Here is a 60,948-nt window from a genome sequence, read left to right as displayed (position 1 = left end):
AATAAGAATAGGATTGACAGATTGATCAAAAAATATGTCCGTGAGATACATGATTGTGAATCATTGCCTACCTGTGAGTCCTATCTACTTGGTCAGATGACTAAGTCATCTTTTAAGAAAAAAGATGAAAGAGCCAGCGATGTCCTAGGTCTAATACATACTGATATATGTGGGCCTATGAATATAAGTGTCAGAGGAGAATACTACTACTTCATTATATTTACAAACGATCTATCGAGGTATGGGTATGTCTATCTTATAAAGTATAAGTCAGAATCATTTGAAATATTCAAATGATTCTATGCTGAAGTAGAAAAATAAATTGAAAAGAGTATTAAGATCCTTCGATCAGATCAAGGAGGTGAATACCTCACCAGTGAGTTCTTGACATATCTGAAAGAGAATGGGATTTTCTCATAGTGGACCCCTCCTAGAACACCACAACATAACGGAGTGTCAGAGGGGAGAAATCGAACCTTATTAGACATGGTCCAATTCATGATGGGCTTTGCGAGTCTGCTCATCTCTTTTTGGAGATATGCTCTAGAAATTATTTGTTATATTCTGAATAAGGTGCCCAACAAGTCTGTCAATAAAACTCTATATGAAATATGGATTGGGTGTAAGTTGGTGTTCTCACACCTTAGGATCTGGAGGTGTCCAATTTATGTCAAGCATTTAAAGGCAGATAAGCTTGGATAGAAGTTTGACAAATGCTTGTTCATAGGGTACTCAATGAAAACTAAAGGATACTACTTCTATCTCACTGCAGAATAAAAGGTGTTTGTCAGCAATCAGATAGTTTTTTTAGAAAAAGAGTTCCTTGATGAAGGAGCTAATGCCTATAAAATTGAACTTGATGAAGTTCATGAGGTGGAAAGACCGACATACACAGAATTAGATTTAATTGATGAATCAAATCTGGAGCCAATAATAGCGTCATTAAGGAGATCTGGTAAAGTACCGCGTCAGCTGGACAGATACTATAATTTTCTGATCCAGGATGATGACCCCATCAAACTTGATGAGAATGATGAGGATTCGATTACCTATATGGAGGCCATGCATAGGCCCCATGAAATCTAAGATGGAGTCCATGGAGATCAATGGTATATGGATACTAGTTGATCCGTCCGAAGGGATAAAACTCATTGGGTGTAAATAGATTTTTAAGAGAAAATGAGAAGCAAACGGGAATTTAAAGACCTATAAAGCCTGTCTAGTTGCTAAGAGTTACCATCAGCATTATGGTATTGACTATGACAAGATATTTTCTCCTGTGACAATGCTCAAATCTATCCGAATTATGCTTGCCATCGCTGCACACTTAGATTGTGAGATCTGACAGATGGATGTCAAAATCACTTTTCTTAATGGGAAGCTGGAAGAAGAGATGCATATGATACAACCTGAAGGGTTCACATCCATAGATAAGTCAAAAGTGTGCAAGCTGAAAAAATCTATTTATGAACTTAAGCAGGCATCCAAGAGTTGGAACATGCATTTTGATAAGATGATCAAAACGTATGGCTTTGTCAGAAATGGAGAAGAGCCTCGCGTCTATAAGTGGGCTCTCAATTCTGTAGTCATCTTTCTTGTGCTGTATATGGATGACATACTGTTACTAGAAAATGACATCCTGGCTTTACAAAGTATGAAGCTGTGGTTATCATCATAGTTCTTCATGAAGGACTTGGGAGAAGCATCCTACATCTTAGGGATAAAGATCTATAGGGATAGATCTAGAAGGTTGCTTGGATTATCCCAAATCACGTATATCGACGTCCTGTTGAAGCGGTTCAATATGAATAATTTTAAGAAAGGCTATCTTCCGATAGGCCATAGAATTACTCTTTTCAAGAAGGATTGTCTAACAACTTCTAAGGAGAGAGAGCACATCAGTAGAATACCATATGCTTCGACAGTGGGATCTATAATATATGCTATGACATGTATGAGGCCGGATGTGGCCTATTCACTAGGGACAGTGAGTAGGTACCAATCTGATCTGGGTGAGAAGTATTGAAAGATTGCGAAAGTAATTCTTAAGTATTTGAGAAATACTAAAAACCAATGGCTTATCTATGGAGACACTGACATGAAATTTATGGGTTATACTGATTCTAATTTTTAATCAGATTGTGATGATAGCAGAAGCATGGTGAGCTACGTATTTACTCTGAATGGGAGAGCTATTTGCTGGAAGAGTTCCAAGCAACATACTGTGGCCGATTCTATATGCGAAGCAGAATATAATTTTGCATCGAATGCTGCAACATGTTCTGCGTCGTTATCATCTGGTGCGAGAGATCGTGAACCAAGGTGATGTTGAGCTTTAGAAGATCGACGGAAAGGAGAACCTAGCCGAGCCCTTCACTAAAATTCTCGAGATCAAAGAGTTCGATGATTTCAAATTGAGGATGGGTATAAGATACTGCCCCGATTGACTTTAGTACAAGTAAGAGTTGTTAGAAATTGTGTCCTAAACTCAATCGTATGACGATTGAGTTCATCTTTGTATATGAATTATTGATTATTGAATAAAAATTATTCTGATATTTTTTATCACAAGTAACATCTTCTTTAAACTTTTGTGTTGTGATGAAGTCCTTAGAACTATGCTAGTGTGTGATAAAAAGAAGATTTATCGTATAGTTCTTAAATATGTTCGCGATCAAATGATACGTCATTATAAGACGATGACATTTATCGAGTGGAGGTTGTTGTGTGCTATATGGGTTGGTTGTCCTCTTAACCAAGGAGTATGGTGACACTGGTATGACATATAGGTGAGATGTAGGGGTACATTGTCATTAAACAAATGACTCATCTGCTGAGCATTCTGCTGTCAAAAGCTGCTCGCGTAACACATGGGTATAAGTATTCTTCAGATCTGAGATCACCATAGTGACTTACAAATAACTCACTATGCTTTGGTGCTGGACTATCTGGATTTCTAATGCAGTGACGGAAGGCTACTAGGTATAGTCAAGTATTTATGAAGTCTGTATGTGAATCAAGATGGGATTGATCCCTCCAGATTATTGGAGTTGATGTATCACTATATTTCAATTTAGCAAAATCTTGGCCAGGGTAATCCATGAGATGAATTTAAAAAGTTGAAATACAATGCGGATGAAGCAATCTTGGTTGACAGTTAACCTGAGATCATCCTAGAGCATTCAGGATCAAAAGGATGAATTATGCGGTAACCATGTGTATAGGTTTTGAAATATTTTTTTACGATAATTCGACCTATCTGGATGTTGAAAAGTATTGCTAGATGGTATCTTCATTAGTGCAGAAATTGGTTCCTGTACTACCGGCTTAGTATTTGAACCTTGAAGTCATGCACACAAATCAGACAAAATAGGAAGGAATTGGTCCATGTTTATATGTCCAATTTGGAAGTACTTGACTTGATTGAACATATAAACTAACTTAATTGAGAATTAAGTTATGGATCAAATGAGATTGAAGAGTTGACTATATCTAGCTAGCACTGCACATAAGGTTTAGGTTCGATCTCGGAGATGAACAGTTTCTGACCTATGATCCATAGAGCATATAAAAGATTGAATTTAAGTACTAATTAATTTTAGATTAGATCTGAATTAATTAGACTTAATTGGATCTAAAATTTAAGTTAGATTGGGTACAAAAGTTCTAAAAAATTTGAGATTGACAGCCTTTCGAAATTATTTTTAAAATCAGCTTCGAATTGGATTTGAATCGGATCCATATTTTATGAAATATGAGTATTCCCACTTGCATTGAAATTCTCCTCTATTATGGGCCAACCAACTCCTGAAGCTTTGCTCATCTGGGGCATCCCATGTGGGTGCTAGAATGAGTACAAATTGGTTGTCATATGTGATGGCAATTCTATCTCATGTAGGAATCCTTCTTTAATGAGTATTAGACTGATTCAAATCAGATTTGATTTAGGACTCCTATACTTATTGGATCATAAAAATTATCTATAAATAGAGAGAGTCTCTATCTATGGATGCATAGTAAATAAATCAGATCAAGAGAAGAGAGAAAGAGAGAGAGAGGCATGAGAAGAGAGAGAGGTCCCTTCTTCCCCCTTGCCCTCTCCTCTTGTTGCCACCCCTCTTCCCTTGGGCATGGATCCATCTTGGGTGTCCCACCTGCTAGTGTGAGGTGTCACACTAGCACATCCAATCTCTTAATTGATTGAGTTACGAAGACAATTGGATTAGAGTTCATCTCGCTTTTCTATGGTGTTTGATGTGCATGCGAAGTAGAGGGTCTACACATCCAGACCTCCATGAAGATTTATATCAGATAATTTAAGATTTGATCTCTAATTCCACTATTGATCAGATTAGAATTTGATCTTTAATCATGTAGATGAATAGAAAAATTTTTAAATGCAACCTGGGCCTTCCAAGCAGAAATAATTTCTTTCCCTTCACTTATCGAGGGAGAAAATTAGGCCGTTGGGAACCCTTCGTCCTCTCTTACTTTCAAGGGTGGTTTTCTCTGCTCTGCTCCCGAGATCTGCAATCATCATGTTGGGGTTCTTTTTCTCATCATTTTTCTCTCCTTCTTCTTTTCGATAATGGGTCTCACCTTCTTCGGCCCAAGCATGTTTTTCGGATCAAGCTAGGAGGTCGGCATAGCTTTTTCAGAAGTTCTTATCGAGAGAGAAAATTAGGCACTCGTATTTGAGTCTTAGTTTCATCATTGTCGTGGCAATGGACTTGTTGAAGTCGTGGACTTTAAGCATGATAGCATTAAAATGTGCCATGTAGTTTTTTGACAGCTCACCTCCTCTTCGCTAAATAGAGAAGAGGCTATCATTATCTTCCGGCTGTGGCCTCTAGCTACCGATGGGCATCGCAAACTATCTTTCTGGCTGCTCGAAGGAGTGGATCGATTGATCCTCATGGAGGCTAGAGAACCAAACTCTCTCACTTCTCTCCAGAGTTAAGACTTAGCAGAGGAGGGTATCGAATATGCTCCTCAACATCATGAGGGCTTTGCAATCCTCTAAGTAGTTGAGTGGATCGATCGTGCCAGTGTACTGCTCGACTTGTGGCCTTTTGAACTGATTTAGGGCCGATTCGCCTAAGACTTCTCAATAGAATGGAGGTTGGGTTGTGAAGTTGTGGCCATCATTCTGTTGATGGCTAGCTCCCTAAAGTTCATCCATTCAGCATTCTGATTTTCGAACCTTCCTCTTGAGTTCTTCTCATCGAGAGTAGTGCCGACATAGGCTTGAATTGGAGTCCTCCTTGGGTGGCTCCGACGATCAATCTCATCGATCATCTCTTCAAGCTCCAAGGGTATTAAGGCGAGCTACGTGGGATCAATTCTATCCATCATGACTGTCGACGAGAGGCTCGTACCGTATTGATGCGCTGGCACCCTCGTTCTGATCCATTCTCACAGTCCCAGTGGCTGCACTAAAATGGAGCTACTAGTGAAGCTTGGGTCCTTATCACATTCCATCGCAGCTGCTATACAATGGCTGTGAGCACTCGGACTTGCTCCATCAACTTGATGATGGGATCTGACCAGAGAGGTTGCTCCCAACATCTCGCGCATCAGGTGTGCTGTGCAAAGAAGGTTGCCGATAGGATCTTATCCACACCATCTTCTCTGAGAAAATAGGACGAAGGCCATCATTCTTCAGTATCAATCTATTGTTGCTCCTCTCCAAGTGGATAATGTGATGGAGTGGCTAGATCGGGCAGCTTGAATTGAGTGTCCTGCTAAAGTCAATAGGTGTCAAATTGGAACTCCGATCACCTATAAAGAAAGTCTGCATATCGAAAAAAAAGGTGGAGATTTTTCGATGGGAGACCCTCTGATGCTTAAGCTAGTGGCAATCAGAAAGAGAGAACAGTAGAAGAAGGTGGTGAGAACAAGAGTCAAGGTTAGATATCCCCCTTTTTCTACTTACCCTTTCTCTTTTATAAGAAAGTTTGTTAAGCAGTTAGCGCCTGTAGGAGTCGGAATAGTGACAATCAGAGTCGGAATAGTGACAATCAGTAGGTTGTTACAAGGTCTATCACCCACGTTTGGAGAAATAGTGGGCCGTTATAACAGAATACCAACTCAGCAGATTCTGCGCGCCAAGAAGTCCCTTGCAACATCCGAACTAGAAGATGGCTCATAAGGAACTAGAACGGAAGTGATAGAGAATTGGCAAGTACTCAACGATGTAGACCTCATTGGGCCACCGATCTTTTGTAAGTAATTGGCTGTATACCGATGTCTGTGATGCTGTTCGAACCATATGATATTGCCCAAGTCACGTGCTTTAGATTATCAGGTCGCAGTGCTAGGTGTCTGCATCTTCATAATTAGACACGTCATCAAGTGGATAGAATGTGGTCCAATAGTATGATTTATGCAATGTATAGGGTTGGTCAAATCATAAATGGCCACACCAATGAACAAAGAGACGTAACTAGTAAACAAGCTCCACCTCTCCTCAATTAACCTAAATATAGCTTTACAATATCAAGGTCAATATCACAAATCCAGAGTGCATTTCCACCAAATTAGCTCTGCATGCTCGTACCTCAAAAAAGGTTCAACCAACTCATTATTTCTTCCACTGGGGATGCACCACATGGGATGTTGGCCAATTTTCTTTTTTTAAATAGAAATAAATTTCTTTACATCAGAACCAAGTTTTTGCAGCCAACGAGACCTTTTCTTAATACCACGGTTTTTGGAAGAGAACTAATACAATCCTCCATTAGTCTCTAACCAATACCATCATCTCCAGTCGATCAACTCTTCAATCGTTTAATTATTAAGCAATCATGGTAAGGAGATCCTGCATGGCATGCACCATGTAGACGTGTACAGTATTGATTACAACCATTCCCTTCTATAATCTCTATTCATCAATTGCTCATTGCGATACATCATCACAAAAACAAATGTTTATGATCTGCAAGTATGTACGGCCATGTGATGCACATGCCATGTAGGATGTAGCATCCGACAGTAGGACCATGAAGTTGTTGCCATATGGCCCTTGCCTTAAATTCTTGCTCTTCGTTACTCCCTATTTGTGGGGCGTCCCGTGATCAAATTTGTTCCCATCTTTATCAACTGGATGGAGATTATTTTGAGCCCCCTTCCATTTTTTTGTCTTCCCAAAAAAACAAGTAAAAGTAAAAAGTATATATAATATATTAAGTTGAGGGTGCATTAACTCAATAGCATGGGAGACTGACATCGTGACATGCACATTTACATCTGCTTTAATGATGATATTCATGGTTGCAGACTGTCTATCAACCTTACCTAAAAAGGAACATTTAAAATCATTAATCCCTTTCATCAAGAAGGATGCCTAGGGGAAACTTTGGGACCAGCCAATGAGGAGATACGAGGCAGAGTTTTGAATTGGCTAGGCCATCCAGTTCTCAATCATTAAGTGCCCTTGGAACGCACATTTTTTAAGTCTCTCTGGTGATGGACATACAAGTTGGGGTATGCAAATGGTTCGTTCAATCAAAGTTATTAAACTCGGCCCGGATTTTGATCCGAATAAGATATCAGGTCAGTGGATCAGCGATCCAACCATCAGATTAACGGTTGAATCAATAGGTCAAAGTCTATGCCATCCATGGCTTCCAAGTTTCAACTCCCAGTCCCAATGCCTCAATGAAGGAGGAGGCGAAGAGGGGAGGGGGCCGACCGGAGGTGGAGGAGGCAGAGAGAGGGCATCCCATATAGAGGAGGAGGAGGAGATAGAGAGAGAAGAGAGTCGAGCGGAGGAGGAAGCGGAGAGAGGATGTCTCGGATGACGGAGAAAAAGGCAGAGGGGGTCGAGCGGAGGAGGAGGCGGAGGAAGGATATTCCGGATGGTAGAGGAGGAGGCAGAGGGGGGGCGAGCGGAGGAGGAGGAGGTAGAGGGAGTTTCCGGATGGTAGAGAAGGAGGCGGAGGGAGGAGAGGGTTGAGCGGAGAAGGAGGAAGCGGAGGGAGGAGATCGTGGATGGAGGAGGAGGAGGCGGAGGAGCCGATCTTAGGCCTATTCACTGGAGATTTGAAAAAAAAAAAAGGTTAGTGCCGCTGTTACTCATCGGAGGCTCCGATCGTCCTCGTCGGCTTGTGCCCAGTCCCCGCCAGGCCGCCACTGCCGTTTGCTCAGTCCTCATCCTTCGCTGCTGCCGCTGCCGACTTGGTCATCAAGGATGGGGAAGATGCCGATGAGGTTTGAACTCGAGAAGTCGAAGCCCAAGGGATGAAGATCGGAAGATAAACAACAAATTTCAACGGGTTTTGCCTCAACCGAGTTTTGCCGGGTCCAACGGGTGGCGGTCCAACCGTTCGGATCGCACGAATTTAAATGAGTTTTAAACACAGCCGGTTCAATCATATAATCAGCCTGATCCCATGGTCGGGTCATCGGGTTTCTGGTCCGACCGGTCGGACCGGGTTTAATAACTTTGCGTTCAATCATAAATTGAATCAAATTTTAATTATTTTAATATTTAATTTATTTTTTTTTAAAAAAAATAATTTTGATTTAAAATCAAATCTAAATTTTTTAATTGATTCGATCTTTAATATTTAATTTAATAATTTTGATTAATTAAAAACTAAAATAGCTAATTTATTATAAATATTATATTAATAGATTACAAAAAGCTTAAGATAATTTTGTTGAATTAAATTTTTTAAAATAATTTATTGTTGATTTAAATTTGAATAATTATACTAAGTCTCAGTACAATTTTAAGTCTAAATAATGAAATTATTAAAGAACTTAATAAACCCAAACTAAAATTAAAAGTCCTAACATAAGAAAGCCCAAAATCAAATTATTGAATCGAATCGAAATTATTTCAGTTTGATTTGTTCATTTTTAGGCTACTTCATTTTAATATTTTATCTTATAAAATATAAATTTGGAAGTTCGATTTTTTAGAACTTAACCAAATTTTGATTCAGCTTGAATTGAAAAAATTGAATGCACACATCTACATACAAGCACAACGTAAGCAATGCTACTTTAGATGCACCCTTTACGTGACCTCTCAAACATATTAGAGCTTCCATACATATATGTTTAATCCCATATCAGATATATACTAGATAGATCTTGAGTAACATTATAGGTTCAAAAAATCCAACTAATGTCTTTTAACTAATTTTTTAAAATAAAAATTTAGATTATGATAAATAGTATCAAAATAAATCTAACTTATAATCCATATGGACTAAAAATGCTAAAGAATTTAGACTAACTAATAATTGGATTTGATTTGAATAAATTTAGATGATGAAGATGCTAGAATTTAAACAAAAAAAATATGTGAGAATCCATGCAAATGTATGTTTAATTTTACATCAATTATGTATTAAATAGATTTTAAATATTTATAAAGATCAAAAAATCTAAATAATAGCTTCCGATTAATTTTTTTGAATGAAATTTTGGATCATAACAATCCACATATAGATGGCTATGAGTGTAGAAAAGCTAGTGATGGTGCATGGGCATAATCCGTAAAAGAAAGTTTTCCATACTAATATAGTTATTTTAGTATTTGGCTTATAAAATATATAAATAGAACTTAAGAAGAATTACTAAACTTAGTGATAATAGCAACTAAAAAGGTAATTTTGATTCTAGCACACAAAATGTGGAAAAGCCTTGCCATCCTACGATTAATATTACCAAGACTAACTCGTTTTTCCAGGTGCACCACTCCTTCTTGTCACTTTAACAAATCAAAGCCACTCATGTTTCTTTTATATATCTACACAAATTGGATAGTTTCTGCAATGATTCAATGGAAAAAATCCCAATTTTCCAATCTCCTAATCACACATAACCATAGACTTCACAATATTTTCCAACATTTACTTTGACATAATATTCTCATCAAGGCCAAATGTTATAATCCATATGGCGCTAAATTTCTTAGTATGATTCCTATTTTTAAGATAGGGGAAATACTAAGAACAAATTATACATGAAATAATTAGATGATATAAGTGCCATCCAAAGCCACAAAAAATTGTTCACCTACAAATTAACATGTCGATGGTAAAAGGAGTCCAAAACCATACTTTTTAATAGATATATAAACGTCATAGCAGAAGCAAAGCTTCATCTCATAATCCACAACTATGGAACCCCTAAAAAGGGGGAAAATAACAAGAGGTGTAAAAGAATTAGGAAAACCCCATATACATGACATCTCACATATATATTATATATATCTCATGCCTCGTAATCTACAGGGGAAGGATCTAAATATCCCTTCTGCATAGAGGGCAAGAACCATGTCTGGTGAGCCAGTTATCTATGCATGGTAAATGGAATATATGCCGACACTCGGGCAAGCTCCTTGCTGTCTCTCCAATTTGGAAGTCCTGCAAAGGAAATCCAGTCACTTAGCCAACACTAACTAGGAAGCTAGCTCTCAATTAAATTACCATGGATCCAAATAATTTACAGAGATGAATCCTAACCTGCAGGCACACTGAACAGCAGATTTGATCACCTGAGGCATCCACATTGTTATCTGCAGTGATTTTAATCTTTGGGAGCTTGTCTACAGAATCCTCCGACATTCCCCCGGTACCTCCGGTTTCGAAGAAATCAGGAATCTCCATGTAGGGTGAGTCCATAGCACTCATCTGCACTCAAAGAACAACCAGAATTATCCAAGGTAATGCAACAGCTATTCTTCATGTCAATTGCCAGAATTCAGCTCCAAACCAGTGGTTACCTGACTCTGTACTGCACTTTGGACAGCTGGTCCAACCTTCTCTCGAACAAGCCTTCCACTCAAAAGACTAGAGATGATGTCCATCTGTTAAGAATCAAATTATAGTGAAATGTTACACTGAATATGTAATAACAAGCCTTGGCATTTGAATTAACCTTGCTTCTAAGGTGAGGCTTTAGTACCACATATGCAATGCTCTCTATGAAAAAAACAGAGGAGGACCTGAACAATGTTAGAGCTTTTTCCTTGTTGAATTGGAGGAATCATTCTACCATTTAGCGAGCAAATACAAATAGGCTGCTCTCCTATAAATGTTTAATAATTTCAGCCTTTTCTCTTCAATGACCCTCATTTGAATGCTTTCAACTTAGCAGAACAATGTTAGAGCTTCTGCCTTGTTGATTTAGAGGAATCATGCTACCATTTAGTTTGCAAATACAAATAGGTCTCTCTCCTATAAATGTTCGATAATGTCAGCCTTTTTACTCTTCAAAGACTCACTTGAATGCGACAAATAGGTTGCTTACCTATAAATGTTTAATAGGCTCAACATTATTTACTCTTCAAAGACTCATTTGAATGCTTTCAACTTACTAGAACAATGTTAGAACTTGTGTCTTGTCGAATTAGAGGAATCATGCTACCATTTAGTTTGCAAATACAAATAGGTTGCTATCATATATATGTTTAATAATTTCAGCCTTTTGACTTTTCAAAGAATCACTTGAATGCTTTCAACCTACCAAGTATAGGATACTCCAAATCCCTGATTCATTGGAATTCCAAAGATCAAGAGATGATTCAACAGTCTCGATGGAGAAAACAGCTCCAGAAATAGCCCCAATTCCAGCACCTCGGAATAATCCACTCTCGGTTGCTAGGCCAATCAAAGCACCTGTCACAGCCCCTACGAATGAACCAACTGCACCAAGATAAAAGGGAAAACAACTATCAGCCAATGCCTCGCAGAGCATTTGTAACAAGTCTCAGTGACCTCCATGCAAAATGTAATTGGAACTCAAATAGGTTAGCAAATAAACCAAGCGAAGCAAAGAGAGGAAAAATAGAAAGAAATATTACAGGATCCAGTGAATGGCAAACAAAGCAAGTTTTGAAGAAAATTGCATTATGAAACAGTAATCATGAAATCAACCAAGGAAAAGGAAGATTGCAGCATTCTGAGTACTCTGTTCCCAGTTTATTTTTTGATCAGTTGGTTTGGTTATTCTGAGGATTGGATTCTGGTTTGGAATATGTTGTTATTGATTTCATTACCTCACTGAAATGAATCTAACAGGCATCGCCCATCATTCCTCTCAAAAAAAAAAAAAAAGAAAAGAAAAAACATAAAATACATACATATGTACACACATCACCATCTAACCCATCAAAATTAGCAAATACTCACATTAGAAATCAAATTTTGATATACATTAAAACAACAACCCACTTTACCAAAGATGCAGAAGTGCTGTTCCTGCTCCAATGTCATAAAAGTCAGACAAGTTAAAAGACAAATCAGAAAGACCCAACAGAGTTACAAGAACCAAAAGGTCCCTAGAACATCACTACCCTCATAAAATCCCATGACAACTTTACCAACTAGCGACATACCACTGGAATGAACAAATTGCAGGAAAAAGAAAACAGAGGGGGGAGGGAGAGAGAGAGAGAGAGACCAACCTATAGCAAAAACACAGGTAACTATGGCACACATCACCCTTCTAACCATCTCAGAAACCATGGAGCTGGAGCTACCACTTCCTCCTTCTTCCCAGGTCCCAGAAGAAATAGAAGAGGAGGAGGAGGAAGCAGTAGTAGAGGAAGAAGTAAAGAAATCCATGTTAAGGGGTAACTGAGAAGGAATTAAGCCAAGGTGGAGGTATTGAAATGGATTTATAGGGAGTGGAGAAGGGTAGGAAGAGACTATTGGTTTCTAAGGAGAAGAGGAAGCGAAGGAAGAGAAGTAGCCTTACGGGAGAGGTACACAGTGAGGAAAGAAGAAAAGGCCAACCGTGCATTTATTATAGCATACATGCGAGTCATAAAAATCTGTGACACTTTTAATTGTGACTTTGGGGTGAGTCCCATGTCATGACCGTGTTGGCATGGCCGTTGTTTGTTGTGAGCGTGGACTGTGGAAGAGGAAAGGAGGAAGCGTCGGTTGGACTTGGACAAAATGGCTTGAAGAGGCCAATTCAATGGCCTTTGGTCTTAACTTGGGATGAGTACAATACTAGGCCTTGGGTAACTACAAGATGATCGTATAATGCCCATAGGAACTAATGGCCTTCCATTTACTACAAGAAAATCCTACCAAACCTAAGAGATATGGGTACCTAACTTGGATGGGATGGAAGGGTACGAGGATACACGGGAAGTTGGTAGACTTCCCCTCCTAGAGGAACCAATACGTACCATGTATGAGAAACAACAATGGCAAGAGGTAGCGAGCAGTTAGTAAATAGAGACAGGGAGTAAAGTTGCTACTTTTCTTGGGGAAAATTTGGAATGAGAAGTGAGAGTAACCCCGGTGGGTGGATATGGTATCTGAACGGTCCTTGCTATAAGCAAAAGCTAGCTACAACGTTATGTTTTAGTATGTTCTCTTTGTCTTTTCTTCAACTTTCTCACTTTGTTGACAAAACTTGCCTTGGTTGTCTCTTTCTTCAACTTTCTCACTTTGGTGACAAAGCTTGCATTGAGAAATAAATAGAGACAGCTAATGGAGGGTAAGGTTAACTTTTCCCAGGGAAAACTTTAGAATGCGAAGTGAGAGTAACTCTAGTGGGTGGATAATATCTTCCATAGCTAGCTATAGCTGTATTTTAGTATGTGCTCTTTGTATCTTCTTCAACTTTCTCGTTTTGGTGACAAAACTTATATTGGGAAATAAATAGAGACACCTCATAGTTTCAAAAAATAGAGGTGGCTCACAGAGGGTAAGGTTAACTTTTCCCATGGAAAGTTTCGAATGAGAGAAGTGAGAGCAACTCTAGTGGGTGGATAGTATCTTCCATACTTGTAGCAAGCGTCCAAACCAGGCAAAAGCTAGCTATCACTGTATTTTAGTATGTGCTCTTTGTTTTTTCTTCAAGTTTCTCACTTTGGTGACAAAACTTGCATTGAGAAATAAATAGATGCATCCCATGGAGGGTAAAGTTAACTTCCCCCCAGGAAAAGTTCAGAGTGAGAAAGTGACAGTAACTCTAGTGGGTGGATGGTATCTTTTATAGTTGTAGCAAGAGTCCAAGCTAAGCAAAAGCTAGGTATAACTATATTTTATTAGGTACTGTCTGTTTTTTCTTCAACCGTGACCTAAAGGATACACACAAGTTAAGACAAGAGAGTTGATGGGTATTCGTAACATCATAAACCAGTGCAGTTTTGCAATGTAGCAAGTTTAGTAAACCACTCTCACTAGAATATATGATGACGTTGGTGACAAAACTATGGGTTTTCTATGGGCTTATTGCTGCCAACAGAACTTGTTCAAACTTCAAACCATAGATTAACTTAGAGCACTCTCATGCATTGACCAATTCCATAAGAAAGAAACAAACTTTATATTTTATTTAGCTTATCTTTGCAGCCACAAATAAGAAAGTTGACAAAAGTGGTGGCTCTAATATGTCATTATCAGGCAGCACCCAATCAATGGACGTGTCCCCATAATTTTTCTGGATTGATATAAAATATATCAATGAAATTGTTTCATTAGATGGATAATGGCAGCAAGTGGGCAGGCCAAGGTGTGGAATATATTTATATTGTTATGATGCAGTCTGAAGTGGATCATGCTTGTCGACTGTGAAAGTTGTTGTTATCTTGCTTGAGCCCACAGTAAGGATTGTCTTGAGGGCATATGATAGAGGATTAATTTATGAAAGTGGGCATTGGCGGCACAGATAGAAGCTTGCTCCAGAGCATAGCAGGGACTAATAGTTTACCAAACTATGTAGGTAGCTTCAAAGAAAACAATCTCCACTGGTACTGGTACCTTGAAGTAATGGAGGACTAGGGTCTAGATGAAAAGGAAGATGAACAAGGAAACTCATGGTGAATTATAGAATTGATATTGTGGACTACAAGAAACTGAGATTTGTCTTTAGGATATGTTTGGTCGAGGGAAATTAGATACTGGAATGGGAATAGAAATAACTGACTCCCATTCCTAATTTTGTGAGGGGGAGTTCCATTCCTACTTTAATTATTGAGGAGAATAGAAATGCCCTAATTTTCCGAAATCCAATTCCCATTCTGCACTAGCATTTAAATCTCTAGTTACAAACCAAAAACATTTGGGGATATGGCCGTTCTGATTCTCATTCCAATCGATTTTGATTCTAATTCCGATTGCAAACTAAACATGCCCTTAAGTGTTTGTGCCAAGGAGATTAGAGATGCCCATACTTAATATAGTTTTGTGTAGCATATAAATTGATTAAGGTAATGAGTCGACAAATTTTTCAAAAAAAAAAAAATCCTGAATACTGAATAGTATGCTCTTAGCTTTGGATGTGCAAAGGGATTGCAGTGAAAGCCATGCATAGATTTTTGCAAGGACAGGACTTTAGGGAGCATAATTTACTGACCGAACTTTAACAAAGTTAATTATGGCTAAACATATATATGGCGAATGTCTCAATTCTCTCCTTATTTTCACCGTGTTATATGTTTGAGGACATGCAAATCATGGAAAGTAAGTCACCTTCTAATCTGAAAGACTGGGAATTAAGGTCTTGAATTTAGATTTTAAATGGCTTAAAAATCCAGTGTGATGGCTCATCAAACTTTAAGCAAATTAACACTTGTGCTGCTGAAGAATTAACCAATGAATCAAGATAGCAAAGAAGCTTTTCCTAATCAGCCCCTGCCTTTCCAAAATTTAATCTTTTCCCCCTTTGAAGAAGAGTAATGTTTATCAAATTAGCTTTTTCTTACCTACATCTTCACTTTGAAAAATTTTAGAAGCCGCCATGCAAGTCTGCTTTTAATGGAAGCCATCAATGATCTGACCGAGTCCCACTTATCTTAGGGGAGATGCGACTTAATCTGCAATTTGGGAAGATGGTTCGGATTAATTGCGATGCTAAGAATGTGTTTGGTTGCAAGAAAAATTATCTCAAAAAATTATACCAACAAGAAATCACACTTTTCATTTGTTTGTTTTGCTAGAAAATTAATAAACTTAGAAAGCTTATATTTGTATCTCTAGTGGAACTCTTTCTCAAGGAAATATGCATCCCAATAGAATTTTTTTTTTTTTGTTTTATATACCACATTACACTGTAAGTGTCAAGGCTTCAATGCCTCTAAATTATATGGGGTCTTTCAGGCCATCTTTTTCTGTTCCAACAAAAGTAATGGCCCCTATATTTTGCCTAATTCATTGACTCGTCGTTATATAATAGAATGGATAGATATTAATTCTTTAAAGACTTATATTTAGTGTATGTGTCTTCGATACATCCACAAATCTCCTGGGCTACATCTGGGACAGGTGAATTGAATGGCAAGGATGGGTGACATGTGAATCTTATCAATTAGCATCAAGTTTGCCTTCAGGGAAGGGCATCACATGAGAGCTACTAAATGCTTTGCAGTGAAGCAAAGCCACTCACAAGTCACAGGAAATCCCTTCCCTACTTTGGTTGTCTCCATCAGGATTCTTCTATTTATGTGCTTGGAGGACATGGCAAGGCATGGAACATAGGGTGCTTACCAAACAAAAAAAAAAAAAGGCATGGGACATAGAGCTCTGGACTTTAAATCAAGGTTTCTATAGGCACTTAGGGTGTGTTTGATTTATGACCGGAATGGGAACCGGAATGGATTGAATTGGAATTGGAATTGAAAAGAAAATTGAATACTAGGAGAGAGTAGGGGCGTTCATATTGTCTTTTACAGTTGGAATAGGAATTGGACTCTCCCAACCATATTAGTAGAACGGAAATAACTCATTCTCTTTTCTATTTTAGAGTCCAACTTTCTCTGACCAAAGATACTCCTATTCCATTATATAGAGGATTCATATGAAAATTATATTTACTATTTTATAATTACCATAACGATTGGTATTCATCCATAATGCCTCATTTCAAATTTTTAATACTAATATACTGATTGCAAAAAACTTGACTCTTATAATAATATTATAATCCAAAATAATGGGCAAGAATGAAAAACTAATGGTATTATTTTTCGAATAATTTTTTGTTTAATAAAAATCATTATTTTTCAAATGGTACATATTCTTTCAGAGAGAAATTAAAAAATAAAATTTAAGTATTAAAAAAATATTATTTTATTTAGAAAGAAAGTAAGGATGCAAACAGTAGCTATTATTGTTTGCAATATAATGGACTGCAATTTTATTTTATATATAATGTAAGGCAGCTTGAAATTGCTATAATGATATGATTTGTAATATTAAAAAAATAATTTTTTTTATACCTCGTATCAAATGATTTGAGCCTTTTGGAAGATGGCTTATGACAGGGTTGAGCAAATAATCGAAATCTGAACAAACCCATCCAATCCGACCCAATAAACATCGGTTTCGGTTGATTGAAAGACATAAATCGGATGGAATCGAATTTGAATTTGTAAAAAATCGGTTATTTACAGTTAGATTCGGTTCTTATATTTTTAAGCCATACAAAATCGAATCCAACCGATATAGTATTTCATAAACTCACTTTTATTTTGAGATGGCATCATTTAGACTTCAATACTTCATTCTAAAAAATACCTCATCATTCATTTGGATTCATGAAAATGTTAGTATTGAATTGTTGATGGAAGCACATTAATTTGAGATAATTTTAAAGTGAAAACTTTTAGATGTAGTTGCTTTCAGACGAGTAAATTTTTTTTTTCTATTTTATTTCGTATAGATTTAAAAATAAGTTCAAAATTTATAATTTATAAGATTTAGATCTTTTTTTATATTAGATTAATAAAAAAAAAAGTTTAAGTAGACCAACATTGGACTTAAAATCAATATTGGATCAATATTGAAGCTTAAACCGACACAACTCACCTAAACCCACTACAAACTATTTACTTCGATTTCAAATGGTTTATGCATGATAAATGGTCGATAGTGGATTAAATTTTTTTTAATCCAATTAAATTTGATTGGATAAAATTTTTTTTCTTAACTCGACTGAATCCGACTTATGTTCAGCCCTAGTTTATAAGATGGTTAGAGGGTTTTGATGTTCAGTTCCTTGTTATCTTTTGCTGAGTCATGCGATTGATGGTCATTGGGATTTATTATTTTCTACGAAAAAGAACGAAAGAAACATGAGGTGGGGGAACAATGGGATTTATTATTTTTCTATGAAAAAGAAAGAAAGAAACCTCAGGTGGGGGAACACTGGGAGTCAAGTCATTGTCCAATCCATACCAAAAAAAAAAAAAAAAAGTCATTGTCCAATTAATAATTTTTAATAATAAAATATTGAACAATAAATTTTGAGTTGGTCGATAAAGAAAAAGAGATTTAAAATAATAATTTCCTCATGGGTGGATGAAAATATCTTAAGCAAGTCATGGCCAAGATTGCACCACTAAAATCTGACCCAAATTCACAAGCTAATAAATGGATTGACTTACTGGTATGTGAGATAATGAGTGTTATCTAGTCTATTAAGAGAGAACATAGAGACGCTGGCAGGCAAGAGAGGACCTCAAAGCTTAAGCTAGAAGGTGGATATTACTAGTATATGAAACTAACTAATTTTTCGATGTAGGACTATTTCTTAACATCATCTCTCACATGTTGAGTCTCAAAAGATGGAACAGGCTAATTGATAGGTAGGAATGTAAAGCATCGATAGACAACGAAATTAACTCTAATACTATGTTAAAGTCGAACCACAAAAATATAAATCAGCAGGTGGATAGACTAATGAGTGTCTGAGATCAACAAAAGTCTCTAACCTATTCTACAATACCCCCTCTTTATATTGAGCTTAAAAAGATAGTTTTGAGCTAAAAGGCTCGGAATCATGTTGATTAGTAAAAGGATAGAGATCACATCGATCGGTAAAAAAGCCTCAATCTCTTGCTAATCCACATGTAGTAGCTCAAGGGCTATTTAGAAATAGCCTCATATCAGATAAGTTTACGACTCTAGTTGGTCACATATATTTTAGAGCAAGATTTTGAATACTAGTATGGAACCTATACCATATCTCCACCAATGCTGAAACTAACATATTCCAAAAAAATTGAAAAACCATTGGCATTGAACCATACGATGTATTAGTATTAATCGGTATGATCGGTACATACAGATACAATTGTTTCAGCATTCCAGCATCCATATTTGATCCTGTTTTGCATGAAAATGGTTTAACATCATTTGTGTTTTCCCATTTTAGTGATTTTTGAAACTATGCTTTTGAATCCAGTCACCTACTGCTTAAGCTTTTGGCTTGAACTTTAAGATACTTAAGTTTTCAAAATAAGTTGCACAATTCTCTGAAAGTTGACCTTAAGAAAATAGGCCTAGTGGTTTTGCAAAAAGTTATTCACAAATTTTGAATATAAATTATACAATTTTTTTTATAAGACTCTGAGCGAGTGTTTTCTTTTTTTCTTTTTCTTTTTTTTTTAACAAATACAACACAAAGTGCCAGGATGTTATCACAATAGATGGAGGAAAACATTCCATCTTGAATATTGTTGTACATTTTTTTTCTGGTTATCAGAGCAAGAGCATGCATGATTTAAGCATTCCAACTTAGTAGCCCCAAAGCATTATTACATATGGTGGAAAAAATATCCCATTCTTGAACAAAGAAAACATAGTATCTAAGTTGTGGATATCAAAACTACTGAAACTTTTTCTTCCAAAATTTCCTAGAAAAGATGGGTTTGTTGACTCAAAAAGAACGGTGCCTCCAGAAGCAAAAGAACTGTAACTCTACACTTTATTGTACAAACGCTGCAGCTTTGCAACACAGTAGAATCGATAATACCCACTTTTAACCCCAGAATGAGCCATGTTATAAACTCTCATCACCATGATGTAGTGTTGTAGTTAATTTAGAATAGGACTGGAAATTGATTTGAGCAACTTGCAAGTGGCTTGCATGCAGCTCCATTTTAGGCTTAGTCAAGCTTTATCAAATGTAAATGATCCGAACTTGATCTAATCAAGCCTGGCTCCAAAATTCAAGATCTGATACATTGCACTTCAAATGGGTGGGGCTGAGTGGCCTTCTTTCATTTAGCTAGACTACCTAGTTGAGCCAACTTAGAATGAATTTTGAACTAAACCTGAGTAGCTGTGTTTGGGCTCAATTCAAAGACATCTGCGGTCGCATGTCCATGTGAAAGAATTTGTCAAATGACAGACAAATAGGCTATTTGCTTCATTTCCATGCCCAACTCTAGCGAAAAGAACATACATCTAATAAATTACATAAAGAATTCTGTCTGCTGATTGCTGCACTTCCCGCACAGCTATTTAAATTCAATTTTAAGATTTAGAAGTTGCTACTGTAAGAGACAAAACTGGCTTTTAGAAATTTATAGATACTAGATTGAAATCGTTTCTATTAGTTCAGACATTCTTGGATAATCTACCAACATTAATAATGATATCAAAGTGACAGGGATGCTCTGGGTAATTGAAGACCAAGTTTGACATATATTCTCAGATTTTGCAAACATGTACTGACTTATTTATTTATAACTGAAGATGCCATAAAACTGAGCAGGGGGCATTTGGTTTACATAGTTATTCAGTACGCAACGAATGCTGTTTATGCACAACCTTGTTGAGAAATCTTGTCAACTGGTATGTATTCTGCTTCCTTTAAGATCACATATGGTTTCCTTTCCTCATCATTTCTACAAATTCTTCATAGTTGATCCTTCCATCCTGTCAAGATCATAAGAAGCAGTATCAGACATGATGGCAGATTGCTTTTGTCAGGTATATGCAATAATATAAACAATGACTTTCAAGTGAAAGAAGAAAAATGATTACATACTTTATCAGTATCAACGTCCTCAATTATTTCGGTGATGGCTGCATCATCAATCGCTTCATTTTGTGACAAGGCTTTTTTCAGTTCATCACTTGTTATATACCTAAGAAGTATAATGCACATCAGATCAAGCAGTTTCCATTTAATGTGAACTGAGTAACAAGAATCTGCTGATTCTTTAATACTGGTGACTGTGCATCATGACTCTTTTCTTCTGACTGGTAATCAAAAATATGAGGTTAAAAACAGGTTATAGATCATTATCCTTTCCATTGTATTGTACTAAAATTTGATCCATTTGTCATGACATGTTTACAATGATACAGAGGCAGAAACATGTGGGAGATTAACGAATACAATAGTATTTCCAAAAATGAAACAATTACATGTAATGGAAATTAATCGATGGGCTTTCTGTCCTCTCAAAAAAATAAATTACCATATGTAACGATATTTTGGATCAATTTAATAATTCAAAAAGGAGCCCAGTAACAATGGATAGCTGTGACCAAGAACAGAAGTGGGAAGACTGCAGGGTCTTATATAAATTTCTTTCGGTTATGATAATGTTAAGAAAATAATCATAGGATGATTTTTATTCTTTCCTTGCCATGCCTGTCATAATGAAATATCAAGGCTCTAAAGAGGATGCAGCAAGATAATGCTTACCCACTTCCATCTGTATCGAAGTATTGAAAAGCCTTAAGCAAGTTCTCTTCCTTTTCCAGTCCATGTCGATGCATTGTAGCAATAATGAATTCATTGTAATCAATAGTCCCATTCTTGTCTACATCAGCCTGTGACAAAAATACTAAATGTCAGGATCACAGAAACATATTATAGGGAACAGGAACTCTAGCAAGGCAATCTTACTGCATCCATAATTTGTCTGATTTCAGCTTCACTAATCCTTGATCCTAGCCTAGTCAGACCAGCCTTCAATTCATCATATGTAATTGTACCACTATTATCAGTATCCATGTTTCTGAACATTTGCTTCAGACCCTTGATCTCCTCGTCTGAGAGGTTCTCTGCAATGACCTTTAATAGCCAAGAAGTGTGGATGTTAGCAATAGAAAAATGCAAATATAACAGCACCTTTTTTCAGGAAGATGACCTTTAGAGCAACTTTCTTTAGTTTGTTCATTGCTGCGAACTGCCTCATTCGGATTAGAACCGCACTATCGAGAGGTTTATCAGATGCTTGACCATCTTTTCTGAGCCATGGATGTTCTGCTCATTATTTAAATCCAAATTACCATGATGGTCAGGTGAACAAAAATATAGGCAATAGATGCGTAACACATACATTTGCTCTTCTAAATTGGAATGTGAACCATGGTGGTTGAAAATCTTAGTGCACCCTAGAAATCTTAAAACATGAACATGCTTCCGCAATGGAAGAGTTTAAGCTTTTACATGTTCCTTCTAGGTGACAATATACTAACCGAGGGCCTGGGCGGCAGTAATACGTTTAGTAGGATCTTTTGTCAACATCTTCGATACGAGGTTCTTCGCACTTGCAGATATTGAAGGCCATGGTGGACTTTGGAGGTCAACTTCACCCCGTAATATAGCATCAAATATACCTTTTTCGGTGTCTGTATTCATTTTCAAATCATAATAAGTGAGTTAAAAATTGCAGCATATAAATAAGAGGTGATGGTTTTTGGTACCTTCCCAGAATGGCGGTGAGCCACATAGAAGAATATACAAGATGACTCCAGCACTCCACACATCAATCTCCTTCCCATAGTTTCGCTGCAAAACCTCTGGGGCCACATAATATGCACTTCCTACAAGGTCCTTATAAACTTTACCTGACATCATTCAAAGAGACACATATGTTTAGCAGACGTTTTCAGCATTCAAGTCTTGTGCTGTAGCACTAATTTCCTAAGAAATGTTTTGAAGGAAACAAATATTAGCAATATCAAATTGGTCTGGTAAAAGAAGTTATGTCGGCCATCTTGAAGAAGTATATGGTCTTCTCTGACAATAGAAATGAGCTTTTTAAAGCTGCACTAATTTCACTGGTTTGTCCCTTATAAATAAATTTTGGGCAATAATCTTTATTCTAGATCTCCTAGGATATTGAACTATGCGTGTCAAACCATTCATAAATGTGATTATTTCCATGCTTCCACATTCTCTGAAGCATTGATCATTGCCTCAAAATTCCGGATGAGACATCAAGGGAAAATGAACTGAGAAATCTAGTATTGCTTATACTAAAGATAAGCACCTAAACTCTTTCTTTTTGGTAATTAATAAGTCCTACCACTGACTTGTGCATTCTTCATGGGCACAAGACATTTCAAAACCATTCAGAGTATCTGGCTCATCCTTCTAAGCTCATCATAGACAAACCAGCCATATAAGCTATCGAAAACAAGATTCATATTCCAAATTGCAGATTGATAAGAACCCTGGTATCGCAAGTTGTTCCTCAGCTTGAGAAGGACAGGAGGTGGCTTGGCACTTTAAGAGACATGTTCCCTTTTTGGAGGTGACTGAATAGTCACTGGAGCTACTGGTGCATTTCCTTGAATCCATTAGAGTATCTTTATTTGCCATGTCTCTTGAAAACTTTGACCTTTTGTTTGAGTTGTCTTTCAGAAACTTTGCCTTAGCAATTTAACATTTCATTATTTATTTTATTGATCCACAAAAACTAATAAAGAATAGCTAGAAAATGATGTGTCAAATAATGTTAAGGAGTATTTGTGCTAAGTTGAGAAATGAGCAAAGCATGAACATCTTGGTGGTGGTGGCAGTGGTTATTGTTGTTGTTGCTGCTGCTGTTGTTGGCATGTTATTTTGAGAGAGTAGGTTATTATGTGTTTAATTTAGATGACATTTTCCTTCAAGGACAAAGCATGATATCTTTGACAATTCATCCAAGCTCAATGAAATAGTGCCTTCTCAAATTTTTCTGCTGGTAAAGAAGAATTTGAGATAGTCGCCATTGGGCAGCAAACCCTTTATCATCTATATAACCCAATAAGTTTGAGAACATTTTTATAATTGGCATTCAAATGTTGCAACCAGACCAGTGTCAATTGGTGTCAACTTCAAGCTTAAAGAAGTCAACCAGGAAACATGGAAAGACAATATAACCATTTTGTTTTGAGTCTTGAGTACCTTTGCTAAACATTAATTCTTCAAATTAGATAAGGATCTCATATTATTTCACCACAATCCATAGCATGCCATAGATTTCTTTTATGTGTTCTCACAAGGTATTTTTCATGTGTCACAATCTTCAAGTTATGAGACTATGTATCTTAATTTTCTGATACTTGGTACAAGCTTATTCTCGTGCAATTGTTCTTCACAAACACCAAAGTTTATTTAATGAAACTCAGAAAGAACACCAATCTTATATCTTTTGAATTAAAAATCAACTTTTTATGGTTTTGTATATTTGTTCATAGACATCAATCTTGAAATCTATTTATGAAGCCTCAGCAAAGACATCAATCTTACATCTTTCAAATCTAAAAATTCACTAATTATTATTTCTTGTATGACTAATTTTCATAACCAACTATCATGAAACCTATTAATGAAACTTCAGCAAGAGCAGAAATCTTACATAATTTGAATCCAAATATCACTAGTAAAGAAAAAATTGAAAATAACTACTAAATTTATGTTTTCTTTGAAGAATATTTCTTCCAGAAAAAATCAAAATTCCCACAAAAATGTCAAAGTCCTTCAGCTGAGTAATAAAAAACTGCATTATTAAATCCAAGAAACATTGCAGTAGAAAAAAATCAATCTTTGCCTTATAAAACTACAAGTGTGATTTTTTTTTCAGAAAAGAATAGCAGTGGAGGAGTGTCTGAATATATTTATCTCACTAAAAAATTTATATAAATTTTACTTCCGCCTTCCATAAATTTACGAAGACACGTTTTCAAAATTCCTTTCTATCATTAAAAATAATGAACTCATCCCTCCCCATTCAGTTTCTAAATCCAAACCTTGCAACAATTCACAAACTAACCTTCTTCAATGAACACAGAGAGCCCAAAGTCAGTGGCCTTGAGATCAGAGTTATCATCGTCTCTGGTGAGCAAGAAGTTCTCTGGCTTGAGGTCCCGGTGCATCACCCCCATGAAGTGACACACATGCACCACCATCACAATGTCCCTACATATTGCAGCAGCCTTTTTCTCTGAGTAACTCTTCTCCTTGATGATCCGATCGAAAAGCTCCCCTCCAGAGCACAGCTCCATAACAAGGTGCACACTATGCTCATCCTCATATGCACCCTTGAACTCTACAATGTTGGGCTGCCCAGAGAGGTGTTGGAGGATCAGCACCTCCCTCCGGAGGTCCTCGATGTCGGTCCTTCTCACAAGCTTGCTCTTCGACACCGACTTGCAAGCATACTTATGCTTTGTAGCCTTCTCAATGCATTGATAGGTGATCCCAAACTGGCCCCTGCCAAGCTCTCTTTCAAGCGTGAACAAGGATTTGACATCAACCATGGGTTTCTGGAGGATGGACCCCATTTGAGCCGATGATGGCGTTTTGGAGAGGGAGGTGGAAGAGGTGGTGGGCTTCGGTTGCGTCGCATCTCGCTTGGTGAAGGAAGATGGCGGTGGAGGTCCAGCAGAGGGCTTGAAAGAGCCAGAGGTGACATGAATTGCATGCGTTCTCTGCAAGCAATTACCCATTGAGGGAAGCGTTTGTTTACCTCCTCCTCGGCCTCTTGGTTGGTGGAGTTGGCGGGGATGAATCAATGGATGATGGGTCTTAGTTTTGTTTCAATGGAGAAGATTCTCTGCTTCCTTTCTTTTTCCTCCACCTCTCATTCTACTTTGCTTTCCTTTCACTTCTCATCTTTATCATTGGCATCGCCTTCTTCCATCCTTTTGCTAATGGCTTTGGCAAAAGGAGGACAAAAAGAGGTAGCCGTTCTTCCAAATGGGAGTACGAAGATTCAAAGCATGTCATCAGATCAAGCAAAGATTGTTATTCTTCAGGGGACAGTGGGGATGAAGTGGAGAGCCGTCAACCTCGTAGGAGGTAAGACCCATCAACCTTTCTAAGTTTTCAGAGAAAAAGAGGGGGAGTAGTTGTTTAAGTTTCTGTTAGGAGAAAAGGAAGTGACCGTTAACATTCCCACCACAATTCCTTTTATCTTTCCCATGCCCATACTTGTTAAAGGGCTCAGAGGTCAGAACACAACTGATGGTATGGAGCCCAAAAATTATAGTTCAGATTGGTTGCCTAGGAAATCTGATCTTGTTTCTAGCATTTTGGGATACACAATTTGAAACTCAAAGCAGCTCAAACTGGATGCAGTAAGTTAGTGTTGCATTGGGAGGATCTATGGATGGTTCTGATGATGAGGATTTAAAAAGTAGATAAGGTCCTGCACTGAATAAATCCTAACGCAAGTGGGCAGACACAGGCCTGTAGAACTTTTGTGCTTTGAGTGGTTAAAGCAGGTGATGCATTCAAGCAAAAAGTAGAAAAACTGAGAGGTACCGGATTGCACTGCCAATGGATGAACCTTCTCATAGATCCCAATCAACTAATCTATCATGTTTTTTAGGTCAATCAAACTGGACAAATTTTAAGTATGCACGCTTGGTTGTAATACAATAAGTCTAGGCTGAATAATTTGGGAGCAATTTTGTGCGACTGTTCGGTTGCCATTAAGGAAACTGATATCAATAAACAAAAATCAGATTTCAGAATTTACTAAAAGCAGAATAGGTCTTAAATTTCATGAAATTTATTTCTCAGTTTTTCCAGAATTGCAACCTGTCTGAAACAAAGTTTATATAAATCAAATTAAAAAAAATGATTTATTCTTGATGAAGGGATTGGAAGCATATGCCGCATTTCGTATCATTTGTTTGAACTTTTTATCACTGTATGAGATGCCTCTGCTTTCACTTTCTTGTCAAGTAGGCTAGCTTTTACCTCAGGCATATACCTGAGCCAGACTTTGCACAGATCCTTCACTTTCAGCTTAACAGCTAAAAGGGAATTTCTTTTGCTTTTAGGAAGGTATGGATTCTTGTACTCCAATCATCTTGAAAGGACACCGTCTAGTTGAAAGATAAGTATTCTAGGAATACAAAAAACAAGAAGTGATTCAGGGTATGGCTTGCTTCATCCTCAAATCTAAGAAAGATTGCATTCCTAAAGAATGGGTATTGGTAGAAGATGCTTGGGACATGTGGGCCAGTTAAGGATGAGCCCTGGCTGACTAAAAGCCATGGGCACAGGATACTCTCACTTTCCTACTTTCTTTACCGACGGAGCAGGATCAAAACATTTTTGTTTACTTTGAATTGATTCTTTCTTTTTATAAAGTCTTATCTCTAGCCTCTTCAAGGCTTGATAAGAATTCCATTTTATTAATTGTCTCCAAGGTTCTGATATTTCACACTTCACAGCATATGAAGGGATGCCTCAAGTCCTATAATATTGCATAAACTAGAACATCTCACTTGGATCTCTAGCCCAATATCCTCCATTGTCATAGCAGTCGGTACCATACCGAACATACCATACCATGCTGATGCCATATCAATATTCGGTATGCCTTGCCATCTCATACTATATCGCATACTTAGGATGAAATAGGATGATACTGGTATGGAGTCCAGTACTAAGATGGTGAACCTTGGTTACACTTAATCCTACAGACAAGTCTCTTCTTCTTGTATAGCAATGGATTGTCATATAAACTGATTGGATTATTTGTGAGAAAGCAATATTGTGATCATTGATAATATATATAGGTATTAATTGCCAACCAGACTTTACTCAACCAGAGAATGGAAACAGTGATTGCCAAATTTTGAAATTCAGATGATTAACTTTGTGCAAAGTTGAATCAAGAAAACAGACTTTATACTTTCGTAAAAAATATATGCATTAGTTATGAACATTGTTTGCATAAATTTTGAACATAGGTTGCCTATTTTTTTGGGCAACCTAGAAGTGGATAGCATTCAGCTTATTGCATACTTAACCAGGCTTGACTCAAGCAACAATGAGCAAAAGTTAGAAGGCTTTTTTTTTCTTTTCTTTTTTTAGGACGATCACATCACTCCAGTGTGAGTACAGTCAAAAAAGTCAGAAAATAAAAGGTTTTGTAGGACATGCGAGCAGGTCTCATCCTATCACCAGGTTCAATCTCCTTGGCAATGTATAATGCAACCCAATCTACCGTGCTATTCACCTCCCAAAAGACATGCCGAACAAACACTGCAATAGAATTACAAAGGAAACTTCAGATATCATGGAGAAGTGGATGAGCCTCCAATTGCTTCGCCTCGTTTCAGATCTAGCCAATAACAATGGTAGAATCTCCCTTCATAAAAATCCTCTCCCCCTAGAGCTCCTACCTGGTGTAGATGATGCCCGCTCAGATAGCTTGAAGCTCAACTCCTGAGATAGAAGGTTCAAAAGGATATGAGCCCCCGTTGCTAGCAACCTGACGTCCGGACCTTAGATGATATAGCTAGCACCACCCTGCCATCCCTAACACTACCATCAAAGTTAACCTTTACAAACATCCAAGAAAGGGCTCCCAGAAAATAAAAAGGACCTTTTGGATCACTGCAAGAGCAATATGAGAGTCCCAAAAATCCAGAGCATCAAGGGACATGCCAATAATGTCGAAACAGCTGTACTCTATAGCCAAGCAAATGGCTCTCTCCAGCACTCAATGTATAAGTACAACCTTGACTTCAAAGACCAAGTTGTTTCTAAAAAGTCAGATCGGATAGGTGACATATATTATCCTACCTCTTCAAGTACAAGTTGATACCTCGATCATACTCTGATGGATCGCATCTAGTAAGGGGTCTAGCTAAAGGCCGCTATTCGCCCCCAAAGCTGACCACCCGCCATCCTCCACATCAACCTTGCCTTCAGGCAATGCAGGAGGGCATGCTTCGTTAACTCATCCTCCAAGAAACCAGAAGCTCCATATCCTTATCCGGAATAATATACGCATTGGAAGCCGATCCCAAACAACCTTCCAGAAAAAAAGCCTCATCCTGAAATGAGCAGCCAGTCTCCATATCCAAATAACCTCGATCCTCTTATTCGATGTAGGCTTGCACATTTTGAAGAGATCCCTCGTAAAATCCTTTGGGCAACATAATTAGCCCTACACTCTCAAATCCTACCTTTGATGGATGGGATGCAACGCAAAGACACCACCATCAGAGTTCAAACTTTGTCTTCTTCCAAGTGGAGATTGGAGAGAAGTGCCAACGAGCTAAGGCTGCTAAGCGAAGGCTAGTCGACAAGCTCAAAATTGGTTTCAAGTCCAAGTATACCAAGGTTTGCTCATAATCAGTTTCAAAATTTAAAATCTGATGGAATTGGATTTAAGTTGTTGTTTCATTAATTTTTAAAGCCATTGAATTCAAGCTTCATAGAATTTGGTATTGCTTTATAAATTTTCATTCATACACTTTTAATCTAATCGACCATGCAATGCCTTTGCCCGCTTGTACAGCATTATAATGGTTGAAGTAGTAGTTTACATACAACAAATAAGCTTATCTATTTTTGCAAGCTATGATGATACAGTCTCGAGTTAGCACTGTTTTGAAAGATCTTATAAGAACTTCAAACTAAAAACAATATAAAAAGATCCGTCATGCAAAAGACAGCTAAAGAGCTGTGGACCAAGGTCCCAAAGATTTAAAAAATTAGTTTTAAAGGAGTTCATTGAACACGCATGATTCAACTCATTATTTCAGATTACTGTGATGAATAGTCTTGCTAGATTTGTATATTGTCAAAATATGTGGAACTGAAAGAACAATATTTTAAGTCAGGTAAGCTAAAATCAGGTAAGGTAAGCTAAAATCAGGTGCATTAATAAGGCAAACTCGTACCTTAATAAATTATTGCATTTTTACCTCTTCAATAAGACTATCCATCATTACAATGGTAGGATGATGTAAGAAGTCAGAAAAATGCTTTCTTATGTATTTTAGATACTCTCACCAGAAATAGATGAAAGATTAGGAATCAGGTAATTCATTTGATATACTCCATTTGAACTTCTTATCACCGTATAAGATGCCAATGTAATCAATTTCTTAGCAGGTAGGCTAGGCTTGAGATGAGGCATATAGGTGAGCCAAACTTTCCAAAGATCCTTCACTTACCGTTTGACAGCTACAAAGGAACACTTTTGGCTTTTTCGAGCATGTGGATTAAGGTTCCCGTGTCGGTTGGTATGAACTATACCAATATCAAATTGGTATGTAGTCATGTACCATACTAACACCTGTACATCTTGTCATCTCACACCATACCATGTTCTGCCACTATAATAGAATAGTACGAGCACAAATCCGATACTAAGACGGCGAATCTTACGGATACTTGATACTGCAAACAACTTCAAACGACATCATCTTGATGAAAGATTTGTAACATAGCAGAGATAAAAAAATAAAACAATCAGTGGTAAAGGGTATGGCTCACTTCATACTGAGATCTAAGAAAGATTTCTTTCCTCAAAGGAATGGTTATCAATAAAAGATGCTTGGGATATCTGGGCCAGTTAAAGAAGAGCACAGGCCGATTAGAAGCAATGGAGGCATACACAATATTCTCTAATTTTGCCACTCTCTTTATCTCTGAAACAGGACCAAGATTCTCTGTTTACTTTTAAGGGCATAGATGCTTTCTCTTCAGTCTATCTCTAGCCTCTCATGACTTCATTAGAACTAGGTTATACACTAACACCAAGCAGGTCCAAGGTTCTCATGTTTCACACCAGTGCATGAAAGGGTGTATCAAATCCAAAGGCATTGCATAATTCATCAAATCACTCCTAGACCTATAGCCCAGTTGTACAGATCGAAGCATGTGTTACACCTAACCTAGAAGACAAATTTTTTGGATGCAGCAGATAGTCATAGCTGATCTGATTTCTACAGTAATGGACAGTCATATTGATATATTGGATTAGTTTTGATCACTTCTCATGTATATGGGTATCAAGTGCCAGTCAGATGTCCCTAACAAGTACTTAGCAATTTGAAAGACCTGCTGCTAGACATGAATTGCTGACAGGTCAGCTTTCATTGATAAAAAGAAAATGAAGGCACAAAAACTATTTAGAAGCTAGAACAAATTCAGATGTGACCAAATTATGAATGAAACAAGAAAAGTCTATGCATGCTGTGTAACATCCAAAGCTGAGTGCAATTACTATTAAAACATTTAAAAACTATTCACCCTAAGAGCACAACCATCCATTAGTACAAGCATGTGCACTATTGTTTGAGGTTTTGTAAAACATATAACCCAAAAAAAATTGGTCTTTCGGAAAATGGGTTTTATGAATAATAGGATTGATTTGTTGTTCACAAAACTCATCTTTCTCACTTTATGACTTGCATGTTTTTGCAAAAAAAACAAGCCTCATCAAAGCAACATAAGAAGTATTTTCCGTAAACTTCACTTGTTCTTTCTACATATTTGTTTTAGTAAAACTTGATAACGGAAGAGCCTCTATATAGAAAACTTTTAAAATTATGACCTTTGTTGGCATGTAATTAGTCTTTGGTGATAATGCATGAGTTGCTCATTACCCAGACTATGCAGTATCAATGTCCACCATCATCCAATGTCACAAGTAATTTAGTGCAAAAGAAAAAAAGTCAAGAGGAAAAGATCATATAACTGGCCCAGAACTTCCATATTGCTTCAGTTAGAACTGGTGCCATACATGCGGTTGAACAGAGAAGCAGTACAAAAATTAAGATAAGTAGTTTGATTTCTTTCTGTGAAAGATTTTATTTCCTTGTGTGAGATTGCAAACTTGCCACCTTTTGCTATCACTGCCCATTAAGAATTGAAAAACAATTGGTATTTGCTGGCAGATTCACACACCAGACACAACCTGCCCTGTAGCTAGCCTATGAAAATTCTTACATTTCAAATGGTAGATGATCTGATGGTCAAAAAAAAAAAAAAAAAAAAAAGAAAAAACTAAGAAAAATTGGGATCATAGACTTTATTGAAGTTATCTCACAATCCGACCTTAAATCTAGCTAAAAATAACAATGGTCATTAGAAAAGGAGATCAATCAGCATGCTTTTTTATTTGTCGGTGCACCCTGTTTCTGTTTATCTCCTGTTACATATTTTAGATATTAAGTTATCAAAAGGGATGCATTACAAATTCATAAAATAAAAAAGAAATAGAAGCACATCTCATATCCATTACTCCCAAATTCATAAACAATAACAAATAGAAAATCAACATTTGAAAGTGCTCTAAACAACATATAATAACCAGAACCAATAAACCAGTATTTTGATGAGTAGATGGAACGGCTTGAGATTGTACATGTCAACTCTTATAAATTGCAGAAGTGACAATGCCTTCATGCTGGCTGCAGTGAAAGGAGAAGAACTACAAACAGCAACCTACACCCACTTTTTTTTGATTTAAAGTTTTCTGAACAGACCTTACTGCATTGGATCTTGTTGATGCCGACTAGCTTTGAGTCATCTTGAAAGTGCGTATATAATTTAGCACAAGCACACTTCTGTTGCTGATGCAATTAACAGCCACATCACATGAAACCAGATGCAATTAACAGTCACATCACATGAAACCCGATGAACACTTGGCTGATACATCAGCTTTAGGTCCATAAACATATATTTTGCATACAATAATTAAGACACTCTGAAACTACCATCTTCACCAAAATGCCCTACATATTATGCCTCATAAACATCCAAGAAACAACAATGCCTTCAATTTTCAGTGAATAATTTTAGGAATAGAAATGTTCTCCAAGTGATTGAAAACTCTCTTACAAGCCTAACTGACAAACATATAAGCAAGTATTTTTTTCATCTTCTTTTTCATTTTTTTGCTTTCTACGATAGAAATATGCACTTTGCATTTCATTTTGAAATATGTAGATACTTATCCGATTCAAGATGTAATCTTCTGCTAAATCTTCTATCAATAAGCTATCTTATTTGAAACAAGATCTATAATAATCCATAATAAAATCCACAACTAAAACCATAATTCTTCAAAACCAGCCGACAATGATAAAAAAGCTATACAAGACGAGATGGTAGATCCTCATAGCTCAAGTATAGCACTTTCTTTATAAAAATATTTACTGTCTGGTGGTGACTAATATCCACCACCAATGATATCATCTCAAGCTCATCGTAGTCCAACAATAAAATTAATTCTGCCGATACCTTCCATTCCTAAGCAGACAAACCATTGCCAATTAGACTGCCATCCAAACCACATCTTAACACAAGCATGAATCTCAAACCTTCCATGGTAGTTAACACTGATCTCATGACGGGAGGGAACCCTATGGACGAAACAGAGCATGGAGAAGCGACAGCTTACCAATGAAATCTGTGTAGATCCGTAGTCTTCCAGGAATCCTTTGAACTTTTTCTTGACTAAGAGCTGCAACCTCTCAGATATTGAAACCCCTACACAAAGTGAATTGATTTCACTCTGACACAGGGAAGGTGGTGACTTCTTAGCCCCAGGATAATAAGCCGTCAGAGTAAATAGGAAGGAGGCCTCATTGTTTTGTCCCTGCTGACCTTCATCCCCAATCTGATCCGTTGGATTCCCCGAAAGTAATACTCCAGGGACAAATGGCAGGGCACAACTCGAGGTAATTAGGGCTTGATGATGGGCCGTTCCGGCCCACTAGGTTGGACGTTATGGTGGAGAATAGGGCTTAGAAATGCACCAAAGAAAAAGAGAAAGGGTTAAGGTTTCAAAATCTTCTTGAGAAATTCTTTATGCATCACTTGCGATGCAGTAAAATTGACGTAGAATACACCACAGTAGTAAATTGGTTAAGCATAATATAACTAATAATAAAATAGATATTTAATATTATTCAATTTTTTTTTCAAATTTTTTCTAACAAAAATATCTTTTCCCTCCGTACAATAAAAAAAATATAGTATTATTACTTTCTGATACCTTATATAATTTTTTTATAAATATATATGGCATATTAAACGATATATATGACTTTTTAAATTTTTATACGATATCCTATTAATTATTATAATTTTCTAATACCTTATATGACTTTTTTTATCTTTATATGACATCCTGAACAATATTTATTGCTTTCTAATATCTTGTATGACTTTTTATGAATATATATAACATCTTGAACAATATATATGATTTCTTGTATGTGTGTATATATATTATATATGACATCTTAAATAATATATATCACTTTTTGATACCTTATGTGGCTTCTTAATGCTTTGTATAACTTTCTATGAATATATATAATATCCTGAATAATATATATGACTTTCAGTGAATATATATGACATCCTAAACAATATATATGACTTTTTGTATCTTTAGATGATATCTTGTTGGCTATTATGACTTCCTGATATTTTATATAATTTTCTATTGGTTATTATAACTAACAGGATATCATATAATATATATGGCTTCCGATGCCTTATACGACTTTCTATCAATATATATGACATTTTGAATGATATACATAATTTCTTGTGAACATATATGATATCCTGAATAATATATATGACTTTTATCTTTATATGATGTCATGTTGATTTTTATGACTTCCTTATGCTAGGGGTGAATACAGACCGATTAACCGAACCATTATTCTATTATTAAAACTGAACTGATCTTATCGATTTTATAAAAAACCAAATCGAAACTGAATCGGTTAGATTGGCTAATCGGTCAACTAGTTATTCGATCTGACCAGTTTGGTTTTTCAATTTTTTGATTTTTTTTCTATGTAAAACATGTTTCAAATTGCAAATAAGTGACATAAAAGGCCAGTAAATAAGGATAGAAACATCATGTGAGATAAGGAGATGAAGAGATAAGGACTCAAAGAGAGGGGGGTACATGGCTATGTGCACGACATGCGATGCAAGGAGAGGGAGAGATAAGGATCAAGAGTGTGTGAGAGAGAGAGTGAGTGAGTGAGAGTCTGAGAGATGCATCATTGCATTGGGCTATTGCCTGTTGGGCATTGGGAGAGAGAATGTACTGTGTATGCATGTTTTACGAGGAAGAGAGATGGAGACTGAAAGAGAACTATACATCTTGGGAAAGGATAAAAAGTTTGAAAATGAAAAAAATATTTGCTATGTATTAAAAGATAGATGGGTTGGCTGATAGTTAAAAATAAAATTTGTTATGCCCACCTCTACCTGATGCTTTATACAACAAAAGTCATATATATTATTCAGGATGTCATATATATTCATAGAAAGTCATATATATTATTTAGAATGTCATATATATTAATAGAAAGTCATATAAGGTATCAGAAAGTTATATATATTATTCAGAATGTCATATAAAGATATAGAAAGTTATATATATTATATAGGATATCATATAAAGATATAGAAAATCATACATATTATTCAGGATATCATTTATATTTACAAGAAGTCATACAAGACATCAGAAAGTAATAATATTATTCTTTCTTTGTTCTATAGAGGATAAAGATATTTTCATCAAAAAAATTTGAAAAAAAGGCTGAGCGGCATTAAATATGTATCTCATTATTAATTATACTATGTGATCCAATATGATTGGATGGTACACTCCATATTAATTTTACTGTACCACACGCGGTGCATAAAGAATGACTCAACCTTCTTTTTGTTCTTTTGGTAGTTTAGATTTCAACCCTTTTATTCTCTAGAAAGCTGCATAGATCCTGTTTGGGCTTATAAAACTAATTTGTAACCTATAATAATCAATAATAAAATAGGGATGGGAATATACCTACCCAATTGTTGACACTAATTCCCATGGGTGCCTGACTCCGATAGAGAGCTACCTGTAAAATAAGTTCACTTATTAGAATTTATCTGACAGGGGACCCTTCGATGCCTAAGTTAGTGAAAAGTAGTGAATAGGAGATTAAGAATGAAATTTGATAGAGTTTCAGCTCAGAAATTATCCTCACCATTACTGTTCCCTTACCCTCCATTTATAGGTGATTCATGTGTAGTGATTGGGCATATGGGATCCCACTTATTATGGCATTAAAGGATAGTTAATCTCTATTATTGGGCCATAATCATGGACTTAGTAGGCAGTTTATGCCCACTAATGATCGTGGTATGCGGTCATTATGCATTCTTCATGATTGTGGATTTCGATTTTATAGCAGGTCAGTGATTCTGATATACCGACTAACCATTGGTTTCTCATATCTCATATCGAAAAGTTATCGATAGTATAGTGTATCGGATCGTTTAGATTAGTTGCTATTTGAGAAGGTGATCAAGAGTTACCGATAGGCAGTTAGCCATTCTTCATGTTCTATAATGCCGATATGATATCAGGGTGATGAATCTTATAGATGCTACAGTCGAATCGATAACTCTCATAACGGTCCTATTTTGATGATTGGTTGGACCTTTCGGTTCGACATCCATTGCCGATACAAAATCGAAGGCCAATCTTGAATCGGGGAAAGCAGATCTGATTATTTCAATAGTTGTCCCCCATTCCCAAATCCAAGATGACCTGACATGTTGGATAATGAGAGTCAGCGTATCTTCTGCCTTGACTTCGAACTCCGATTCTGCGGTCATTTCGATTGCAGATATTAATGATTTTCTCAAAAATAAAAAAATCTTTGACTGTTTTTGTTGTTTCGATGATCATGCGATCATCATTAAGATACCAAATCGAAGGGATGGCTATTAAATGTTGCAATCGATCAGATGGCGGGATGATTCAATTGATTTGATTTTGATCTATTGGATGCCGCCATATGTCTAACAATTGTTGGTTCTTAACGATTCACGTGGATAGTGTCGACGTGTCTTGATCAAGCGGTAGCTACGTCGAAAGATTCGGATGATGATCGATCCTGATATTACCATGTATTGGGATCTGAGAGAGTCTTGATTTGAATGAACTTATCTCGACCATTGGTGGGTGCTATATAAAGGTCGCTTTCTTCCTCCATTTGGGTCTTCTACAACTCCGAAAACCTGAGAATTCTTCCACGAGTGTCGAGAGCTCCATCAAAGGGGATCACCTTCTTCTTCTCCGCATCTTTGGGATCTTCAAGATTTTCTTTTGCTTTCAGATTGGCCTTCATTTTCTCCTTCCCTGCACTTCTTTTTCGATTTTCTCCACTGTTGTTAATGGCTAGTAGTAGTAGGAAGGGTAAGGGTAAGGATAAGGTTAGGGAAGATGAAGATAGACCAATAGGTCGGGTCTCTCATCCAAAACCCTCTCGGGATAATCAATCGGTTGGTCCAATTGATGACTCCTTTTCAGGTTCGACTGAGGAAGCCTCTTATATGATCAGATCCAGAGTTCTTCAACTTCAAAAAGTAATATCGTATTCCAAAGTAATTTCAGCTTTATGCATCCGATCTGGATAATCGGGTGAACTCCTCTCCTCTAGACCAAGTGGATACTTACGTAGAGTACCTTCAGGCTGATCTTCATTTTTTGATTCCAGACTTCATTTGGAATATTTTTGACTATTATAGGATCTATCTTGCCCAACTTGCCCCAAATTCCATTCTGATCATTATTAGTTTTGCTCTATTGTATCATCTGATTCTAACCAACCCTAGAGTGTCACTTTTTCGATCTTTCTTTGTACTTCATCCACACACTAAGACCAATGGTTGGTGGTTCTTTGACCCAAGGTAGGGTTTGTATTTTATATCTGGATTTTCTTCTTCCATCCATGGATGAAAAAATCAGTTCTTTTTTATTTCTTCTTCTTCGACCTGGGCCTTTCCTTCTTCTTGGGGGGAACCTAGGATGAGCCCAAACGAGAATAATAGAGTTGATATTGCCGATCGAGAAGACTTCCAGCATTTGAAAGATATGGAAGTCCCTCCACAACATGAGCTACTGATGGAGCAGAGCCTGTATGATGCCGGACTTAGTTTGGCACCTTCCGTAGGTATAGCATAGTACTTATTTTCGATCTTTCATTTTTTTTCATTTAACCTTAAAAATTTGTGGCTAAGTCATTGTCACTTTTTATTTATAGATATGTGGCCAACGGCGGATAAGATTCGACAGAACACCATAAGAAAGAGGCTAGTTTCTATTTGCATATATGCGGTCGTCGGCGGATAAGATTCGACAGAATGCCATAAGAAAGAGGCCAGTTGTTGGTGTGGGTCCATCTCAGGGTTTGAAAAAGACCCGACCCGATGCTCCTTCGATAGGTATTTCTGAGGCCCGTGCTGATCCCATCATTGCACTATTAGCTTTGGGAATCCCACCATGAGCTGAAGCTCCTCCATCGACTGAGCATTCTAGTGGTCATTACGATGACGATGTCTTAATAAATGATCGTTGATCCACTACCAGCCAATGCAGCATCGATGACATCTCAGGCGCCATCATCATTCTGACGATCCTTTACACTCGAATGGATGGCGGTGCCAGTTGGTCAGCAGTCCACTTAGGAGTATGGAAAGATGCCGCAGGTTTCGACTGGCGATGAGGCTTCTAAAGATTTCACAGAGTATGTTGACTTTCGGGTATCCATAGGTGAGTTGGCCCTGGGGAATCCAAAACTGGCCAAGCAGCTTTTGGAGGCTGCACTTCTCCCGACGGACCGAAAAAATAGAAAGGATCGAACCATGTCCGACATCTTTTCATCATTTTATCCCATCATCCTCAACATAAGCCGGTATTCTATTGTTCGCTCACTTTTGTTCCACCTACCTTGTAATTCTAACTTCTTTTTTTTTTATGACTGAATAGTTCGCCGTATATGACTGTTGCTAATTTAGATGAAGAGTAATCAGTAATTCATCAACCAATGTCATAAGGTTTGCCTTTTAGTCGGGCATTAACCAACTAGTCTTTGCGCATAATTTTTGTAATCGGATATTAACCGATTAACTTTATGGATATTTGATATATAGAAATCAACCAAATATTTTTCAACCGATCGAAGTCGGGTTGGTATGTAAACTAACCAATGGGTCATCAGTCAAATATCATATTTATAGATAGTCGAATATTCAGCTAAAGTCTGTTGGAAACTGAACATGTCATTTTGAATATATCATATCATAAAGATACAATTTTACTAATAATACATTCATAGATTATTGGCATTTCATGTCTGGAGGACAGTTGTTTCATCGAGGGTCTCAAGCTATGCACTTGGATGAAGGTTTTCTATTACCCTATATGGACCTTCTCAATTAGGAGATAATTTTTTTTATTTCAAGGGTTTTGAAATTTCTGCTTTTCTTAGAACCAAGTCTCCGGGATGGAAGACCTTCGATTTAACCCTTACGTTGTAATATCGGGCCACTCTTCATTGGTATGCAGCCATCCTTATTTGAGCTTGTAACCGAGCCTCCAGGAGTAAGTCTAAGTCGGCTCTTCGACGATCGAAATTACTTGGCTCTACATACTGTTCGATGCTCATGGACGATAGTTTGATCTTCAATGAGATCACTGCTTCCATTCCATATGCTAGATTGAATGGTGATTCTTCTGTTGGGATGTGAGGAGACGTTTAATATGCCCATAAGACTGGATATAATTCTTCTACTCATAAACCCTTGGCTTCATTCAATCTGGTTTTGAGATTATGTAGAATTATTCGGTTTGTCACTTCTGCTTTCCTATTTGACTGCGGATGATCGATGGAGATGAATTTGTGGGTGATATAAAGTTTTGCACCAAACTCTTTGAACCTCTGATTGTCAAATTATCGGTCATTGACAGTAATAATGATGTGCGGCAATCCTAATCGGTATATAATGGATTTTTGAATAATATTTTTTATTTTTCCTTCAATAATTTGTGCCAGGGGTTCAGTTTCTATCCATTTGGTGAAATAATCCACGATAACAACTAGAAACTTCCTCTGATCAGTTGCCGGAGAAAAATGACCAACTATATCAATTCCCTATCATGTGAAGGGCCATGGTGCAATGATTTACGTTAATTGACTGATCGGTTGATGCTGAATGTTAGCGTACTTTTGATGTGCTTCGCACTTTCGAACAAACTCGATAGCATCTTTCCTCATGGTGGGTCAGTAATATCCATACCATAAGACTTTATAAGCTAGTGAGTTGCTCTCCAGGTGATTTTTATAAATCCTTTTGTGGACTTTTTGGAGAGCATAATTAGCTTCGGTAGGTCTTAAGTGTTGTGCAGGATCCAATACCACACGTTGCAGTGGGAAGAAAGAAGAAACAAAATAATAAACATAATACAAATATGTGGATCGGCCTCAAGCCTACCTCCATGAGATGTGCAAGCTTCACTATGAGAGAATAAAACACAACAATACCAGACAAACTCACTACTCAACTCTTGTACAAGAGTCTCTCAATAAAAAATCTCAAAATTTTCATACAAGCTCTTTAAAATCTCTCTTGAAGTCTTTCTGCACCTTCAGGATGTCACGAACTATCCAACACAACAAATGGTTCGTCAATCAAAACTATATAGGCTCCAAAATCTCTAAAAAAATATTATACTAAGAATATTGAGTCCAAATTAACCCTAGAACTATCTGTGGCCGTCCGTTCGTGATTGGCTCGCACTAGAGCCATCCAATCACACACTACAGCCTCAGATCAAGCCTGATCACATCCAGATTGAGTTTCAACCGTCTGATCATGACTGTTTCTAGATCGCATGTAGACCGTGTGATCGGTCCACGCGGCCTCCATGGACCACCTAGCACCCTATGGTCTGTGGTGGAATGCGATAAGATGCTGGGCCTGGGCACCCGCACTCCCACTGGGTCGGCCCACGCGTGTGCCCATGCGCTAGGCTGCGTGCTCCTATGCATGCACCGTCCGTTAGGCCTAGCTGCGCCACTTTCGGCCTCCGCCAGCCCATCATCGGTCTCCACCATCTCGTGGATCGTGCCATCTACTCCAATCTTTTTTCACACGTATTTCACCGTTTGGACTCCATTTGGACTATTCTTGAACTCATTAGACTGTTCATCACCTTGGACCTTGCTATGGGCTCAGTGTGGATCGAATCTTGATGTATCAAATCTCAATAATCTTCATCTCGACTTGATATTCGGCTTCCACCTGTCTCTGAGAGCCTGTGATTCATCTCACCCCCATGCCCTGGGACATGCTTACTGTCTCATGGATGGACAAACTTGGGAGTCAAACTAGATCACTCGATCCCACCTCCATTATGGACTGTGTCCACTCTGACCAAAGTCCTATTCAGAGAAGTCTCCTGCGGCAATAGGAACTTCACTCTGTGACGTCGTCTCTCATCCTCTCGAGTCTCCCATCTAATATTTGATCCACCTCCACATGGAGCTCTACCTTGCTCTGGGCTCTTTCTGGCTCTTGAAGCTCCACCTTACATCGGGCTCTCCATCAGGTAGTAATATCTTCTCGTCCTCTTCTTTTCCTCTAGAATAAGCCTATCACTGTGCAATACCTTCAGGATTTCATAATCATTTTTGGTTAGAAGGCCTACAGAAATAACATTTAAAAAGAAACTGGGACAGAAATGACAATCATTAAGAACAACGGTATGAGACTCAAATACAAGTTTCAAGATTTCTAATGTTAGAACTAAAACTGGTCTTCCATCTCCAACGTTCAGGAATCTCTCATCTTGCTCAAATCTCCTACTGACCTACAACCCCTGTAACGAATTGCAAATATGATAAGGACTATCGGTATCTAATACCGAGTCAGTTATATCACAAATAGAGAAATTGCAAGGAGTTATCATATAAATACCTTGCCCAGCAATAGCTTGCTTCTTTCTCTACCTTTTCGAGTCCAGGGAGGCAAGTCCAGGGAGGCAATGTACTGAGGACAGTTCCTCTTCCAGTGCTTTCGCTTCTTGCAAAAGAAGCATTCAGCTTGACTTTTATCGGGCTTGATCTTTCTGATCTGGCCCTATACTGATGTCCCAGCCTGAACTTGTACCTTCTTCACTTTCTTCTTCTTGTTCTTCATCCCTTTCTTAAAGGGTCGAGAACCAAAAAATGAACCTCCCACTAAGTTCACTGACTCCTTGTAGAGTTGGTGATCATTCTCAAAGTTCTGAAGCAACCCCAATAATCCGTGGTAGTTTACTTCAGGCTCTGTCATTCTATAGTGAGTGAGGAATGGAAGATAAGACTTGGGCAGCGAGTTCAGTATTGCATCTTTCCCAAGCTGCTCATGCAAGAAAAAGTCGAGCTTGCTCAAACGCTCCATCAGCTCGATCATGTACAATACATGATCAGTGACAGAGGCACCATCCCACATTTTGGCATTGAAGATGGCACAACTAGTCTTGTGCCTCTCCACATCATCGGATGTACCAAAAGTATCCTCCAACACTTGAAGTATGTCCTTCGACTGAGTCGTTTCAAATCTGCGACTGAATTCATTGCTCATAGCAGCCAGCATGATGCAGCACATCGTAGTACGGTCACTGAGCCACTTCTGATAAGTATCTCTGACTGTTCCACGTGCATTGGTAGCTGGCTCCTCAGATGCAGGATCTGTTATCACATATAGGATCCGTTCATGCTCCAGGATATTTTTCAACTTTTGGTACCAGCTACCGAAGTTGGGTCCCACCAACTTATCATTATCCAATAATAATCAGAGCGTTAGGGAAGTGGCCATATCTGCACAAAGAAAAACTATAACCTAATTAGTAATTGGTTCATTAAACCTAAAGATTTAGACTTTAATCAAAAAATTTTTCCTACTAGTTTATTCGAATTGATAGCCTCTACCTCCAATTCGAAGAATTACCTTAATTCCTTAGTGGGTACTAGAATCCACTTAGACTGCACACAAGCCCAACTTTGGTTGGCCAACCTATGTACATCTAAGGATAGATTCATAACTAATTATTTTTTTAAATAATTTTTAGTAATTTTATTTTTGCCCCAGTCTCTGATCAGTAGGCTTTGGCCTTCACTGGAAAGGTCTGGTTAGGTCCAACCATTAACTTGACCATACTTGACCCATCTAGCCAATGAATGATTAGGCCCAACTTTAGTTGGCTAACCTAACCACCATTTAGAAAGATGCAGTCAAAAAATTATATTATGAATGATAATTTCATCAGCCGATAAGCACCAGGCCTTTCGGCCTCCAATGATTATCCAACTGATGGATCCATTATCATCCACTTAATGGGAGGCTATGATCTAGTTATCACCATAACTATTTCATTTTAAGGACTTAATAATTTTAGAAGATTTAATTGATTTAGATGATGAGGTCAGATGAACCAGCTTATCATGATCCTCCCACTGGCTTCACCAAGTCAGCTTAAGGGAGACCATTAAAAGGACTGGTCTAGGAGCACCTAAATCAGTCACTCTGATTTACCTAGCTGACATGAGTCAGCTCGAATAGTCAAGTGATCCGATCAAAATATAATTTCACCAAGAGGTCAGGTAAGTTCGATCGATGGGAGGATCTACCAAAGCTTGTCTTAGACACCATTTGAAATGGTCAGGTAAGCGGGCTGCCAATTAAAAATCATCGATCTGGTTTATCTTAGACACCAATTGGTTTAATTAGTTTCGATTAGATCAACCTAACAGTTCATGCTAGATCGCTTAGCCAAGAATCAAGTCCATTTGGTTCTCATTAAAGACATGGACTTGACCAACTACAACTATTGTAATTGATTTAGAGAATCCTTGACCTAATCTAGGACAATAATTGATTAGATTTAGTCAATTCTCTAATTAAGTCCATCTTTAATCTAACCTTAGGTCTAACCCAATTAATGGACCTAATTCCCACTAACCCATTAACCCAATGTGTTATGGTTTGTGTCTTAGGTTCTTCAATTCACAATCCTAGAACCTAATCAAACAACTTCTTCATTCTCAATTAAATTTTGGATTGAGGGTTGGGGTTCGGCTTTTCAAAAATAATTTTCATATTTGTAAAATATTTTTACAACATGATTTTACCAACCAAGTTATATGTTTGATTCATAATCAAAATGCAAGTAAAATAAGCATGAAACTACTTTAGATCTAATCTAAACAGGTTCATGTAATTGAAACAATTTCAACTTTAAACTGCACAAATTTTTCAGACAAATATATGATGGTTCTTTGCGCAAAAATTATTAACAAAAAATTTTTATTTTAAATTTAAATATCTTTTAAATCTAATAAATCATAAATTTAATCTAGATCACATCTAACAAATTTATGATTAAAGATAGATCTACAAGAACTAGGACAACCTTTGCACTGTAAGGGGTAAATCTTATAGCAGGACAACCTACAGTTCGTGTTTGATCTAAAAAATTTAATTTTAGATTTAACAATCAGATTATAAATTAGATCTAATCTAAGAAATAATCTAAGTATGTATAAATAATCATGTAATAAATAATCTAGGCTCTGATACCAATTGAAGGAACCAGATCTAGAGTTTCAGAATTAGATCTTGAAACTTTTTCAAGATCAGACAGCGGAAGACTAAAATAAATCAAAATTTATCTTATAAAATTAGAGAATCTCTAGATCTAAGATCTTATTACATGATTATTGCATAGCATTAAATCAAAAATTAAAATATAAAGAGCAAGAACTACATGTTGATCATATCAATATATTTCTATACTACATCTAATGTATGTAAAATATAATAGATCAGATCTATTATCTTGCAAGTTAGATGTTCTAACTTTGCTGATCCGAATTTGAGGATGATGTTGTGAGCCGCATATATATCCAATCTCTAGGAGTCATCCACACAAGCCCACGAATTACGATCAGAAGTTCTGATCCAGAAAATCAGTACAGTATGCTAATACTGTGCTGATCCTTCTTCGATGGTCGATCAGATGTATCCTTCTTCTTGATTTAGACTCTTTCAAAGATGAGAAGTAAGAGAAATAGTTTTAGATCTGAGACGCTCTCAGAAAACTCAAGATGGAGGAAGGAAAGAGGTGAACATAGGAATCCTAGAAGAAGACCCTCTTCTTCTCTTTGCTCTCACCTAGACACCTAGTCTTGTGTCTATTGTATCTCCATGCCCCAACCTTCTTTTTCTTTGATTTTTACACAACCCAAAGGTCTCTCTTTTTTCTATTTTTTACAAAAAATTTATAAAAAAAATTATTTTAAATAGAGAGATATGAAGAGTCATTGTCTAGGTCAAATACCTAGTCAAGGATTATCCAAACAAGGCAAGACAAAGGGCGCCCAACTCTTGGGCATCCCCTCCTTTTTCTATCGTGGACCACCAGCAAAGGGCACATATTATGTGCCATAAAAGTCACAAAAATTTCAAAAAAAATTTGAGTAAAATCAATGCCATAAGAAAAGAGTTTTGATTTCCTAAAACTCTATCTCATAGAATTTAAAATCCAAACTAATTTCTACTTTGAATTGATCCACAACCACATTTCATGCAAGAGAGAAAGAGAGAAAAATTTTGGGCATGCATGAAGACCTGAGAGAGAGGATTTTATCATACAAAATAAGAAAGAGTGGGTGTGGGATAAGAGAGAGTGGGCGTGGGGGGCTAAGGTGGTGCAAGGTGGAATCCTTGTCTTACTAGGATTTAATCTATGACTTATTCAAATTTGATTTCTCAAATCAAATCAAACCAAAATCAAATCAACTGAATTAAAATAGATCTTAACCTAATTAAAAACCTAATTTAATTAGATTAAATTAGATTTAAATTAGATTTAATTTTTTAATCAAATTAGAAATTAGGTTGACCCAAGTCCTAATTGAATTAGGACTATTTTTTTCATGCACTTGACTTATCCAATAAATTAATTGAACTTGATCCAATCAAGCTCAAACTAAATTTAGTTAAATTATATTCAATTAAACTTAATCTCAGTTTATTGACTTTATCAAATTAAGTCAATTAGCAATTAAATTGCTAATCGATCCTCCTGCAACACTTGCACTAGATTAAATGTCAATCGTATTGATCGTTTAACTCTAGAACGATTCTTAATCATTGATCAACCATCCGATCGAATTGTGAACTCTAATGTATGTGACCTCATAGGTCCGAACCTAAGCTGGTAGCATAGAAATAAATTTTTGTACCAATCGAAGTGACCATCTAGCAATGGTACCCGACGGTCGGATAGGTCGAATGTGTAGAACAACATCCTTAGAATCCATGCAGATATAGTTTCTATATAATTCATCCCCTTGACCAAAATGCTCATAGGACACCTTAGAGTTCAACTATCAACTCTGATCAGATTGCCCACATTGTATTTCAAAATATTAAATCCATCTGATGGATTATCCTGATTAAGATTTTACTAAATTGAAATACTGCGACTCATTCTTCTCCAACTCTTGGAGTGGTCAATCCCATCTTGATCACACTCTGACTTTACAAGTATTTGACTGTGCCCAGAAGCCTTCCGTCACTGAATTAAAAATTTAATTAGTCCAGTACCAAAGCACAGTGAGTTGCTTGCAAGTCACTGAGGCGATCTCAGGTCTAAGAGACACTTATACCTATATTCCATCAGAGATATTCTCAACAACAGAATGCTCTGAAGTTGGTCACGTTCTATAACGATGTACCCTTACATCTCATCTGTATACCATACCAGTGTCTCCACACTCTTTGATTAAGAGGAGAACCAACCTATATGGCTTACAACGACCTATGCTCGATAGAAGCTGTCATCCTTATTAACAGCCTATCATTTGATCGTGAACAGTTTTAAGGACTAATCGATAAATTCTCTCTTTATCAAACCTAAATAGTCCTAAGGACTTCATCACAACAACGGAGTTCATTAGAAGATGAAAACTTATGATAAAAATATCAAAAATATATTTTATTTATTAACAAATCAATTACAATACAAGGTTGCTCAACCGTCAATAGCTTGATGATTGGCTTTTGGGACATATTTTTCAATACCTGCTCCTTCAGAAATCGTCAAAGCTGAGTTGCTGCCAGAACTCGAAGCTGGATTCTTCCTCCTGAGAATCTCATTCTAGAGAATCACTGTGGTGATCTCATCCATCTTGATGGTGCTCTCCCTCACTAAAAGAGCAGTCATCAAGAACTCATACGAAGAGAGAAGCGATGCTAGCAAGATCAGTACCCTGATCTTCTCCTTAACTTTCTCGCCAATATTGAGGAGGTCGGTGAGGATCTTCTGAAAGTGACTGAGATGCTTCTGCACGCTCTATTCCTCAATCATCCGCAGCTGGTAGAACTACCTTCAGAGGAAGAGAGTATTGGTGAGAGATTGTATTATGTACAACTCTTCAAGCTTCGATCACAATACTATTGGGGAAGACTCGCCAAGCACATGGATAATCATCTCATCCATTAGGTACAAGCGAATGGTACTCACCGTCTGCATCTGTAGCCACCTCCAATCTTGCACTTCTATGGTAGTCGGCTTCTCCTCGCATAAGAGAGCATCGATCAATCCTTGTTGGATGAGTACATTTTTCATCCTTGTCTGCCACAAGAAAAAATTACTCTTTCCATCAAATCTGTTGATCTTCACCTTGATTGAGCCTATTTTTTCTATTTTCAATCTTGCTCACCACCGTCGCAACCTACATTATGGTACCACCTTGCTCTGATATTAATTGTTATGCAGGATTTGATACCATGCATTGCAGCAGGAAGAAAGAAAAAATAAAATAAGAAATACAATACAAATATGTGGATCAGCTTCAAGCTTACCTTCACGGGACATGCAAGCTTCACTATGAGAGAATAAAACATAATAAGATAAGAGAAACTTACCGCTCAACCCTTGTACAAGAGTCTCTCAATAAGAAATTTCAAAATTTTTATTAAAGCTCTTTGAAATCTCTTTTGAAGCCTTTCTGCATCTTTAGGATGTCACCAACTACCCAACGCAACAAATAGCTTGTCAATTGAAGCTATACAGGCTCTAAAATCTTCAAAATAGTATTACATTAGGAATACTGAGTCCAAATTAACCTTAGAACCATCTGTGGCCCATTCGATCATGACCGGCTTACACCAGAGCCATCCGATCATGCACTAAGCCTGATCATGCTCGGATTGAGTTTCAGCCGTCCGATCGTGACTCCTTGCGATTCGGAGTATCAGATCGTGCACAAACATCCCTAGATCGCACGTAGACTGAGTGATTGGTCCATACATCCTCCATGGACCATCCAGCACCCTGCAGTCCATGATGGACCGTGATAGGGTGCTGGGCCTGGGCGCTCGCACACCCATTGGGCCGGCCTGTGCGTGCACCCGCACTGGGCCTGCCCGTACGCTGGGCTTCACACTCTTACGCTCACGCGTGTGCCCATCGGGCCCACCTGCACCATCGTTGGCCTATCGCCGGCCTCCGCCACCTCGTAGGCTGTGCCCTTGCTCCGAGCCTTCTTTTATACGTATCTTCACCGTCTGGACTTCATTTTGACTGTTCTTGAATTCGTTGGACTCCGTTCGTCATTTTGGACCTCGCTGTGGACTCAGTATAGATCGAATCTCGAGACATCAAATCTCAACATCAAGCACTTGAGCAACGAAAGAGAGGATGACCTTTTATACAATTGTCCATTCATCAGCACATACTGTGAAGCCATCCACCTTAATAGTTTGGCTTCTAATGAGTTCTCGGGTAGAATTTTCTTGGTTAAATACTAAATAATTAGATCCATCCAACTTGGTTCTCCATTTATTTGTTGCACTTCTATGACTTTGTCGATACTTGATTATTCGAGGTATTCAACAAACATTCGGCTAGTAAATCAAAAGACGTAGTCACCAGATGGAAAAGTATGTTGGTGCATGCATTTTCCATTCTGGGGATATTAGAGATCTTGAAATACTTGAAGGTTTGGGTGAGATCTCTCAATTTTTGAAGATATTTTACCATGATCGGGTCTCGGGTCTCAAATTCACCTTTAGCCTGTCCAGTGATCAATTGTGAATCAATAAAAATTTTTAATTTATCCATACCAAGCTCTTTTGTAATCTTTAAGCCGGCTAACAATACTTCATATTTGGCTTGATAATTTGAAGCTTTGAAGTTGAACCAAAGGACATATTGCATCACTATCCCTTCGAAATTGGTGAGTATGAGACCAGCTCCACTTCTTTGAGCATTGGATGCTCCATCAACGTGCAACCCCCAAACAGATTTTGGTTCGGTCTTCACACTCTCAATTTGCTCAGATTTGCCTTCAAATTTATCGTCAGATGCGATACACTCAGCGATAAAGTCGGCTAAGATTTGAGCTTTTATTGATGGTCGTGGGCGATACTATATATCAAATTCATTGAGTTTAATTGCCCACTTCATCATTTGATCGGAGGTATCTGGTCGCTGCAAGATTGCCTTCAAAGGCTAGTATGTTAAAATGACTACTGAATATGCTTGAAAGTATGATCGAAGTCGTCGAGTTGATATAACAAGGGTATAGACCATATTTTATCTTCGAATATCTGATCTCAGCATCGTGGAGTACTCTACTTGTATAATAAATAGGCCTTTGAATTCGATTTTCATGTTCCCTGATGAGAACTGAACTAGCCGCTTTTGAAGATGGGGTCAAGTAGAGATACAACATTTCTCCCTCCTTTGATTTTGTAAGTAGTGAAGGAGAAGTCAAGTACCTTTTCAAGTCTTCGAAAGCTTGTCGATATTTATTTGACCATAAAAAGTCCTTTGTTTGCCATATGATCTTAAAGAAAGGTAGACACCTTTCTGCCAATTTCCAAATGAATCAACAAAGTGCAACGACTCTTCCATTTAGCTCCTATATCTCTTTTTAGAGTTAGGATGCTTCATGTTGAAGATGGCCATTATCTTCTCTGGGTTAGCTTCAATTTTTTGCTACGTCATAAGAAACTTAAGAAATTTTTTGATTCTTACGCCAAAAGCACACTTGATCGGATTCAGCTTCATCTGGTATCATCTAAGTATGTCAAAAGTTTCCTTTAAGTCTCAGATGCGATCATGTATTTTGATGCTTTTTACAAACATTTCATCGATATAGACTTCTATGTTCTGTTCGATTCATTCTTTGAAAATTTTGTTGACCAGCCATTGATAAGTCGCTCTGATATTTTTCAAACTGAATGGCATCACTTTGTAATAGTAGATATCTTTATCAGTCGTGAAGGCTGTGTTCTCTTTATCTTTGAGTGCCATTTGGATTTGGTTGTATCCCGAGAAAGTATCCATAAAGCTCAAGAGTTTATGTCCAGATGTTGCTTCAACTAGTTGTTCAATATTTGGTAGAGCAAAACTGTCCTTTAGACAGACTTTATTCAAATTGGTATAATTGATACAGATTCATCACTTTTTATTGGCTTTCTTCATCATCACAACATTAGCTTGCTTTATTCTGCCGCAAGAAGCTGGTCAACTTGTTCATCGATGGCCTTTTGTCTTTCAGGTATAAAACTTCTTTCCTTTTGTATTATCGATTTAAATTTTGGATCAATATTTAACCGATGAGTTATCACATCTGAAGGAATCTCAAGCATATCGGCCACTGACCAAGCGAAGATATCGGCATTCCTTCTCAATAAATCTAGTAGTTGCTTTCATACCGACTCAGGTAAAAATGACCCAATTTGAATAGTCTTCATCAGATCATTTTCTCTCAATGGGACTGAAACTAGTTGTTTAACTGGCTCACCTTTTTCTTCATTATCTCTCTAGTCTAGTTTGTCAACCAACAGAGGGTCTTCGAATTTCTACCATCGATAGAGACCATGAAGCAGCGTCAGGCCAATTGTTGATCCCCTCACATCTTCCCAATCTCGTTCTTTGTTAGAAATCAGACAAGAAGATGGTATGTCGAAACGACCACTCTCAATGCATTAAGTTCTGATCATCCGACTATAGCATTCTAAGCAGAAGGCACTCTGATAATAGTAAATATTGGAAAGACGATGCTTTGTCATAGTTCGATTCTGATAGTTATAGGGAGAGTAATTTTTCCCTCTACACTAACTGCATCTCCTGTGAAACCGACTAAGGAGGTAGAAACTTTATTAAGTCGGTCAGTAGATAAATATATTTGAGAGAAGATAGAGTAAAATAAAATATCTGTAGAGTTTTCATTATCTACAAGTACTCTTTTTACATCATAGTTTGCTATCATCGTCGAGACAACGATAGCATCATTATGAGGAGTATGAACTTCTTGTAAATCCTCATCCAAAAATGAAATTACATTCTCTTGTTTCATTCTTTTGGCTATTTTTTCTAATGAGTCTACCTCCCAAGTCATCTCCAAAATCATATTGATCACCCATGTTGTCGGTCGGTTGGATATTTCTTCTTCAGCCTGTGGTGGCAAGGGTTGATTAGCAAAGGTTCCAACCTGTCGACCTTGGATGAATTTTCTAAGGTAGCCCCTTTGGATGAAAGCCTCGATCTCATCCTTCAGCTGGATGCAGTCCTCAGTGTTGTGTCCATGGTCGTGGTGGAACCGACAATACTTTTTTCGATTGTGAGAACTTGGTGGAGCTCTCATCGGTAGGGGCCTCTGCAGGTAGCTTTCTTTCTCTATCTCCATAAGGATTTGACATCGAGGAACCGAGAGCAGAGTGTAGCTATCGTATTTGTAAACTAGGCTCCTCGATCTCGAAGTTGGTTGTCATCGAGAAAGCTCTTTCGTGATCCATCCTTAACTTGTTCCTTTTTCAGTCTTCTTCTTCTTTGGGGCCCTTTTTCCCTCCATCTCTTGCCGAGCAACAGCACCTTCATCAGTGTGGATATATTTTTGTGCCCATGCAAGCAATTTCGAGTATGACTTGGGGGCTGTCTTATCCAGAGAGTAAGTAAAATGTGAGCTGTGTAGTCCCTGGATAGCGACTGTCATTGCAGTGTCTTGGTCCAAATCATAGATTTCCAAAGTGGTGGTGTTGAAACGCGCCAAGTAGTCCTTCAAAGATTCCATTTCTCATTGCTTGACCAAGAAGAGGCTTCCAAAGGTGCGTGGCAGCTTCCTACTAGTGCTGAAATGTGCTATGAACTACTGTCCCAGTTGCTCGAAGGAGCTAATGCTCCTCGAACTAAGTCTCAAGTACCAAACTCAAGTGGCCTTCTGAAGAGTTGTCGGAAAGGCCAAACATAGAAGGGTGTTGGTTGCCCTTTGGATCAACATGAGAGTCTTATAGCTCTCTAGGTGGTCAGGTGGATCCATTATACTGTCATACGAATCCATTTGTGGCATTCGGAATCGAGCCGGGATTGGCTCGTCCATAATCTACTGAGTAAATGGAGATTGGCATTGAATTTTATCTCTCCAGAGGGTGACCTCTGGTCCATCTGTAGCTTTTCTACTCCGTGATCTAGCTCCTGAAGTTTTCACTCGTAGTCGTCCATGTGTTGGGAATCTTCTCAGAGAGAGCACCCAGGAGTAGAACCTTCGTTGGATGAGGGGGAGAGAGAGCATCGTCATTTTCTCTTATCAGCCTTGTGGGGGGAAATAGGCGGCGATCGGCATGTTAAGTGTTGGGGGTAATGGGTCAAGTCGTGGGACCCATCCCATCGATGAGACTGTTGTCGAGATTGCACCACCATAGATTGTCGGTTGTGTCGAGATGGGGCAGCCGATATCGACGGCATCTATTCAAGGGAGCGATTGAGGCTGGTGGGAGCTCCTGCAATTGTTGCAGAGGTTTGTCAGTCGCCTGCTGTAGACCTTGCACAGCCACAGTTAAGGACTGCACCTGCTTCACAAGGGTGGCAAATTATTGTTGATCCGCTAGAATAACTAGACATGAAAAATTGAGCTCCTCACAATTTTGATCCTCCATAGAAATTTGATTATCATCCCACCATATAGGGGGACCTGCCGTACCGGTGGTGGTATTCCTCGCTTTGGGCATTGTGCTTTCTGAAAGATCAAGTGGGGCCGAAGAAAAACTTGTGGAGTTTTATCACGATTATTCCCCTACCTGACACGTCAATCTGTTGTGACCAATCTCCATGGGTGCCTGACTCTGATGGAGAGCTACCTGCAAAACAAGTTCACTTACCGAAATTTATCCGACGGGAGATCCTCCAATGTCTAAGTTAGTGAAGAGTGATGAACAAGAGATTGAGAATAACATTTGATAGAATTTCAGCCCATAAATTATCCTCACCATTACTGTTCTCTTACTTCCCATTTATAGGCAATTCGTGTGTAGCGGTTGAGCACTTGAGATCCTACTTATTATGGTACTAAAAGATAGTTAATCCCTATTATTGAGCCATAATCATGGAGTTAATGGATAGTTTATATCTAATAACAATTGTGGTATGCGGTCGTTACGCATTCTCCATAATTGTGGTATCATGATTGTGGATTTCGATTTTATAGCAGATCGATGATTTTGATATACCAACTGGCCATCGATTTCTCAAATTTTATATCGAAGAGTTATTGGTAGTACAGTATATCAGATCACTTAGATTGATTGCTACTTGAGAAGGTGATCGGGAGTTATCGATAGACAGTCGGCCAGTTTTCATATTCTATGATGCCGATATGATGTTAGGGTGATGAACTTTATAAATACTACAGTCGAACTGGAAACTCTCTTGACGGTCTTATTTTGACGATTGGTTAGACCTTTTGGTCTGACATTCGTTACCGACATAGAATCGAGGGCCAATCTTGAATTGAGAGGAGCAGATCCGATTATTCCAACACCAATTATTCATCCTTTGTATATCCTAAGATACATTTTGTTGTCTGGCTTTTACTTTTCTTTTCTTTTCTTCTTTTAGATTGACCCAACAAATCCTACTGGTGTTTGGGTGATTTTCAAAAAATATCTATTATATATTATATATTAAAAAATATAATTTGTTAGAAAATAATGGTAGACGGTAACAAGTAACTATATTTCACAAAAGTTCTAGCTTTAAAATATTATTTTATTTGTAAAAAATAGAAATATATTTATTTACATAAAAAATAAAAAAATTGATGATATAAATAATAAAAATATAAAATAATGATCGTGCTAGTTTTTAAAATGTTCTCATTGCATTATAACACGTTGAGATTGTTACTTTGAAATTGTCGCACATTCTAAAAAATAATGGCTTTAAATGGATGAATATAATTTTGTGATGACTTTTTAGTGCATTCAATAAATATTTATTTATTTCTTACTTTTATCTTCCTTCGTTATTAATTAAAATGTGGACATGGACCGGCAATTTCATAATCTTAGTTAGCTTTTGTTGATACCAAAAGCTGGCATATACGGTGCCCATTCAAACTACTTGATTATTGTGAACAATCATGTTTTGTGATCTCTTAGACTAATAAAATATATTTTATTATTTTATAAATACATATCTAATTACAATATGTGCACTTCTATTTTTTTTCTTAGTGTTGAAGAAAAAGAATTAATGAGTGTGACAAGGATATTATATTTATCAAGTATAACCATACTTTATAAAGCTTCATTAAATAACTCTTGAGAAAATATGGAGTTATGTTATGCATGGATATTCAATATTTTATTTATTTTCCAATATTAATTTTATAAATCATGATATATATAATCAGTTGTATCATAATTAATATTTTTTTAGCTATGTATAAAATAATCTACCACAATTATAAATATTTTGTTTTATGAAAAAATATCAAGTAGAAGCAAAATTGATAAAACATGATTATTTTTATTGAAGATGTACCTTACAAGTTCCACACAAATACCTGAGCTTGAACAAAAATGCTTATTGAACTAAATCAAGCTAATTCCATTCATTGCATTTTTTAAATTCATTTATTTATAAATCATTTAAAAGAATTAAATTTTCCATCAATTAGAGATAAATAACATAAATGTATTTACAAACTATTATTTTTATATTTGAAAGTAGGTTATTATTTCTATATAAACAATACTTTTTATACCTCACACATACAATGCACATGCTCTTTTATTAGTATATTTATAGGTGGCGATCTAAATAAGATTGCCCGATGATCTAAAATTATTATGATTGATATGCTATGGTCTAGTAATTAAAAATTCCAAGTATCCATGAATAACCTATTTGGTATTATATGAAAATCTAAGATTGCTAATCATATAATACCAAAATTATCCCTGATATATTCCATAAAAAATATATTAAATAATCCTATAAATTATTAATTTTATAAATATATTAATTATTATTATATAATTAATATATTTATTTATACTTAAACTATGTTATTTTTAATATTAATATTTATTTTGATTAGGAAAATAAGATAAATAGGAGCAATATATTAAATAATTTTATTATATAGATATATGTTATTATTTCTATATAAACAATACTTTTTATACCTCACGCATGCAATGCACATGCCCTTTTATTAGTATATTTATAGGTGGCATTTCCTGATCTAAATAGGATTGCTCGATGATCTGAAATTATTATGTTTGGTATGCTATGTTATGGTAATTAAAGATTCTAAGTATCCATGAATAACCTATTTGATATTATATGGGAATTCAAGATTGCTAATTAAATAATACCAAAATTATCCCTTGATATATTCTATAAAAATATATTTATTAATCCTATAAATTATTAATTTTATAAATATATTAATTATTATTATATAATTAATATTTTTATTTATACTTAAAATATGTTATTTTTAATATTGTTATTTATTTTGATTAGGAGGATAAGATAAATAGGAGTAATATACTAAATAATTTCATTATATAAATATAAAGTATAATAATATATTTCATCTATAATTTAGAATTATCATTGAATAATAATATGATTAATAATATATTATAATATAATATATGTCATAAATTTGATATATAATATTAATATAATATATTTATATAATATAATAATTGCATATTGATGTATCCTTATTTGGTGGGAGCGAGGGATATTTTTATCCTTAAATTTCAACCCAAAATCAGCTTGGGGTGATTTTGGACTTTTAACCTCTAGGATGAATATTTCATCATTGAGTTGGATGGTGATTTAAGGAGTGGAGATGACTCAGAATTGCTGCCATATAGGATTATAAATAATGATGCAACCAAATATGGTAATCTCATTGTCTTTACCTACATTATCATTGATCTTGAGATGATCACCTCATACCAAATGCCTCACAGTACGATCATAAAAGAAATAATGACAGCCATGGACTTAAATTCAACCTCACCATATTTTCGAGTTGCAAACATGCATGCATTCCAAATATAGACAAGCCTACCGGTTTTGTATTAAAAATTGTCGGCAATTTGTACAGCATTTAACTACTTCTTTTTATATTAGTTGTCTAAATATGAAAGATATGAATCCCATAAAAAATGGAACATGATGACAAGGTTCATAAAGAAGAAATGTTCTTGCTAAAATACTTATCTTCTTGGAGCTCCAACAACCACATTTACATGCCATATCTCAAATGAGTAGGAAAGGAATCGATCCCTTCCACTTTTCTCCTCCATTGCTTTCTCTGTTTATTTGGTCTTAATCCCATCTTATACATGCAACTTGACCAAAATAAAAGAAGGGAGAGAAATATAAGGATGAATTGTTTAAAGAATAGAATAATAAATAAAAAGATGATGGAGTAGTTGCTTTTCTTTTTTTTTTTTTTTTTTTGATGATAGTCGAGCAGTTGCTTTAAAAGATAAATAAATAAAATGATGGAGTTGTTCATGAGGAGAAGAAAAGGGTGATGTACTAGTGGTAGTCCATAGGTAAGCTACAGTAGATTTGGAGGCTTGCCGACCATTGCTGACTATTGCTGCTAAAACCTAGAGGCACACGTTGAGAGGTTGATCAAGTGCTCTGGTTGGTGTAGCTTGTCCTTCACGATCAATGGACCTATAAAGAAAGTTCTCTTACCAAAATGTATCCGACGAAGGACTCTTCAATGCCTAAATTAGTCGGAGCTTAAAGAATCATCACAGGAGGAAAAAAGGTGGCATAGAAATGGAGTATTAGCTTTCAATCCAGAGATACCTGAGAGTCCCCTTCTTATCTCCTTTTATATGGAGATAGAGTTGTAGGCTATTACGCCAGAATTTGATAGGTCGTTAGTGCCTATAGAGCCATGATCTAACAGACCATTGGAATTCATCTACTAACCATAATCAGGGTTGTTAGTTGTAGGTGCTAGCAGTTAGTCGTGCCTACAGATCGGATTTGTTAGTCATGGGCATCAGTCGTAGGTCATGTCCACATTCTGAAGGTTGTTAGAGAATCTCAAGCATCATCCACATGATGGAGTAGGCCAATGACCCAAGGTCCGGGTGGAACCGAGATCCTACCTTGGGTGCATCAGTGCTCATGCGAGATGCTGATATTGTCTCTTGTTATCGATCAGGTCCTAACCTCGGTGTCGGTAGTCAATGGAGATGAAGGTTGAACAAAGGCTGATGTCATAGTGCTGTCGAGTCTTGAGTGTCTGGTCTTTCTCTGATACCTTGGTGTGGTCTTGCTTGTCCAGATCATCGATGGGTGCTTAGATGCAATCCAAGGAGGAGAGGTTGGGTTTGAAAGTGGGCAATTTCGGCAACACTAACATTCTAGTGGTAGCGACTTGCAACAAGAGAAAAACATGTTCACTTAAGAGTAGAAATAACTACATAGGAAGAATAGGCATGTAGCTTTGAGATGCAATCCCAAAAGTTTTATCTATGCTCTATGTAATAAATGTGAGGTCAATAAGTCTTAGATTCTTGCTTGAATTAGATTTAGTTTTCAAGATGCACTTGGGTTTGTTGTATTGTTGTTTGGGCTTCAGTCACTGGGTGAATCATTTTATTTGGAGATGCATTTCCATCTCAGGATCTCCTCTTCCCTTCTATCATTTGCTTTTATTATATTCTATGCCAATTGTCATGCACTTGTAGTCCAAAATCTTAAGCTATTAAGAGATGGACTGGCTTAAACTAATAAACCTATGTGACATCTTTTGTATTTGTCAATATGAGATCATGATAGGTTTTACCATCCAATCTCATGATGCCTATCATGGTTAGCTCCTACTTAAAAGAATGGGGGCCCATCTATGACCCGACTCCTACTCAACCTTGGTATCCCTCGATAAAGGGCTCACATGACTAATAAATATTGTGATGCACAATAATATAGCTCGGATATCATGTTGTCACGGATTCACAATCTTAAATTTTAAGTTGTTAGGCTCGGGCTAATAAACCCATGCGACACATTTTTTTTGTCAATGTAGGATTATGGCATATTGGACACCTTGATGCTTAAGTGCTAGCATTTTCTTAGCAACCACCTCCACTTGTTAGAGAAATTGGATCATTGAGTTGGATTTACTGCTCCAAGTGCACCTATTTCATTGTCTCTCTACCTCCATTCATTGTTATTACCATTTTGCTCTATCATGCATATTGCCTTGCAATAAAATTATTCAAGTCATTCACAACAATAGCAGCTTAATCTATTCTCATGAGCAATGCAAGTTCAATTTATTATTAATAGTTCCGGTATGCATCCTATTATGGTGGTACTATAGATATCTTGGATCAGTATGCTATCTTCATGGTTGACAATCCAAATATCGAGCTGAAGTACACGGAACTAAACTACTTGCATCTAGTCTGATGTGCAGTCCATCTGACATGTGAGCTTCCTTCGTTACCTCGGTCAATTAATTTTCTGACATGTGTAATAGCAATTTATCCTAAGTGGATAAGCTCTGCTGTAACTAACTCTCCATAATTCCACAGAAGCAGATAAGGGCTAGAAAATCTCACCCACAACGACATGTCCAACAGCCCAACAACCTCGAAACTGCACATTCTCATACTTATTCGATCATGTTCTTTATAAATAACTAAAGTTCTGAGGATCTAGATAAATAATCCATCTCAGAGAATCATTTGCAGCTTTCAACTATTCTTTGATTCCTGACTTGAGCGTTGGAGGATCCTCATCGGAGCAAAAACTGAAGAAACCAGATCTAGGGTTTCAAGGTTAGATCTTAAAATTTTTTCAAGATCAGACAGCGGAAGACTAAAATAAATTAAAATTTATCTTATAAAATCAGAGAATCCCTAGATCTAAGATCCTATTACATGATTATTACATGGTATTAAATCAAAAATTAAAATATAGAGATCAAAAACTACATGTTGATCATATCAACATGTTTCTATACTACATCTAATGTATGTAAAATATAATAGATCATATCTATTACCTTGCAAGTTAGACGTTCTAACTTTGTTGATCCGGGCTTGAGAATGATGTTGCAAGCCGCACATACGTCCGGCCTCTAGGAGTCATCCACACGAGCCCACCAATCACGATCAGAAGTTCTGATCCAAGAAATCAGCACAGTATGCTAGTACTGTGCTGATCCTTCTGCGATGGTCGATCAGATGCCTCCTTCTTGATTTGGACTCTTTCAAAGATGAAAAATAGGAGAAGAAGTTTTAGATGTGAGACACTCTCAGAAAATTCACAGATGGAGGAAGGAAAGAGGTGAACTCAGCAATCCTAGAAGAAGACCCTCTTCTTCTTCTCTTTGCTCTCACCTAGATACTTAGTTTTGTGTCTATTATATCTCCACACTCCAACACTCTTTCTCCCTGATTTTCACATGCCCCAAAGATCTCTCAATGCTCTATAATCCACAAAAATTTCAAAAAGAAATTCATCTTAAATAATGAAATATGAAGAATTCTTATCTAGGTCAAATACTTAGTCAAGAAAAATCCAAACAGGGCAAGACAAGGGGTGCCCAACTCATGGGTGCCCCCTCTTTCTTTTTCTGTCATGGACCACCAGCAAAGGGCGCATAATATGTGCCATAAAAGCCATAAAAATCCCATAGTCATAGGGGAGAATGTCTCATCATAGTTAATACCATAACGTTGACGATACTCCTTGGCAACCAGACGGGCTTTATAGGTCTCCACTTTTCCGTCTGTGCCCCTCTTCCTTTTGAAGACCCATTTACATCCAATGGATTTAATCCCTTCAGGTGGGTCAACCAATGTCCATACATCGTTGACCTTCATGGACTCCATTTCGGATTTTATGGCTTGAAGCTATTTCTTGGAATTAGGTCTCTGCATTACATCCATATAGGTGATCAGATCCTCATTGTTCTCATCGAGTTCGATGGGATCATCATTCTGGACTAAGAAATCGTAGTATCTATCCAGCTGATGCGGTACTCTATTGGATCACCTTAATGGTGCAGATACATTGGGCTCCGAATCTGATCTAATCAAATCCGACTCAGGTTCAGCTATTGAGATCGATCCTTCTACCTGTTGAACTTCATCAAGTTCAACCTTAGAGGCAACGGTTCCTTCACCAAGAATTTTTTTTTCTAAAAAGGTTGTCTTAAGGTTGACGAATACCTTTTGTTCATCAGTATGGTAGAAAAAAATCCTTTGGTCTCTTTGAGGTACCCAATGAATGTGTATTTGTCAGACCTAGGTCCGAGTTTATCTGTAACTAACCATTTGATATCGGTCGGGCGCCCCAGATCCTAAGGTGTGAAAGTGCTGGCTTACGCCCTATCCATATCTCATATGCAGTCTTAATTACAGACTTACTTGGAATCCTATTTAACAGATAACAGGTCGATTCGAGTGCATATCCCCAGAAAGATATCGGCAAGCTGGCAAAACCCATCATGGATCGGATCATGTCAAACAGAGTCCGATTTCTCCTTTCAAACATACTATTATGCTGTGGTGTTTCTGGAGGAGTCCTTTGGGAGAGAATCTCATTCTCTCCTAGATATGTGAGAAACTCGCCAGAAAGGTATTCCCCTCCTTGATCAGATCGAAGAATTTTAATACTCTTCCCAGTTTGCTTTTCTACTTCACTTCAGAATCATTTGAATATTTCAAATGAATCCAACTTATGTTTCATTGGATAGACATATCCATATCTGGATAGATCATCCGTGAAAGTGATGAAGTAAAAATATCAACCTCTAGCACTTGTGCTCATGGATCCGCATACATCAGTATGTATTAGACCCAAGAGCTCAGTAGCTCTCTCACCTTTTTCAGTAAAATGTAACTTGATTATTTTACTAAGAAGACAGGACTCACACGTTGGAAGTGATTCACAATCACTGACTTCGAGGATTCTCTCTTGAGTCAACCTGTTTATCCTGTTCTTGTTTATATGACCTAGCCTACAGTGCCATA

General features: G+C 37.1%; 2 protein-coding genes and 1 long non-coding RNA gene across 3 annotated transcripts; all 3 read right to left on the bottom strand.

Annotated features, from left to right (window-relative positions):
• Positions 1 to 10,047: 10,047 nt before the first annotated feature.
• On the bottom strand, positions 10,048 to 12,722 carry LOC105042557 (NEP1-interacting protein 1). Its single transcript, XM_010919832.4, has 5 exons — positions 12,425 to 12,722; positions 11,485 to 11,663; positions 10,742 to 10,825; positions 10,482 to 10,649; positions 10,048 to 10,382 (listed from the first exon to the last, which is right to left on the bottom strand). Exons 1-5 carry the CDS (start codon positions 12,582 to 12,584, stop codon positions 10,260 to 10,262), a joined length of 714 nt encoding a protein of 237 aa, XP_010918134.1. The 5' UTR covers positions 12,585 to 12,722; the 3' UTR covers positions 10,048 to 10,259.
• Positions 12,723 to 20,273: 7,551 nt separating this feature from the next.
• Positions 20,274 to 25,853, bottom strand: LOC105042558 (calcium-dependent protein kinase 12). The gene is made up of 8 exons (XM_010919833.4): positions 24,764 to 25,853; positions 22,428 to 22,571; positions 22,200 to 22,352; positions 21,869 to 21,984; positions 21,625 to 21,792; positions 21,421 to 21,548; positions 20,755 to 20,854; positions 20,274 to 20,642 (listed from the first exon to the last, which is right to left on the bottom strand). The coding sequence occupies exons 1-8, from the start codon at positions 25,437 to 25,439 to the stop codon at positions 20,583 to 20,585; spliced, it is 1,545 nt and encodes a 514-aa protein (XP_010918135.1). The 5' UTR covers positions 25,440 to 25,853; the 3' UTR covers positions 20,274 to 20,582.
• A 6,104-nt stretch (positions 25,854 to 31,957) lies between these two features.
• Positions 31,958 to 33,375, bottom strand: LOC105042559 (uncharacterized). Its single transcript, XR_012141056.1, has 2 exons — positions 33,158 to 33,375; positions 31,958 to 33,006 (listed from the first exon to the last, which is right to left on the bottom strand). It is a non-coding gene; the product is annotated as an uncharacterized lncRNA (long non-coding RNA).
• Positions 33,376 to 60,948: the final 27,573 nt, after the last annotated feature.

This window comes from Elaeis guineensis, chromosome 4, assembly GCF_000442705.2.
Source record: "Elaeis guineensis isolate ETL-2024a chromosome 4, EG11, whole genome shotgun sequence".
Lineage (NCBI taxonomy): Eukaryota > Viridiplantae > Streptophyta > Magnoliopsida > Arecales > Arecaceae > Elaeis > Elaeis guineensis.
This window is presented reverse-complemented; position numbering and strand designations above follow the sequence as displayed.

Coding starts and splice junctions, on each gene's coding strand:
- LOC105042557 (XM_010919832.4), bottom strand. CDS start 12,584: ATGGATTTCTTTACTTCTTCCTCTACTACTGCTTCCTCCTCCTCCTCT. Junction 11,664..12,424: donor TACCTGTGTTTTTGCTATAG/GTTGGTCTCTCT, acceptor ATCTTGGTGCAG/TTGGTTCATTCGTAGGGGCT. Junction 10,650..10,741: donor AAAGTGCAGTACAGAGTCAG/GTAACCACTGGT, acceptor CTTTGAGTGCAG/ATGAGTGCTATGGACTCACC.
- LOC105042558 (XM_010919833.4), bottom strand. CDS start 25,439: ATGGGTAATTGCTTGCAGAGAACGCATGCAATTCATGTCACCTCTGGC. Junction 22,572..24,763: donor CTCTGTGTTCATTGAAGAAG/GTTAGTTTGTGA, acceptor GAATGATGTCAG/GTAAAGTTTATAAGGACCTT. Junction 22,353..22,427: donor CTCACCGCCATTCTGGGAAG/GTACCAAAAACC, acceptor AAATGAATACAG/ACACCGAAAAAGGTATATTT.